At 40.4% G+C, this 72089-nt stretch overlaps 1 protein-coding gene across 1 annotated transcript; it reads right to left on the reverse strand.

Moving 5' to 3' along the window:
- Nucleotides 1-22889: 22889 nt before the first annotated feature.
- Nucleotides 22890-59452, reverse strand: RAD23B (RAD23 homolog B, nucleotide excision repair protein). Its single transcript, XM_005154891.3, has 10 exons — nucleotides 59057-59452; nucleotides 46966-47047; nucleotides 44313-44392; nucleotides 39882-40129; nucleotides 36289-36344; nucleotides 32388-32515; nucleotides 28669-28795; nucleotides 27546-27673; nucleotides 26970-27146; nucleotides 22890-25177 (listed from the first exon to the last, which is right to left on the reverse strand). Exons 1-10 carry the CDS (start codon nucleotides 59120-59122, stop codon nucleotides 25064-25066), a joined length of 1206 nt encoding a protein of 401 aa, XP_005154948.1. The 5' UTR covers nucleotides 59123-59452; the 3' UTR covers nucleotides 22890-25063.
- Nucleotides 59453-72089: the final 12637 nt, after the last annotated feature.

Here is a 72089-nt window from a genome sequence, read left to right on the forward strand (position 1 = left end):
AATATGATGGCCAGTGGTTTTAAGTTTATTCAACTTAAAATATATACTTTAGCCACATATATGCCCAGGGAAGCTTAAAGTATTTGTATTCTCATTTGAGGTAGCAGGACTTTGTAGCAGCATTGACTGATGCCATTTTCCTCATATTTCTCTCACTGTAGATCATGCCTCAGTGTCACAGCATGTGTATCTGCACACACTGTCACACAAGAAGATAAAAGGGTCCTAAAAAATCCCTTTACCACTGTAGGCTACTCTCTCTAGGTTCTCCACACTGCTGAGAGTCTTAAAAGTTCCTACCAGCCATGTTAACTCAGACTGAGGAGATGAAATCATAAATTATTTCAGCTTCCTAAACCACATGGTGGACCAAGCTCACCCCTGTCCCAGCTGGTTAATGAGGACAAGCAAGTCAGAGACCTAAGGACAATCCTCCAGACATCCTCCCCCAGCCCATTTGTGCTAGGGCAGCCATCACCACTGACCTTGCTGCAGTATCCAGTGCTCCACAACCTCCTTGCTCCAGGTGACACCAGAGACGGTGCATCCAGCCAACACCACAGCAGAGGGAGGCAGAACCAGCTTTGTGGTAGCCTTCTGACCGTGGTGACTTGCTCTGCTTGTAGGTATTGTGAGGGTGCCTGTTGAAAAATCTCCACCTATTTTAGCTCATGCTCTTACACCTTTCATTACCTAAATTCCTGCAGGAGTGTGACAGATTACTGCAACATGCGTCTCAGCTACCTGTTTCTGAGGTACATGTTAGCTCAGGCCCATGTTTCATGGAGCCATTCCAGAAGCAAAAAGCCAAATAATGATGCCACTGTGGGAACACTCACACTGAATGGGTTTCCTACAATTTTGTGCCAAATACTCTCATATGTTTTTGTTTTTTGAGCACCCCCCCCAAGCATTGTTGGATCCTTTCCCTGTGTCTAGCTGCCCTTTGCTATGAAGCCATGCCCTCTGACACCCCTCAACCCTTTGGGGTTAAGCAAACAGGAGCTGATTCACAGCAGGCATGTTGATTCGCTCACCAGTGGGATAAGAAGCTGTTTCACCAGCCTTCCACCTCCTTGTGTGAAAAATCAATTGTGATACAGAGTTCACATTTTCCGAGGCTCTTTTCTGCTGGGCCCTGTGACTAGCAAATGGGTTCAAAAGTTTTTCAGGGGTGAGCCCTAGAAGACAGACAATGGTCAGAGAGAGACAGGAAGGGGGAATTTATAAGCCCTGATTTCCTTAAAAAACCAGTTTAAAAATAACTTTGCATCTAAATAAGTACTTTGGTTTTCCAAAGAGCTAAGCTTCCTGGAGAATTTGGCCCAAGGTGCTGCAAAATGCTGGTCTCTGCAATCAGACAGAAAGAAGATACTAGAAGACCTGAGATACACCACCTGCCTTAACCCTTAATTATGTATTTTTACATAACTTATTCCTTGATACAGGGTCATCATGAGTAAAGGAAGTCTGCAGAAAGTGCTAATTCACGTTATGCAGACTTCCTTTGTAGTTTAGCTGATTGATGTTTATGTTTAGCTATCTCACAGGACTATACAAGAGGTTCAGTAAGCATTAGCTATGAATTGCACTTCAACTTTTTCCCCCCACACTGGAGCTGGCAAGACAAAATTACAGTTGGAGGAAACTGGAAAACAAAGCAGCACAAAAGCAATCCAACACATGCAGCAGAGGAGCCCAAAGTCTCTTTGCTCTCTAAATTTTAAACGTGGCAACAGTGACAGCATTAAGCAGGGTTTAACACCTCTTGTGACCCTGCATTCACATGTGCAAATAGAGCCTACCGTGAGAGCCTGCAGACTGCAGTTACTGGTCTTCCCTTTTGAACCACCCTCGGGCACACACGGGAGAGCTTCACAACCACAAAAGCCCTCACAGATAATCTTACACATTCTGTACGTGCAACACACACACAAAGGCGAGCTCCCTTCTCACTGAAGCAATGGCACTTGAGCTGTAAGACCCGTGAGTAAGGCGGTACAGTGCTGGCATGAGTGACCTCCAGCTGAGCAGACTGCTGGGTCAGGATTAACAACGGGATGCCATTCTGCCTCACTTAATGGCAGTTGATCTGCAGCAGAAAGGAGTGCCTGGTGTAGGAATGCTTGTGCCTGCAAGGAATTACAAACATTTTCTAATTCTGGAAGAATTTGCCAACAGCCGGAGTACAAAGCACCACCTCATTCCTGGTACTCTAGCTTCATACTAACTCCTCCTTCATGGAGCAAAATGACAATTACTTCTGGGACATACTGACAGAGCCTAACTGATGTAATTAAAACCAGACAGCACCCCTGATGGAATAAACATTTTATTTCAATAAGATTGCTATGTTGGCTTGATATGCTTGAATTTTCCAAGGTGTTTTACCTTGCAGTCTAAGATCTTGCATTGTGGAAGTTTAAGAGGATAGACATGATATGAATAAACACTCTCTCCAGTGACAGGTCTTCCAAGTCTCATGGTTGCTAATGAGATCATGAGAAATGTGTGGGTCTGTTTTACCAACACCCCCAGATGGAATCCTTGCTGCAATATTGTTTTGTTTGACTACCCACTATCTAGACAATGATGACAAATCTTTGCAGGCAAATTCAGTGGATGACTCAGAGGCTATAGGATAGTAAAACATAAGGAGGATGGGTCATCCTTACAGAGTGACCTGAAATGACTGGCTAATGATCATAAGATGCATTTTTGTAGAGCTAAAAACTAGTACCATCTCTGGGCACAGAACACAGGTCATACCAACAGGGTGGGATGTTGTCCTATGCCTCTTTTAGCTAATCCATGCCCATTCCCACCACAAAGAGATCAGATAACAAAGATAAGCAAAGAGGGCTAGTGAGTAATAGGCAAGCTCCAGAAAAAAAGGTGCAGAGGGAGGATGGGAGGCACTGAGACTGACACACAGCTCAGCCCAGATAATGGAACATGGAAAAGGCATCAGATGCTGGACAATATCTCAAGTTTGCCAACAAAGATAACTGCTGAAAAAGCTAGCAGTTGAAACTAGACAACACTGGCATAGTTGAAGCTATCAATACTGTTTTGTTTTACACTGGAATTCAAAAAACACCACAAATTTCCTTTTTTCCCCACATGTTTCCCCTATTTTCAAATAGTTTTAGTGCTTGAGTTCAGGTAGGGGAAGCACAGATGATATTAACATTGGTCAGGACTTGCTGCTGGGAGCAGATATGTCCTCATTACACTTTGAGAAGTAAAAAGAAAAACCACCCACCCCAGACTGTTGATAGATATGAAGAAGAAATTGCTTTCCTACAGCAGGTCAGGTTGGCATGGACACAGCAAATGGGTGATTTGACCTCAGCATTAAATTACATAGATTGCCAGCAAGGATCATGGGGCTAAGTCTCAGAAATGAAGTCCTTAGGACTTTGTCTTCTGTACTTGTCATAATGTAATCTCCCAAAAGTGTAATACCTTTGTTCGGCAGAAAACAGTTGGCAGAAGAGCAGAGGGTATTTTATTGCAACGCTGATTAGCTTCCCTGGCTTCCAACTCTGCAGATCTTTGTGACAGGACAGCTGGGTGGACCTGGGGATTCAGAGCCACTCAGAAGCCCAAAGCACCGCTGTTCTCAAAAGCAATGCTTGATTTCCAGGAAGTTAAAACCACAAAGCCTCAGATTTCCCAGAACTGTGTTTGGTACCTCCTGGTAGAAAACATCCAAATAATATTCTAAATTACTGCTACTTCCTGGAAATGTGGCATATTACTTTCTTAGTTACAGACTTCACAATATGTCCCCTTTCCCTTCGTATGCTTTAAACTGTAATCCCTGTCTATGGATTGCAAACTAATCTAACTAAGATGTCTCTTTTCTGGAAAAAAGCTTTCAGACTTTCATAGGAAGTGCAGCCTCCCAAAAGCCTCGATCCAGAAAACAGGTCTCAGATACTTAAATTTCTGTGCTCAGAGTAATCCATTACACCATTCAGTCCAACCACTTAATTGCACAGGATATTGGAAAGAAATCTCAAGCCTCCTGGAAGAATTTCATTGGCTGAGCTCTGGAACAAAAACAGCTCACAGATTTCATCTTCTACTCATCGTTAATGCATATAAACATCTCAAAGATGGGTACCAGGAGGATGGTGCCAGACTTTGCAGTGGTGCCCAGCGACAGGACGAAGAACAATGGCCATAAACAACAAAACCAGAAGTTCGCCTCAACATGAAGAAGAACTTCTTTACGCTGAGGATGTCAGAGCACAGGAGCAGGCTCCTCAGGGGGTAATGGAGTTTCCATCTCTGGAGACACTCAAAACCTGCCTGGACACGCTCCTGTGTAACCTGCTCTTGGTAGCCCTGCCTTGGCAGGGGGTTGAACTTGATGTCCAGAGGACCCTTCCAACCCTAATGATTCTATGGCTCTGTTTCATTCTAATTTTGAGACCTTAATGACCATGAGGCAATAAACATAGGACTGTTCATTCTTTTGAGGATTATACTTCATCCACACAATAAAGTTAAAATAACACAGCTTTCCACTTACAAAGCATTCACCCCAGGCTCGCAAACACAATAGTATCAGTCTGTGTGCTAAAAAGGCAAAGCACTTACCCCCAGAATGCACAGAAAATCAGTGGTGAAGGTAAGTATTGATATATCGCCAGTACTGAACCAATATCCTACCTTCTAAACTCAACAGCTCCTTGAATGCTGTGTGCTCACTAGCACACTCATACTAACTTCAAATTCAAGTGCTGCTGTACAGAAGTGTTGCTCATTACCTGTCACAGGCTACAGACAAGCGCTGAGTCCTTGAGAGCAGTGCATAGAGATGTTTCATTTCACATACAGCAACAGGTCTGAGAAGGCAAGGACAGACAGACCTGACTTCCTAAGGAGGTTCATGCAAGGGGTAATATAAACTCCCAGCTCCATGGAGCAGGCTGGAGCTCTGCTCCTGCACTAAGCACCCAGCTTCAGCAGCTGAAGTATTCTTGAATCCTGCCCTTCTCCTTACAGAAGCCACAGGAGAGAACAATGAAGACTGTATTCACATGCATGCTTTGTTCCCTCAGCTTGTGAGCTCACCTAGAGTTTTGATTTTTTTGGACCAAAACTTCTTTCTGATCTGACTTAATTTTGAAAAGGTTATCTAGCATTAAGACCCTGTTCTCCCTTCCCTCCCCTCTACCCCACCACCCACCAAAACCAACAAACAAGAAGCATGAGGAAAGGAAATCACAACAAAGGTTGTTAATGTCATTTTGGTCTGAGGTCTGTATAACAACAATATTGTCTCCATTTGGGGGGGCTATTAAAATAATTAATTGGCCAGCTAGCAGCCCTTGTGAATGAATGATTCGTGGCTTCAAGGGTTTCTCTTGTAAAAGCTCAAAATTTCATTTTTCTCTTTCTGTACAGGGCCACATCCATATCATTTGACAAAAGGTGCAAAACCTTTTGCGGATGGCTTTATTAAGGTTCAGGAAGAATTATTCATCTATTGTCAACTGCAAAAGGTCTTTTGAGCAGCAGGGTTCCCACCATTTATGCCGTTGGCTCAAAATATTCTTGAGTTTATGGACCATGAACTTTCCTTAAGCAACAATGTCAGTTTGTTTTGTAAACCTTCAATATCTTCCCTGACATAGCAGTTTCTGGAGCAAAGTTTGACCATTGCTGTATTCTAGAGGTTATTTTAATGACCTTCTCCTACCTGTTAGCCAAGGTTGCAAGGGTATACTTCCATGAACCTTTCAAGCAGTCACTCAGCAGCACTTTCACATGATGGCTATCATTAGCTGACCAGTCTTACTAACTTCAGAAGACACCAGTCCTTCTCTCTGTAATGTTAGTGACTCAGTTATGCTGTCAAATGCCCTGGACATGTACCAGTGTAACTGGGAAGAATATTTGGTCAAAGGGACACATTTGCTATTAAAACAATGATGTTTATTATGAAGGCATGCAGTTAGTGTCTTCAAACTTCTGTTCTGCTTCTCGCATTCTTACCAATGTGCTTTAGTCTGTCCTTCATGTGGCTGTGACACATCCAGGAAATGATTATGAGTTTATATGTAATTACTATTATTACTATTATTATTACTGTTAGACTTTCAACATTCAGAGACTTCAAAGATTCCAGGTGAAATGCAAGGTCTTGACATCTTGAGCCAGGCTCTAATGGAGGAACTCCAGGTTTGGAGTTACAACTAATTGCTAGCATAACTAATCGCTGTAGCCTGCAAATCTGAACACTGAAGAGCAGTCATAAACCAGGCAAAACCTTCTAGGTGAGCTGAGAGCTGGAGGCTTCAGCTGGTTTATGTCAACAAGCAGCAAGACTTAAGAGTGTTTTGTAGATCTCTCATCTCTCACACCCCTGTATCTCCTGTATCATTCATGTATGAAAGCAGCAAGTCACTATGTCACCAAAAGTTGTGAGAATAAAACTCCTATTATCAATGTAGCATTAAGAAGTAGGCATTATTTATTTTGGTTCCAGATTCACAGGGGATAGCTTCACCTAACATGCATGTAAATTCTTACAAGTTTCTTGCTTATAAACATTTATCTCATATATACATTATAATTCCCAGAAATCTTATGCATAATTCCTATTAATATAATTTTAATAATATATTTATATTAACATAATCCATAATTAATTATAATTATAATGCACAGTTTATTTTAGGTGAGGGTCCCAAGGGTCTTTGGGACCTCTGTGGTTGTACTTTTGTTGACCTTTGGCTGAACTTTTTTCTTTGTTCTCCTGTTATGGTCTTAGGTTGGCTTCTTGTCTGAATTTGTGAGGAATGGTTCCCAGTTCAATGAGCTGGATAGGCAAAGAATGTTCTTTACCCTTGGTCTTATTTCTTCTTGACATATATAAGATTTTGTCTAGTTAAAGTTCAACTTGGTGGTTTGCTTCAGCTAACAATCAGTAAAATGAATCCTCTCCTAGGCTGCTCTTTTCCTCCGAAGGCTTACTCTTACTCACTTAATGGTCCTTGTGAGGTTTGAGCCTCACAGATATTAGCCTTATTAAGATTTCTCTTAAATTATACAACCAGATCCTTGAAATGAAAACTGCCAACTAAGAAATGGGATAGAAGCCTTCTAATGCTTAAACATGGCCACATCCACCATCACATACTGCCCAAGAGTGGCTTTTCTGTACAGGGCTCCTCTCAGGTGTGCTGCTGATATTTTGCTTGTAAAGCTAGTGGCTGGTTTGGCGCAAGGCTGAGAGATGTCCACATTTTAGAAGAGGGAGCATTCAAAAGCAGATATGGAACTGGTGCCTCTTCAGTTCCTCTGCAATAGACTTTCCCCATGACCTTTCTCAAGCTATTTAATGCTGGGTCTTTTCAGGATAGTTATGGGCTTAAAGAAACAAGAACGAAGTGGTGGTTTCTGAAGCTTCTAAATACCACTGAAAAATCACACCAGACTGTCAGTCAGATGTTGAAAATCTGGCCTTTCATCTTTGCCACTTACCTTTGGTTAAAGATGGGTAATGTAGATTAATGGAGACACTATTATGCCCCAGCCTCATCATGCAACAGAGAACAAGAGTACCAGAACGAGACAGAATAATCTACTCTTGACTGAAGTGCTTAGACATGATGGAGACAAAGGCCAGAACAAGAAGAACAAAAAAGGACCCGGACCAACCAGTTTCTAGGAATGCAAGATGAAAGACTCGTTCTGACTGCCATTGAAATGAGTGGAAAGAATCCCATCAAATTTAATGGAAGTTACATGAAGGACTTGTTTGTGTTTACATTTGTGAAGCAAGAGACATGGCTGCAAACCTGCAGATAAGCCTGGGAAGTGTCAGAATCAGACATAAAGAAGGGTTCACTACAGATGGAGGGGGCAAGAACAGGATTTCTAATATGGTTAAAAAGCAGAATGCTACACCACAGGAGAGCATACTAATTTACATATAAAACTTCAATGGGAAGTAATGTAACTGATAGCAGATTCTGATGACAGAATCAGTATCCATCTCACAACTTTGGTGGAATCTAGTGCATCTGGCATTCAGGATTAATTAGGCTGAATTAGCCAAGGTATAATGCCCCTTGTCTGGGACATATGTACCTACTCTTGGAGACATATCTGTAAGCCAAATCACTTTAGTCTTCTGAATACAGAATGCATCAGTAAATATGCTGTACAAACAACCCTGAGTATTAAACAGGTTTGGTTAGCTGTTGGTCCATGTGATAATTTTACTGACCTCTCCTCCTTCCATTCCCCAGCCCCAGCCCCATGCAACTGATCTGGAGTATCACTGTGAGAAAAACAGCAGGGAGAAGGCAGATCCCTATCAAATTCAGCAGCAGACATGCACTGCCCCTTGCACACTTGGCTGGGTTCACTCAGCCTTCTTCAGACACCTGCCCAGGACCAGGAATGTCCCCTACAAATGCAGAAGTTGGCTATCCCAGAGTGATGAGTTATACGTCTGTCATGTCTTTGATGACTGACCAGGCTTCATGTTCTGGCTGGAGCGTCACCAGCCAGAAGTTAAATTCAGCCTTTCATTAATACCCAGGAAGCAATGCACAGCAAACTAATCTACTGTTTGGAGGGGTTGGGAGTGGGGAGAGGGAGAAAGAAGAAAAAAGTAAAAAGAAAAATAAAAGAAAAAAGAGCTGTTTATAGCAGGTAATGAAATTAGACTAGGAATTTCCAGAGGACATTAGTCTCATTTTCAGAATGAAGGATCAGAAGTTACATTAGGAAACACTAACCTAGAAGGAAGAGAATGAAAACAGAACAGTTCTGCATTTCATTTTGTTCAAGTGAGTAAATACTTTGAAGTCTGAGGACTTACTCATACCAATACATGCAAAACTGGGGCACTAACTTGCACTTTTCTTAACATTATTTCATTTGTAAAGTCAGTTATTACAAAAAAAAAAATCCTCATATTTAACAAAGCCACCTGCCCATACAATCACACTACCTGTATCAACAGTCACAGGAACCCCATTTCCAAATTAACTACGAAGTGTAGGCTTCTTCTGTTTTCCTTTAAAGTAGGGCTTTAATGTCCCACATATCATACAATCACAGAATCACAGAACAGTTTGTGTTGGAAGAAACATTAAAGCTCACCCAGTTCCATCCCCCCCTGTCACAGGCAGGGACATCTCCCAGTGGACCAGATTGCTCAAAGCCCTGTCTAACCTGGCCTTGAGCACTGCCAGGGATGGGGCAGCCACAGCTTCTCTGGGCAACCTGTGCCAGTGCCTCAGCACCCTCACAGTAAAGAACTTCTTCCTAATGCCTGATCTAAATCCACCCTCTTTCAGTTTAAAGCCATGACTCCTTGTTCCATCACTACTTACTCCTATAAAAAGTCTCTCCTCCGCTTCTTTGTAGGCCCCCTTTAGGTTCTTGAAGGTCTCCACAGAGCCATCTCTTTTTTTAATGTTGCTTTTTTGTCTCCTGTGTTGATGGTTGAAATCACTAAACTACATCCCAGTGACACACGCCCCTCTGGGATGAAAGGATATGAATCTGCTGATCAGTAAAACTATGATAGTCTACATCAGTGGATGCTCTAGCCTTTGCAATACCCTTTGTTGCTCTATTGCAAAAAGAAAATTGATGTTTCTGTTTGCCGGCCTTGCACACTGAACAGTGTCTGATTCCTATTAATGCCTAGCCTCCCTTACAGTGGTCTTTGGAGAGAAAAGTAGAATTTCCTAGATGGAACCTCACAGTCTTTGCTTCAGTTCCTTCTGTCCTGCAAAAGGTCTGGAAAAAAATCAAGTGTCATCTGAAACTCACACAGCAGCCGGCATGCCATAGTGAAGAGAACTGGAACATTTGTAGCACACTGCTTTTATGGGGTGCTGACAAAGCCTGCTGAGGGGTTAACGGGAAACCTGGAAGAGTTTAAAAAAGTAGCTGAAACGCAACACAGATCATTGCATGCTTTAGCTCAAAGGTAACAGCATCTTTATCAGACACTCTGAAAATAATGAAGGCCTCTTAAAAAAGCCCTACTCAGAAGGGCAGTTGGGAAAACTGAAATATCCATCAGCAAATGAAAGAGTGGCTCAATAGTGGCTTTTCATCAAGAAATTCTGGACAGCCTCAGGCCTTCTGTGTGGAGGAAAGTGTCCAAAACAGCACACAGGGAACTGATGGTGACAAGTTTATATGCCACTGAGGATTTAGGGTTCAGTTCCAGGGTTCGGGGGTTTTGCTAAGTTTCTGAAGAGAACTTTGTTTCCTAAGAAGCTCTATCAGCAAGACTGATATATTCAGATATGTTGTCATCATTTAGCCCTCTCCAATCCTCCCCCAAACCTAATCCAACAATTTGACTGGGGGAGAGGTTTGCAACCCTAGGAGGTTAAGCAGCCAAAGAGAAATGTGTCACACTGCAGAAAAGCAAAGTGCAATAGGAACCCACCCATATGCAGATAGAAACCAAAGAATTCAAAACAGAAAGAAAAAGCTTATAAACATACCAGCATAGGGAAAGTTCTACGAGAGCTCAGTGTATGTAAAGAGCCACAAACCCACATGTAACCAGACTATATTATTTCTACCACTCAAACGACTACTTGGAGGGGTTTTTTTGGCTTTTGTTATTTGGACAAGTAAAACCTACTTCCCCAGTTCAATATTTTATTGCAGTGTGAGCACTCAAATGACTAGGTCATCATAGACAACTTGACTTTTAAAACATTCATGTTCACACAATAAGTAGATTCTTAAAACAAGCTGCAGCATCTTCTGAGAAGGACCATTATCAGCCTACACCAGACCTAAAGCAGCCTAGTACCTGACTTCAGCACTGCCAAGTGCTTCACGTGAAAGCAGAGATGATGCAGGCTAACCTAGCATATAACCCAGACTGGGCTATATGTCAGTTGACCAGTTCTTTGCAAGTGATCTTGCCCTTTGCTTTAGTTACTAAAACTCCCATAAGGCTAATTTCTAATTAAACTTTTTCTAAGTTGTTTCTTGCCATGAGTGATGAAAGTACCAGTGCTGAGGTGATGACAAATGACACAGATGACAGAAATTTAGTATTAGGGGTCCACTTTAAAAACACGAAAACATTTTCCAGATAGCTAATGTTTTTCCTGAAGAAACCAAGTACTCACCAAAACTCCCACAGAGGCTGAGCTATCATTTGGGCACTGAAACCCTTTCACTTTGAACCACAAAACTCAAACTTACATTCAGGCTGAGGTGTAATTCAAGTGTTTTACACAGAGCCCCACCTACCTTGGTATCACACATGTAATCCCCTCTCTGGTTCACAGCTGCCGTAAGCAGGAACACCTACAGATCAGCTTGTTCCTCATGTGACGGAGATTTCCATGATGATAACAAGAGACTTGCAGGGGCAAGAGGAGAGCTAACGTAACAGGGTCATTTACTATACACTGTAGTGCAATATGGCTTGGGACCAACTGATACAAGTGATATGTCCATTTTTATTCAGGCACCAGCATCTTCTTCGTAAGGCAAGACCAAGATGCAACAGAGAGGAGGTCTGGAGGGTGCCAGGGTTATTTTGGACAGGGAAGTTGAGAAAAACTTCTTTTTCCCTTCTTCCCTGTAACTTTCATCAATTACACCTTCAAGTTACCACAGAGTCCCCATTGTTGTCAGATTGTTTCAAAGGTGATTACAAGTTCTTTAAGTTGTTAATATAATCAAAGATACAGAGAAAAAGGGCACCTTTCAAACAAGCTGCTGCTTCAAGGTGTATGAAAGTCTAAAAAGGAGACAAGACTATTTTCAGGCTTTCAGACTAGGTAACCTAACACTGTGAGACTTGTTCCTAATCTGTTGAAGCACATCTGGGGTCCTTCACAGCACCAAGTGCACTGTTCTCACACTTACTACTGCAGTATCAGTAATTTGCTTTCTTGGTGAGAAACCCCCTGTGCGATGTGATAGTGCCTGGACAGCATGCAGCTCTTCTGTTTGCTCTGAATACCCACCCACTGCAGGGCTTGTTTGTTGACATCACCTCTTGGTCTGCTGGAGCTCAAATCTGAACAGAGATGGTCAGTGAGGCACTCAAATTCAGACCTTCATTCAGGAGCACAGTAGAGCTCTGTCTTAGCCCGAATATTTATTTCCACTGGAAGAAGTTCTGTTTATTGGCTTTCAACACACTTGGGCACTCAGGAATGAGGTTAAGAATGTATAGGTTTGAGATAGCTCCGACTGTGTGTATTAGCAAGAGGGACAGGCTAGAGGAGCAAAGGCTCTCCTCTATCCCTCATTTTCTCACAGCTAGAAAGGTGGATGCAACTTCAGGACTGATAATGAGGGGTTTCTTTGAAGTGAAATAGCACAGACAGTTACAGCACCTCATTTGACTGCCTCCTGCCCTGTCATTCCAGAAAAGGAATTTCTCCTCCCACTTCCAATCTGCTCTTAATTGTTTACAGATTATCAGGTGACATATCCTCCGAGAAGTTTCCACATGGACATTTCTCTTCAGATTGTTATTTTTCATTGAATAAAGTGCTTTGTGGGCACGGAGACCAAAGCAGTTGACCCTTAAAGGATGAGGAGACATTTTAGCAAACATCTCCCAAGAAGCAAATGCATTACTTTTGTGGATGAAAAGGACCTTTGACCTTCTGGCTCCCAAAAGTTGTGCTAAACACTATGCTGTTTTACACCTTCTGGACTGGCAGACTGGGTCAGCCTCGTTTTTCATTGCAGACAGCTGGAATATGGAAGTTCCAAAGCACAAAAACCTGAGGTAAAGACATGACAGGAGTCACTTGCACAATGGTAAGGGGCAAAAGACTTTAATTTTCACTGCCAGCTGGTAGATAGGTAGGTAGGTAGGTAGCTATTAGGTACACTGTAGTTGTTAGGTACACTGCCAGCTGTAGGACAGATATTCACCTCTTCGCAACTTCCATCCAAAGAAATAGCCTGCTGACAAAATTAATTCTGGTTAGAAATGCCACTGTGCTCCTTCCCCCTTAATCACCAGTGTTACAAGCTGAAATTACAGATATCCCTACAAAGTAAATGAACCCACCTTGGCAATCCATCACGGCATTGTCAAGTATCAAAGGAAGCAACACGTAGCTAGACGTGAACCCTGAGCAGAAAACATTGGCTTGTGCAGCTGCATTGCTCTGCAGTCACCAGAAAGGTATGAAAACCCAAACTTTGAAACTAAATTAAAAGTTTCACACTTCAAATTAAAAGTTCCACACTTCCACACTGTGCACACATGTGGTGCAGTTGACTACCCTGTTTCTCATGCCAGAGGAGCGCTGGCATGTAATTCTTAAACAATACAGGGACTCTGCTATGCAATTTCTCTCACCTTTTGAGAACTCACCCAAGGGACTCAACAGGCTTTCTCCAGGGCAAGCCTTGGAGTCTAGATCACTGAAATCTGTATGATACTTCTGATTTACTTCATTCATTTCTTCCTAGCACAGAGTGAACAAAGTCATTAAGCTGTGCATTTGCTGATCTGCAAATAGTAAGGGCTTTTTCTAGTATCATTTTCTAAAATTACTTCAATCTGCACTTTTAGAAAATTAAAGCTTCTCAACTAGATGCTCTGTGTAAAAAAATTAAATCTGTGCAATCCAGTTTTTTTGAGAGGGCTTTTGCTTTTCATAAAGAAGATTTTCCACAAACATTAACGGATGCTTTTAGCTGGAGGAGGAGAGACGGGAATATAAGCCCACTGCAGAAGCAATGTTTCTGAAAATAAACAAATGGGAAGTTGCTTCTGTACCAGGTAAAGACCAACATAGAATTTTACAGCAATTACAGAGGTACATAGGGTATTTCTATGCCATTCAAAAATCCTTTTCTTCAACGTATGGTAATATTTCACATCATGAGATGAGAGCCAGCAGATAACTCTACTGGATTCTGCAACTTGTTTTCCTCACACATCAAAACCTAATAAATAAACTTAAGGCTAATTTAACTTCTGTTGACATCTCTGATGAATTTTTTAAAAACTGAAAGTGCCAGCCAAGCTTGCTTTCCTCATTGTCTGCCTAAAATACAGAGACACCGGGTGAAGGTGGCAGAACCGAATACTCAAATGCTCTTTAGTCAGCCTCTGCACCTGAAATAAAAAACAAAAACCCAACCCAAAAAACTCCCCCAAAACCCACAGAAATCCCCAACCAAAAACTCTAAAAACGAAAGCCAACAACAACATTGAGGATAAGCCTCCACAGAAGTTCTGTCCACACCAGAATGGTGAGGTTATATGATGGAAGCTCTTACACTTGAGACACCAGATCAGCCAGGGACCTTGAGAGATCCTCAGCCCACCCTTTTCACTTCGTCTAAAGTAGCAGCTTACAACTATTTTATTATCCTTCAAGCTGAATAGCAATGAGAACAAGATCACATAAACTTTGTTAGCAGCCTTCACAGGTATTTGCTGACAGCAGAGGGCAGGCAATAGTCCAGATTCTCAGGCCTCATTTCCAGAGTTGAATGTGCCATAGCTTGATGATTCATCCCCTGCAATCTGCACAGTATCTGCAAGCTGCCCACAAAACTGCTCCCAAATAGCAAAGGAACATCTCAAAATAATACATAAGCAAGGAGGCAAAAAAAAAAAAGTGAGGAAACCAGGAAACTAATAAAAATGCTATAAATGGAGACCTCAACTGACCACCAGAAGAACCATGAACATGCATAAGTGTATGGGACATGACAAGATGGATCCCAGAGTCCTGAGGGAATTGGCTGATGTACTTGCTAACACGCTCTCCATGATGAGAAGTCATGGAAGTCAGGCAAGGTCCCTGGTGACTGGAAGAACAGAAATATTGCACCCACTCTTCAAAAGGGTAGAATTGAAGACCCTGTGAACTGCTGGCCTGTCAGCCTCACCCTTGTGCGTGGGAAGATCATGGAACAGATCCTTCTAGGAGCCACAGGATGGCATATAGAGAAGGGGAAGTGATTTGAGACAGCCAGCATGGCTTCACTGTGGTCAAGTCCTGCCTGGCCAACCTACTGGCCTCCCATGGTGCAATGGCTGTGTCAGTGGACAAGGGAAGCTACAGGTGTCATCTGTCTGGACTTGCGTAAGGCCTCTGACCCAGTCCCCCACAACATCCTTCTCTCTAAAGTGGAGAAATATGAATTTGATGGGTAGACTGTTTCAGTGGATAAGGAATTGGCTTGATGGTCAGTTACATCTTGAGGGTAGTGGTCAGTGGCTCAGTGTCTGGAAGGAATACCAGTGATAAGTGGTGTGCTCCTCAGGGGTCTGTACTGAGATCAGTACTCTTTCATACCTTCATCAATGACATGGACAGTGGGATTGAGTGGACCACCAGCAAGTTTGCAGATGGCATCAAGCTGTGTGGTGCAGTTGACACACCAGAGTGACAGGATGCCATCTAGAGGCACCTTGACAGGCTTGAGAGTTGAGACCATGAGAACCTCATGTTCACCTCAGGTTCAACAGAGCCAACTGCAGGGTCCTGCACCTGGGTGAGGGAAACCCCCAGTATCAGTACATGCTGGGGATGATGGGATGGAGAACATCACAGAGGAGAAGGATCCAGAGGTACTGGTGGTTGAAAAGGTGGACATGAGCCAGCAATGTGTGCTTGCAGCCCAGAAACCAACTGTATTTTGTGCTGCATCAAAAGGAGCCTGACCAGCAGGTCGAGGAGGTGATCCTGCCCCTCTACTCTGCTCTCGTGAGACCCCACCTGCAGTACTGTGTCCAGCTCTGGAGTCCTCACACAGCAAAGACATGGACCTGTTGGAGTGGGTCAAGAGGATGCTGCAAAAAGTGCTCAGGGAGCTGGAGCACCTGTGTTGTGGAGACCAGCTGAGAGAGCTGGGGTTGTTCAGCCTGGAGAAGAAGAGGCTCCAGGAGGACCTTATTGCAGCCTTTCAGTTCTTAAAAGAGGCCTATAAGGAAGATGGTGAGAGACTTTTTAGCAGACCTGCTGTGACAGGACAAGGGGTAATGGTTTTAAACTGAAAAAGTGGAAATTCACACTGCGAGTAAGAAATTTTTCTACAGTGAGGGTCATAAAATACTGGCACAGGTTGCCCAGAGAGGTGATGGATGCGCCATCCCTGTGGATGCCAGGCTGGATGTGGTTCTGGGCAACCTGGTGTAGTTGATGATGTCCTTGCTCATTGCAGGTTGATGACCTTTGAAGATCTAACCCAAACTATTCTATCTATACTTGTAAATTAAAGTTATTGTAACAGCACAGTATTAGTCTCATTTGCTTTTGTTTGGTTTTAGTCCAAGTAACTAAAAAAATCTGCTTCTTTTAAGTAAATTCTGATTTCCTGTGCTCTCTTCCATTCCACTGGTCCTGGCCAAACTTCAAGCTTACAGATTTAAGTCAAAGTCAATGACTTTAAGTCAAAGAACAAAACCTCAACTCTCCTAATTTTATCTCTTCTTGGCCCCAAGCCTTTCCAAAGAAAAATAACAGAGACCAAATCAAAGAATATTTGGATATATTGTACCTCTGCTCACTCAATCAAATTTTAAATTTGAAAAAATAATGGATTCCTCTTACCCCAATATTGCTTTTTAACTGAAACGTATTCAAAAAAACAGCCCCCAAAGACCCCCGAACAAACAAATAAAACAACAAACAGCCCCCCAAACAAAAAAACCCGAAATCAACAAAAAGCCAGTCACAGGCAGACACCAAGCATTGAAAGTTCCTTTCCAGACTGGTTAAAGTTTGTAAATTTGGAAAAAAAAATAAATCAGAGTATCAAAAAGTTAGGAAAAGAAGTTTGCATGCTCTTAGAACACATAAATCAGTTTCAGTTAGTGAGGTTAGCTTCCCAAAAAGTCCCATAATGACAGTATTTCCAAAAACCTCATCCCATGTCCTTCATAATCACTACTTTTTCTGAGTACAATTGTTTGCCATTTACACTGTGTAAGCTGCTCAGATCTACCAAATAGCCTGTGTTCTGATCAAGCACAGTGCCAGACTCTAGCCTGTTCTCTCAGACAAACTCAAATGACTGTGTTTGCTACCTCTACACTCAAGCTCTCTGAAGTTTTATGTGCTCTCAGATTTACTTACTTAGATTTGGGATAAGGAGTACCATATTCTGGCATCATAAGATTACACTCAGTTTGCATGGCAAAAGTGAAGCAATTTTGATGGGGCCAAAGTCCAATCTTGATACTGCAAGCTGCACACACTTTCTGTCTATAAAAACCCTCACATAGACAGCAGAAAGGTTTCTTCGGGTACCTACCCTCTCTAGCCACCCCATCTGCATGTTAAAACTCCCTAACCTGGGACTTAAACTCTTCAGTCCCAGCAGAGCTTCACAGACTGCTATAGTAACCTGGCAAACATTTTACCTTCTCTTGCCCCAAATGCACAATGAATCACTTTGTCCCTTTCTCCCCTTTCCTCACAGTTACCTTGTAAAGCAGCCCTGGTCAGCTTTCTGTGACCTCGACCTACACTCTGTAGCTGCTAATTTGACAGCTGAACTGATCTTTCTTCATTTTCATCTCTGAAGCGTAGATCAATTTACAGTTACACAATCTAAGTGTTAACATGAAGACAAGCAACACTGTGGCTCAGGTCAGAAGTGAAGGGGGAGGAGTATTAAAATTAAGCAACCTATACCTCCATCTGATTAAGGCTATTGCATAAGAATGACCCTGCTACTGTTTCCATTAAAGAAAAATAACTCCATCCCTTCTCAGGGCACTGGAGTGCCTACAGACACACAAGAGTGGGGATCAGCAGAATCTAGTAAAAGGTAAGTATACAAAACCCTTAATTTAATTTGTCTCAGCTTTCCAAATTGCTCATTTTCTTCTCGCCATACAGCAAAACTCCCAAGAAGTTCCATAAGAAGAGGGACAAAACCCCCAATCTTCCAACACTTGTAAAACGTACTAATAGTTCCATGCAGGGTGATGAAGATGGTGTGACAGCCAGTTCAGATGGCATTTCTAATACGATAACAAGTTTCTTTACCTACAAAACAGAATCATGTAAATAACATCTTACCACTAAGATACCTATTTATGTAAGCACATACTTAATCACTCAGACATAAGGCATTTAAAGGTATTATTTGGGCACATTAAGGCTTATTAAGGCCTTGTTAATACAACATTCTAATGACAGTAGGAACTCGAGCAGTGCAGCAAGAAGGTGCAGCATCAGTGTTTTCAATTTCAAAATCTAAACACACAGAAGACAGCAGAATTCTGCCTATGAGCTAGAAGCAGCCCCATTACTCAAACCTATTTTTCATGCCACACTAGCTTCCAACACAGTACTTCTCTCTCATTAAAAACAGCACTTTGTGCCACTGACAGCATGAACACCAGATACAGTGCACCAAATGCATGACTTAAACACACTGATACAAAGTGAGGCTGGAGTAATGTGACTTTCCCCCGGAAGTCTACAGCCTTATCACTTCATGGGTGATGATCGTGGTTTTTCTCACTTGCATTCTTAGCTTTCAACTAGCCTCCCTGTTAAGCAGTGGCAGGATATACAATTCACAAGTGACAAAGCTCTTTAATAAGTTTGCAAAGCAACAGATCCTTTCTAACAACTCTGAAGTGAGCAAATTCTGAACTGAATTCAGAACACAAGGCTACCCATAACACAAAGCCAGCATTAAATGCTGTTTACAAGCCTCTCCCACAGTCATGGCAAACATTTGTATTCAGTAGTAACAGCTCTCCATTCTGCTATCCTGCATGTGAGCAAAATGACTATTGTTCCTGGCAGAGGTTGTGTTTTAGAAATATCAGTTTACCACCAATTTAAAACTGTGACCTAGGCACTGTGTGAGCACTTTAACCAGGTGTACAAAATAGCCTTCTGTGTATCTTACCTCAACATCTGTGTTCCAGTGAGCCAGCTACATCAAATTGTGAGAACTGTGAAAAACAATTTAGCTATGCACTCATTTAGCAACTATTTCTAACTGCACCTGAAAAAGTCCACGTCTGTGTTGATTTATAGTTATTTTTCACATATTCTGATAGCTTCTCATCTTAACCCTGCTGCTCTTCTAAGATTGAGTATTCCCAGTTTTTGAAGCAGCTTTCCATAGGTCAGAGTTTACAATTTAAGACACGTACTAATGGGTCACAAATTACATTCACACTCAAGAGACATAATCCCACCGGAAATAGCTGTCTAAATGAACCTCACAGCATAGCTCCATTAATATGCTGCATAATCCTGCCCTTTGCCAAAGTGAAATGTGCTGTTTTACACAGTGATACAAGCAGTATCACTATTAAATGCACACTTTAGGGGGATCACTCATTTCTGTCACTTCAAAGAATGCCCGAAGAGACTCAAAGAACAGATCAGGTCTCAACAACGTAATGTGTAGCCAGAGATAAAAATAGCTTTTTTTTTCTCCGCCTTTAAGCAGGCACACTTGCAGTTTGACTACTGAAAACTACATGTTGTTTATGAGATCTCTGCCAAGGTACAAACTGGTTTGTTTCTTTTTATTGTCTTTTTTGTTTTGTAAACTCTTTTATCGCCTCCGTTACACTGGTTTTAGAAGCCAAGTGCTAGCGCTACACAAAGAGCTACTGTCTGAAAAGGAACCCACCGTTTGTCTTTGAAGTCTCCCTGTGCATGAAGGCAAGCGCAGGGTCCTGCACCTGAGGATGGACAGCCTCCACCATGCACCAGTACAGGTTAGGGGCTGATCTGCTGGAAGGTAGCTCTATGGAGGAGGACCCAAAGACTCCTAGTCAACAGCAAGCTATGTCCATGAGCCAGCAGCTATGTGCCCTCATTGCCAAGGCAGCTAGTGGTATCCTGGGCTGCGTTAGGAAGAGCATTGCCAGCAGGTTGAGGAAGGTGATCCTTCCTCTGCTCTGTCCCAGTGAGGCCTCACCTTCAGTACTGTGTCCTGTTCTGGGCTCCCAGTATAAGACAGATACTGAGCTCCTGGAGCAAGCCCAGTGAAGAGCTACCAGAATCATTAAAGGTCTCTCATATGAGGAAAGGCTGAGGGAGCTGTGCTTGCTCAGCCTAGAAAAGGGTTGTGGGGATCTGATCAATGTGTGTAAGTAACTGTGGGGAAGGTGTCACGAGGATAGGGCCAGACTCTTCCCGGTGGTGCCAGGTGATAGGACAAAAGGCAATGCATGTAAAATAAAACACAGTAAGTTCCACCTGAACATCAGGAGCAACTTCTCTACTGTGAGGGTGACTGAGCACTGGAATAGGTTGCCCAGAGAGGTTATGGAGGGAGACTCCTTCTCTTGAAACAGTCTACAGTTGTCTGGACACAATCCTGAGTAATATGCTCTGGGTGATCCTACCTGACCAGGGAGGTTGGACTAGGTGACCTCCAGTGGTCCCTTCCAACCTCAAGCATTCCGATTCTGTGAATATAAATGTTTATCTGCTCCTAACATCTCTATCAAGATAACTCAATTGTTTGTACATAGAGTCCCACCATTAGCTGACTCTCCATTTAATCCTGCTACGCCATTTCATTCCTCTCTCCTGCACCATACTGTGTAATCCTTTCAGGCATGCCCTTTCACAAATACTGCTACCTCTTCCAGCCATAGACTGCTTCAGCTTCACCTCCCTGTAAAGGAGATCTCTGTCCCAAGTACTCAGCACTCACTGTTTTGTTTCATATCTCACCCAGAAGACTAACCATTCCATTATAAATAATTAAAAGTATGTACCTGAATTATCAATTCTACAGATACAGCCACACAGGCACTTAGGAGACACTGGCCCATTTTCTCATCCTTAGTTGCTGCACATTTAGAGTCAAATACTTCCTATTACAAGGACAGCAATGAATCCTTCCCCTGTGATGGCACACAGAGCTGCTTTTTGGAATATCTGAGTATCTGGTTACTCCAAGCCTATTACATCTTAAAATCTGTATCTCAGGCAACAAGAATTTCAAGGATGCTGCTCCTTGCCTGCTGCAGCACGCAGTACTCACATTAATGTGTTGAGCTGTATCAAAATAGATGTGTACCTATTTTGAAAGCAAAAAACTTTGTATTCTGGGTCTCTAGGCACAGCTGCATTGGTACATGCAACACAAATCCTTTACTTTAGTATTATTTTTACCACTAGTCTCTCAGAAAGCAAGCATATACCAGATACTCTCTGTAAAACTTCCCTGGGGAAAATGCCAAAGCAAAGAGATAAGTGGCAATAAGTATCTTCAGAATCTACTACTATTTTTCCACACTGCTACTATTATTGATGAATATGCATTTGTCTTTATTAATTTCATTGAAGTCTGGACAGGAAGCATTACAGATGTTTGTTTCTCCATAAAATGTGCTTTGGTTAACTAAAGTGAAATTACATAATTAATATTTTTTTCTTGCCTAGCCAGTAAGTACTTCTCTCTATCAGGAGACAGGAAAGCCACTGAGTGCTAATAAGAACCCAAGAAGGTCAATGTCCTTTTTTAACTCACAGGTCATATGTCATAGTATAAATACGGCACTGGCACCTGACAATTAGAAGTCAGCAGTATCAGCTATAGCCTGCTGCAAACTCCATGGCCGTAAACTCCAACCCATCAGCAACACTGATCAATCATATATTTTGTGGTAATTTACTAATTATATTATTCCTATACATTACTTCATCACAGGTGGAATAAATCTACTTTTCTGGATGGTTTAGTGAAATAAAAAAATTCTACACTTTGTGGCTTCATAACCATGTAGCTGTAGTTTCAAAATTACATATTTCAAAAAATATTATGTTGAATACTTTGTTCACATGCCAAACCACAAAAAAAGAACTGAAAATACTACTGACAAAATTGTTCTCTCTTCAATTCCACCTTATTGTTTCCATAGAATAATATAGTATTTTGAAGTGCAGAAACTCTAGGTCAGTTTTGAGCACAAACAAAGCTGGATTTGAAAGAAAACAGTAAGAAAATGTAAACATTAACATGCCTGCCTCTAAACATCTGTAAAACAAACTGAAAGACAAAGTGTAAACACAGGTGACAGATCTGCTTGCTTTTGAGGACTTGGCTTTGTGTCTCCCAGTTTCACTCATTCGCGTGTGTTCTTGAAGGAAAGCTCAATGAGACACTCTAAAATCAGAGCCATAGTTTGATTTTTTGATTATCCCACCTTCCTAAAAAGTTTTCTTACTGTGCTAAGAATAAAGCATATCATCAATCCCATTGCTTGGGTTTTAGCTAGATTCTTAAAATGATTCTCGAAAAGGAGTAAGGAACCATACCATTAAAATTCAGCTGTGTAGAGGATATAATAGGCAGCTATAGAATTAATATGACTTCAAAGTAGCTTTTTTAAATTAATGTGGCAACTAAAAGTGCATCATGAATAGCTTTTCAAGGAAGGAGATATTTATAAGTTTTACAAGAAAGTAAGGCCTCCAGTACCAAAACACAGGAAGAAATACTTTATTTTTGTAGCTACTGTTCCCAAAGCCCTGAGGAAACTGCTCCCCAAATCGTTAAGAGATCTGCAGCAAACAAGCTAAAAACACTCTGTGCTCACAATTCCTAGTAATACTTGGTAGAAAACAAGGCACAGCATATCTAGGCAACTTGTTCAGATCGCACCTTCTCAACACTATACAAGTGCCATGTATTTTTTCCCTTTTGGCAGCAACTACAAAGAGAGAAATCATTCTCCCTGGCAAGTATCCCACTATTGAACAGATTGAACTGTTTTTGCTAGCATGTAAGTTTAGGCACCTGATGCTCATCAGAAGTTGCATAAACTTCATCTCACTGGTGAAAAATGGGAACAGAATTACTAGTGAGGCTTCAACCACAGCAGCTATAAACCTTTGTCATTCAGCACATGAACTTACAAATCACCAAAGCTACCAGCATTTTACAAAGATCAAGCTCAACAGTCTTTAATTCAAATATATTTCAGAATCAAAATTGGAGGGAGCCCACTGAAACACCCACAGACATTCGTGCTTTACTCTCCATACTTCTAGAGAAGGAATGGTTATTTCTGATAACAATTTGATCAGCACAGAAGAGTCCCACAAACAAAAAAACTTTTGCTTAGCTATTAGCTATGTAGCAAAGTACATTCAAGAAGTTCTTGTATCAATTTGGCATTTTTCAAGTACCTGGCAGTTGGTCCTTTTACTTATAACACCTTTTTGCCTGCCCAGCATTAAAACAAAATTAATCTCTTCCAGTCCATAAATATACTGAGAATCCTAATTAGCAGAAATCTACTGGTTGATTCAGGTATTAATGTTAACTTCTCTAAAATCAAAGCATTATGAAAGACTTAATTTTCTATTTAGTGATATGATACCTTCTACTGATAGATTTGGGTTGTACTACTGACTACTTAGACATTACATACCTATGAAATTTTAAAAGAATAAAATCTGAATTACTGAAACACTATCTAGAAAAAACATCACAAATGTCTAAGGATAGAAAGAAAAAGTAAAAGGCTTTAATACATTTCACTATTTTGTGCAGATAATTATTTAACAGACTACAGACAACAATGAAGAAACAAATACAGACATTTCAGCATTTTTCATCTTCTTTTCTCAAGACACTTGGACTTGTACTTTGAGCATAAGTAGCAGTTAAGTAGTTAATCCACTGATACATAACCTAAGCAGAAAATAATTATTTAGTTATACCACTAAATGGTTAATATCATTAGTGGTACAACATCTCTGTGCTGTACCACTAATACTTTCGTGGTTACTGTAGAGATAAATCTGTAATCCAGGTAACTGGAGTACAACAGTAAAACCACAAAATATCCCCAAGCTGTGTTTAAGAAATATTGCAGATAATAGCTTTAGATTAAACTAGAATTTGTTTTCATTGTTAGCATTGCAATGACGGGCAAAATTGTCTCCAAAATTCAATGTATTAGAAGGAAGATTCTTACATTTTATGATGACTGAACAAAATATATGACAAGTAGGTACCAAGAGGTAAGATTCAAAACTCTGTAACTAGAGCTTATTTTCAATTAAAGGTATTAATGAGTGCAGATTTTTTTGGGCTGGAATAGATTGACTGTTCGCTTGATACCTCCAGTAATGAAGCTATCTTCCTCATAAAGTGACTAAATCCAAGAAAGTCTTTACTGAACAGAAATAGCTTGAGCATTACAACCTACTCAAGAGCAACAGAATGCAAATATCTTCCTATGCTTACAACTGTATTGTAAAAGCTGGTTGAACAAAAATGAAGCTTGCATTTTGTTTGCTGGCAGAAAAAAAGAATATTCAATTCACAAGAGTGCATATAACAAAACCAAACATGCAATTACTTGTTTTGAAAACTTTTACTGCAACATAACATTGAGGTGAATAGTAGTTCTGCAAAACAAAAGATGTAAACAGGATAGTAATTTTACCTGTATGCATATAGCTTCTCAGATCATTTGAGAGGGGCAAAGAAGGGTGTGGTGTTTCTCAATGATCAAGACACTTTTAATTGAAATGGGTTTTCATTTGGAAAAAAAGCCAACATTACTTTAATCCAGCATTAAGCGAATACTGTGTTTCTTGCACTGCCTTAAAAGACCTTAAAAGCAAAATAACTACCTATTATTTTGGCATTCATGTTTACATTTGCTCAATCTTTTAGATTTCACACAGCTGCTATCCAGTGTTGCCACAAAATACAGATTGTAGAACCTAGTAGCACAGGCTACTTCCCATACCAATACTAAGTAGAAAGGAACATGAAGCAGGGCATTACACTACATTGCTGGAACTAGTACACGGTAAGAATGAACACCTAGAAAAAGTCAACCTACAGTTTAGAGAGGAAAATAATTGTCTGCAGGAGCTGATTTTTGGTTGTATATTATTTTTAATTTTGCATCTGCTAATTTAAAGCAGACACATTTGCTGCTTTCTTTGTTCTGCTGCCTATATTATCTTCTTTGCCCCTCCCCACATACCATACACCAAGCATTATGAATGTAAGCCCAAAATCCCAGACAATCGAGTGAGCAAATTTAGTGTAATGCACTGGTGTGAGATGTGAAACAAGAAAGTGTCTCTCAATCTTCATCAAAGTTCTGTTGTAGAAGAAAGTTGGCAGCCAAGTTTTCATTCTTCTCGCAAGCAAAATACGCCTGTATCACAAGTCCTTCAGGAAATCCTAATGCCTTTAACTGAAGAAAAGAAACACACTTAGAAAATACATTTTGTATATTAAGCTTTTTTATATGTCTAGTATCTTGATATGCAGCTTCAGCAATTACTACCTTCTTGAAACAAAAATTGCTGCCTAGCTCAATACATACAGGCTTTTGTGAGTAAAGAATAAGAAAGTGTTGCCTCTGCGAACAGAATTCTCACTTGAAAAAGTGATTTGAATTGAGTCGAGTGAAGCAACATAAAATGTACCACTTACTTCACTGACACAGTAAGTTACTAGAACAGACTTGGGTGACAGTAATGTTAGTAAGTAACAATACACTGCATTGCTGCAGAATAGAAACTTCAAATACTGCCCATTTAAAACTTTTAATTATATGACACTCAAGATTTTTGATATGAACAGCCTGAAACAAAAGTTCCCATCCTGTGGTTACCAGTATGTAGCCCAACACATTACATTAAGCCATACTTTCAATTGTTCCAAATGAACTTTCACTTTCTATAAAACTGACTACACACTGAAGCCGTAAGAAGTAAGGTAAGAGCAATCTGTTTTGTATAAATCAAAGAACTTGATGTCTGGGACACGATGACAATTTAGAATAGGAATACTAGAGAAGAGCTTATTACTGTGCCAAGGGAAATGGGTTTAGTCTGCACTTAGAGGCATTCAGCAAACCAATTGCCAGTCTTTAACCTAAATGCAACCATTTGGAGATTTTCTTAAAATCATCACAGCACCTGCAAGGCATTTTAGATACATGGCAGATCAAATTTCTCTAAGAAATAATGTCCTATTACCCATTATTAACCTTTCTTAGATTTAACTTCATACTTACAAACAGCACGAACATATCAGCTGTAATATTAGGACACCTAAACTTTGAGGTGTGTCTTTCATGGAAAGCTGAAGTAGCATACAACCTCTGAAGAGGCTGTAGAAGTGATATGCTACTGCATAAAATAGTTCTAACAAAAATGCAGCAGACTTCAGAAGATTATCTGTGAAGAAATACATGGACAGTTTTACTAGACTAGTTTTATTATTTGTCAGTTTCCCAGAGATCTAGAGAATTGACACCTATACTAAAATAGTTCCTTTCCTCACATAACCTTTTGCTTTGGCACGTGAAAAAAACACTGTCTTTAATATACAAAAACAGTACCAAAGCATGACACTGCAATTTGTCCTAAGAAAAATCTCAGAGGCATTACTATCTATTCAAATATGTATTTAGTCAGTGTTACACACAGTATTTATGCACATAATATACCACCCCCAAATGTTTTTTTAGACATGTTTACCTGCATTTGTAGAAACCTATAGTTAACTTATTCTCATGGATAGACAAATAACTGGGTTAAGTAGTGATTTCAACTAAACTACTTAACTACAAGAGCTCTTACTATCCAAGTACTTTGCAAACAGTGCTCATGCAGACACACCTTTGTACCTGGAAACCTTTCACAGCACATTCTACAATAGTACTAGCTAAAGCTTTTCGAAGCGAAATTACTGCCTGAGTTCCCATTCCAGAGGGAAACAGATTCAACCACCACTTATTACAGGCTGTTATCACTTAAAGGTTCTACAACTTCTCAGTAACAGAGATTCAAGAGATTTCAGACTCAACTCCTATAAAGCAAGAAGAAATGTGATTTGAAACAAGACTACAGCAGCTATGAAATATCAAATATAAAAAATTATGCAGATCTACTGAGTATAAGCAAAGTTAAGTTAAGGCATGTCTTAAGCACATACCCTACAGCAACAGCCAAGCATTTCAAATAAAAAAGGCTCACCCTTTCTATAGCTTCTTTTTCCTGAGGTGTTACTTGAATGTAGTTCATGTGACCATTTCCAGCTTCTGCTAGTCCTCCAGTGCTGGCACCATCATCACTGCCAGCTAAACCTTGGCGAGACTCCAACACTGGCTCATTCAACATATGAATAAAGTGTTCCTGGTGTTGGCTTATTTGCTGCAATGCATGGGAGAAGAAATAAATATATTGAAATAAGATATGCTTAAGATTGCCAACAGGCAAGTAAGAATATTTATTTTCAGTGGATTAAGTAGTCAAAAGAATAAGGAAAAAGTTCACTCAATTCAAAAGTGATTAAATATAAGAAATGCAACTTTATGCTTCAGTTCAGTTGCAGTGACCTTTCCCTCTGCCTGATGCCCTCTGCATCTCTTCTAAAGAGACTGAGACCCATTTCTGATGTCATAGAAAACACATTTGATACAGCAACAACTGCTGAAAAGCCAACAGTAGAACCTTATAGCTGTTATTAACACACTATTACTAACAAGCATAACCTTTTCTTGTAAAGCTAAATCAAAATTAGCAGGATTATTTTGTTGTTTCAAGATTCACCTGCAGTAATTGAGGGTTCTCCCTTCCAATCTGCTGTAGCAATGCTGGTAACAGAGAAGGATTTTGCTGAATAATTTGTCTCATCTGCTGGAACTGAGGCTGATTTCGTAAAAACTCAAGTGGATGTCCTGAAAAATGAATGAAACAGCTCATGGTTTAAAGTTACAGATTTTTAACAAAATACATACCTAAACCATAATTGTTGATAGAATCAAGACATGAAAATGGGTAATACACCGCTCACTAAACAATAAAAGCTTACCTCCTCACACTACCTTACTTGAGCTTTAAGCAAGAATTCTTTATACTATGGTTAAAAAATGCATTTTTTTCACCCATCCTTATGCCCTTTATCTCCAGCACTTCTTATGTCTCATCTCTGAGTAACCTCATTCAGAGGCACCTACCCAGCTTACTGTTTTGTCTCTATGCCTACAAGAGCTCTCTTCCTCCTCCAATAGATCAGTTCTATCCTTCACAAGTGAGTCTGCCTTCCCATACATCCTATACGTAGGTACTGCCTTGAACACAGAAGTGTCTAAAGTAGTCCAAAATACTCCATTTCCCCCATTCTCTCCTTATGGATGATATCATGTATACTTCTATCTGCATGTTTAAAACAGCCCTGTATCTTGAACAACGTATCTCTGCCACACCCTACAGATCTTTCCTAGTTCTTAGTTATGCTCCTTTTTCATATGTATCTCCTTAAGACAATTCTCTTCAGGCACCAACCACTCTGCCCATGTGCTGAACTGCTGAGTGAAGAGTTCCAGGTCCTGGATAGGTCTCTTGGGTGCTACACCTCAGAGAGTTACTTCAGGTTTATTCCTTGATATTCCAATTTCAAAGCAGTAAATGCATTAGTATAAGTCAGTTGACAATGCAATTAGCCATAGAAGTAGGAAGCCAGAATTTAAAGTGAGAGAAAACACCATCCCCACATTTATGATCTTACATTTAAATCCAGAATATTGAATAAAAGGAATTGTGCAAGTTCAGAGCATTTTTAGAAGCTTCATGTTTTATTTCAAATATATCCACATACAACAAGCCATTAATTCCAAGCAAGTACCAGAATTGGAATTTCCATGTTACAGCTCTTACTCAATTCACTTCTTACCTCCCAATGAACTGGTAGTTGTAGGTATAGTTGCTACAGCTGCTGCCACTGCTGAAGACTGAGAGGCACCACTGCTTGCTGCTGGAGGAGGGGGTTCAGCCGCAGCCTGATTATCTCTGGGTATGCCCTAAAGCCACAGTACACAAAATTAATCTACAAAATGCTGAAAGATACTTGTTTTACTGCATGACTTTTTTTAATTTAAGAATGAAGAAAAACACATTAATGCTTTCACTGAAAAGAAAAAGCAAGATGCTGTGATAGGGATGCATTTACCACTGAAAGAATACTGTGAAAAGAGTAACTTATTTTTTGAAAAGAAAAATGTAGTTTGTGTAGTGAGATAGTAAAGTATGCACTGCATGAGTTAAAAACGCATTTTACTCTATGAACAAATATGTGCTTTACATCCTGTTAAGATATTTGATATGAGTGAAAAAGTTAAACTAAATATACTGTTACTAGGTTATAGGGTTATGCAAATAAAGCTACATTACAACAACAGAATTGTACACAATGCTAACACTGAGGTTACAAATGCCACACAATCTGGCAAGTAATTGAAAAGGGACGTGAGAATGTGGCTATTTGGACTTCTTTCCTCAACACAACAGTGTGACAAATGTCATTTACTGTATCTTAAGTGTGTAAAGCCCCGTATGTTATCAAATAGTCGCAGTTTAAGAAAGCTGACTTGCATTTTGTTTATCTTCCATTTGCAAACAAACTTTATACAGGAACCAATTGCTCAAGAGAATGAAATTGACTAAGCTGAAAAAGAACAATTATAATAAACTAGAATGTGGGTTATACAACAGAGACAGACCTTACCCTGTTGCCTTTCTCCTGCATGGGAATCCTTCAAATTTCATACCCTAACCATGCTTGCCCCTCTGTCAGTGAAGTCCTGCACCAAAATTTGTCCTTTCCATCCTCCTCCCTGAAGCCTAGAAATCTGGGCAGTCTGGCATGGAACAGAACACCAAGAAAGACTGACGACAAATCCTGCTGATACAGGCAAAGGAAGTTGCCTGACAGGAACGAAAAAGGCAGATTACAGGGCAGTAAACCTCCTGACACACACAGAATCATAGTGGCAGGAGCTATGTTAAACCCAGCCCCACAAGGGCAAGACAATACAAGATCCTCTACCTCACAATACTCAGTTTCTATGGCATCAAAAAAATCGGTTTTTCTACAGTCTTCCAGCATGTTAAATCCAGCTAAGTCTGAGAAGGCAGCAGAATTGGTATAACTATATATTTCACCTATCTTGAAGGCAGTATCCTTCAGTTTGGGAATCATAAAACATAAGGAACAGGGTGGGTGGAAATTTATCATAGAACTTCAGTGTAACCAGAAAATGAAGAGGTTTGGCAAGCCTACCATAGAAATCACTCGTACATAACGCAGATTAAAAATCCTGCTACAACATATTCTTCACATGCTACATTCATCACCATAGCTGAACAAAAAAGACAAATACACAGCTAATATAAAGGCTGCATCTAGAAAGGGAGAAACTTTGCCTTACCTGTGAGATAAGAAGGACATCAAAGTTTAAAATCAGCTAATCATCAAGTCTACATTTAAGCCTCTCAGAGCGATAAACGCAAGTGTTCCCTGTCAGACACTTCACTACCATTATATGGCTTGGTCAGCTTACTACATATCCTTTCCTCTGCAGAACAGGAAGAAAATTCCATTCATAACATAACTGAGGTAACTCACTCTTACCAGTACCTTAGAGAGCACTGCTTAAACACATTTTCTCATAAAATCAGTAATTTCAGGGAATCTAAGTATAACACAGGAATGTGGATTAATCTTAGGAAATTGCTGGTTGATTTCCCCTACTCACAGGCATGTGTTGAGACTGTGATCTTGCCCAGATCAAACAACATATGGTTGTTTAAACCTTAAGCTTGCTCTTGAATGAAAGCACTATGGAAACTAGTCCAACAAAATTTACTTTGAAACAATTTGTCATCTTGAACAGCACTTAACTCTTGAATAAAAGCTTGCAGTTTCACTCTCCAAATAAGCAACACTACATGCAACTGTAATCTTAAAAGACCAGTGAAGTGTATGCATCTTGTTCATATAACTATCCAACAGAATAAAGAATTATAACAATTCACATACAGTTATTTTTGAATGTAAATATCCCTCAGACAGCAAAAGGGCCACTTTTTGACCTTACAGTGGATTAAACAATTGTTTACTGTTTAATTGAGCACCAGAGCAGTTTTTAGCTGACAGTGCTCTCCGCAGACGAATAATCACATCAGGCCCAGCACAAAGAATGTAGCAGAATTAAAACTGAACATTTACAGTTGGAAGGGACCTACAGTGATCAGCTTGTCCAACTGCTTGACTACTTCAGGCCTGACCAAAAGTTAAAGCATGTTATTAAGGGCACTGTCCAAATGCCTCAAAGATTGACAGGCATGTGGTATCAATCACCTCTCCAGGAAGGCTGTTCAGTGTTTGACCACCCTCACAGTAAAAGAAATGTTTCCCAAAAATTTCCAGACTAAGAGGATACAACCAACAGCCTGGTTGTTGGAGGAAAGATGGGATTCCTTCTTAATTAACAGTTAGGAAATCCTTGGGTCAAAAGGAAATCTGAATTCAAATGACTCCAAAGATCAATCTGGGGCAGAGAAAAAGCAATGATGCCGTTTGAAATTGAGACCTCCTTCCATGACCACAGCTCAAGGACATAGGATTATACCTAGATCATCAGCCATGAAGCCAAGAAAACTGAAGAGCTTTTAATGTGAATCACGGACAAGTGGAATCTTTCAGGTCTCATTTAAGCAACAGCTACATGTTAAGTAAAGATACTCTACTGACACTTTCTTTCCAGCATTTTATAGGTACCTCTGGTGTACTGATTCTTTAAACCACGACAGTGGTATACACTTAGAGCTCTCAACACCCTAATCCTACTCTGCATATTTCATAAAAGATAACACTGATGATAGTTTGAAGGTAGGCAGAGGGTCAAAGAACAGTGTCATCAATGGATTAGTATTAACTGAAGAAAAGCTTCTCTGATGCAGCAGGATGGTAAGGAACATGTTTAGACCTCAGCAGATCAAGAGCAGTTTGAAAGACTTTGCAACAACAGGATTTTTCTAGAAGGACAATATAAGTCTGCCAGCTTATGGGGTCTCTTCTCCAAAACACTGCTAAAATTAAAACACCAGTTAAATTAAAAACGCTTCAAAAAAAACTTTCAAACCTTTGTTTGGAAAGTCTATGATCAAGAACACTGTGCATTACTAGTAAAAACAATGAACTGGAACTTCAAAAAAAAGGCCTTTGTGACATTACACATACTAATATAAAATTTGTGGTGACAGCTAATGCTTGTCACCAAGGTGTGATGAAATCATTCCTTGGGCAGGCCACTGGCAGTTCAAACTATCCCTGTTAACTGGACACACTTCACATACACTTCCATACAGATCAGCAAAGAATAAAAGCAAAGTAGTGGTAGAAGCAATTAGAGATGACTTCACTATTTCCTGTAACCCTTCAAAATCCAAATCTCAGACTCCCCGATGCTCTGTTGTTATTCCTCTATGAACATGTATTACTCTCACTGCTTGGCTAATAGCCAAACCAACCAAGTAAATCATAGTTAAAATTATTCTCTAGTGAGGACAAAATGAAGTGAAAGAACAAGGTGCAGATAAAAAAATGCTCACCATTAAAAGATATTCCACTGCTCTGTCAGGATTGTTGAAGCTAGCCCGCAGCGCTGTAATTACTTGCTCTCGTTCATAGCCCATTGACATGATCTCAGTCACCATATTCTCATAGGACTGACCTGTCACTAGAAGTAACATGACCACCATATTAAGGCAAAAAAGGCACAGAAAAGTTTCAATGGATAAATTTCATTTCTACCCGAATCCAAGTCACTCATTGAAGAGCGAAGAATAGCTTGTATTAAACTTGCCATGGTTCTGTTGCTTTAATCCCAAATATATTCTGTCTTTTTTTTCCATTATGCATTTGATTAAAATCATAGAAGGTAACAAACACAATGCAAACTTCTATTGAGAAAAGCAGCACTTGTGATACTTCTGTACTTATAATTGAAATAATATTCCCTACAATTTTATCTAAGGTCAAGGGCATCCTCAATACAGAATTCTTGATGTAATCAAGAAAAGTCTCCTGCAGTGTAAATTTGAAATTAAACTTTCTAGGCAGAAATCTGCCTCTGAAACTGTTAGCTATTGAGGTTTTTCTAAATGCAGACTTTACCCTATGCTATGGTTAGATAGATGACAAATAGTGACAACCAAGGTACAACTGTGTATTGCTCCCTGCTGCTTGCTGTTGATGACCAAAGTAATTAAATCAATTTAATATGGACCACTTAAGTCAGGCAGAACACTTAAAGTTAGGGTTGATGAGAACAAGTTATCTCATTTAATTCATGTATATTTGACTAGGCATCCATCACATCAAATCCCCTACCTCTTACAGTATAAATGGACTAAAATTGGCCCATATCAGCAACTAGCAAGAGAAAAGCGTACACACACTATGTATGATGCAACTGAAGGACAACTGATCCCTACAATAATGGTACTGTAGGGAAAATTACTATCTCTTTTCACAACCCATTTTTCCCCTTTCTTAAAAGCAAGTCCAGCAAATTCAACAAAATTGAAAAAAATAACTACCCTATTATAAATTTTAATTAAGTAATATCTTAAAGGTTATTTTCCCATGCAAAACCAGAGTGTGTGTGTACAGAAGCAATAAACCAAGCCAAAATACCATGTCCTCCCTTGGATAAAGGTATTCCTCATTTCAGTGAAACCCTAATACTGACTTTAACACTAGCAAGTTAGTGGCAGGAGAGTTAAATAATTACCAGTCACCATCAGCCCAACAAATTAAAAAAGTAGAGTAAACAAATGCTGTTAGAGCTACTCCATTAAGACAAGTAAGTCACAATTAGCAGAACCAAGTAAAACCTCAAGTTTTATTCCCCTTGGGAGAAGGTGCTGAACTCAAGCCAACATTAACATAATCACATTGCTTGATTTTTAAAGGATGCTTCTAAGTAGTCAGTGGATTTATGACTGAAGGCAAAATACTCAATAAAAAATAATAAAACAGCCATAGCCCAAGTATACTTGTGCATTATCTATAAACAATGGATCTATAACCCTTGACTAATTTGAGTATTACTGTTCAGTTCTCAAAATGATAGTGCTGACCTGAGTTTAACAAACTGTAAGTTCATGTCTGCATACAAAACTGTCATTTTACATCTACCTTCATTTTTTCAAAGACATAAAAAAAATCTCCTAAACTTCAATATAGATACATATTTCTGTATGTATTTTCAGAGAAGCAAAAAAGCCAAGTCAATAACTGCCCCAACACAATGATTTTGCTAAACTTACTACTCATGTCCTTTCCTAGACAGCTCTAGTTCAGCTTGTTTAGTTTGTTTTAGCTAACAAACTTATCAACCAAACAGCAGACAGAACACCTTTTGATCTAATTACTTAGCACTTAAACCTTTCTGTAGCACTCTTTCAGTATAAGCTAGGTAGAGACTAAAACAGTATGAAGTATTTGGTAGAAAAAAAAAACCCTGCAAAAAGGTCAACTTCCTGTGGACAGACCGCTACATAAGCCATAATTAAAAGCCAAAGAAGAAAAAGGAATTATTGTGAATTTAGGCACATGTACTTCATATACAGTCTACTTACACAAGTTATGCAAAATAAGATGAATAATAATTTAGGAATTGAACACCATCAGTGTCATGATCTAGAGTCACGCCTATCTCTACATTGTGCTACTGGGAATATGAGGACAATGCTGAAGTGATTCTGCTTTTTGCTTTTGTCTTTTGAAAGAACATTTTGGAGCTGGATTAGCTTTCAAATTCCAGTTCGTCACACTCCCCACAGCAATTCCTGTCCCATGCCCTAAATAAAGCTTAGGCTGCTCCCGTGAAAGATACAGTTGCACAGAAACTGCAAGATATGCAGATCCTTGTGCAGCACACAAAGCCACATGAGTTTTCAATCAGCATACCTAACTGAAAACAAAAGCAAATTCGTAGAAATCAATCCCTGCTTTTAAAGTGAAGTCAATTATCTTCAGACAATGTAATTGAAAAGCCATAGTAAGAGCATGCCTAGGATCCTACTTAGGACAATGCTAAATAAATTTGCGCAAGCAAATTCCTTTTAGGACAGAGTTTAAAGAAAAAGAACCATAGGGTTCATGCCTATTGTCTTTGAATTTTGGCATCTAACCCTTGCAGTATGCTTACCCAGGAAATTACACTTAATGCCTGGGTATTTTCAAATTGTTAGGGACACGTGGGTTTACTGCATCAGATACCAATCAGAGAACTTTCATATAAAATGAACAGTGAGGTGATACTCACACTGAAAGATTTTATTTGGTTTTTTTCTTTTTTTATTCCAAAGGTAACTGAATGAGGACCATCACCTTAAACAAACTTCTTAGCCATTATTGTTAACATATGTATTTGTGATGACCAGATCTTGACCACCAAGGTAGAATAAATGTCTAATGAGGCCTGCAGCTTCTCTGATAGGAGCACTTTAAAAATGTAATGGAACTTGACTGGTTGTCTCCTACAGTATCTATAAGCTATTTCAGCTCATCTATTTCTTCAGCCTAAAACAGTATGTCGTAACGTAAGACCTAAGCTGCAAACAGACAGACTAAACCTTGTGGCTACCACCAACGTGCATAAAACATACTGCTGCTCCTAAATCACTCTGGGCTACTTAATCACAACACCTACCTCCAATATATCAACACACCCCTACACAAAAATGTAAGTGAAACTCTTTGATCAGTGTGTAACTCTTTGTACCAAGTGGCAGCTTAATATTTACAGAAGTAGGACAAAGTAAAAAAAAACCTCCCTCTTATTTCTGTCTTAAAATCCTACACAAAAAAAAGTCCTCTCTGAAAAATTTAAGTAGGAGTTGTGGATTTCACTAGTAATTTCCTACCTACCAGAATGAGCATAAATGTGGGGCAGAACTTCCTATCTATTGTTTTTACCCTGTTTATTCCAGTGATAAACAAAACCACTTAAACTGTCAAAAGAAAAATGAACTGACTGTAAGTACACAAAAGCATTAATTCCTCAATCCAGATAGCACTTAATTAATCTAATCTAAATGTGTCAAAAGACAGTATTGTCAAAGGTGGAACATGAATAATAAAGGCATCCATTTTATCAAACCTGCACACTGAGAAGCAAAGGTGAAAAGTATATACATATTTACATCCAGTCTTCTATTCAAGCCACTTCAAACTGAAATTACGGCAAATTGGGGAAAAAAAGAAGACAGGAATTATAAGGATCTTCCCCTTTTACACAATAAAACTATATGAAGTGCAACATTGTTCAGTAAAGAAGTTCTTGATGTTGATTTTAAGGTATCAACTTCAGGTCTTAAAGAAGAGTACTTTGATTATAACTTAACAATGACAGATACAGAGGACAATGTCAGTAGCTGCTAATCTGTCATTTGTTTCTGCTGCACCAAAATAATGTCTACATTAAAAAAACACTCCACTTACCAAGTGCACTTATAGCATCCTCAAAAAGATTTGATCGAGATGTATCACCTGTTGTACTGTAAGATGAAGACAAGTGCAATGGTAATTACAAAACTTTGGAAAACTTCCTGTTTTTCAAAAAAGCAGCAGCAGCTGTAACTCTAATAGCCCCTTTTGTTTCTAAAAAACAACAAAGCTTTCCAAAGAGCTCTCTCTTAGACTTACAGTGAGATCAGACTTTTACAAACTTACAAACTTTCCCACTACCCCCCAGTAGTTTGGCTCTTGCCCATCTGCTCAAGGATTGGCCATTTGCTTGAATCATTTAAAGGATGGAAGAACAAGGCAGATTTTCAAAGCACACAGCAGTCTCACTAACTGCTTCCCCATAGTTGCCAGTTTGACCTCAATGAGGAATATAAACTGCTAACATTTGCAATTACTCCATCTCAAGTTATCAAAACTGTTAAATTAAAGGATTAAAGGCTCACCTCCACAAACACCAAGGAACACAAAGGCACAACCCCAGGCAGAGGAACCTCAGTTAACACAGAGCAAAGGGTGCCCCATTCCTGGCTCTTCCCAGCACTGCCACTGAAAGCACCAGCCCCTTGGTCTCCCCGTGACACCCCGATGAGTCAACAGGAGAGGCTCTCCAGGTCTCCACACAGACCAAAGAGCATTACTGCCTACAGGGTATTGCAACACCATGGGGTGCCAGAAAAAAACATTTGGCAATTGTGCAAGACTTATCACGGGATATCATGGGGAAGAACCAAAGGGAGGTAAACAGAAGCATCAAGGCACCCTACAGATGAAAAGCATGACTAAAGAGGAAAAAAAAAAAAACAAACCCAAAAAACAGGGCATGAGAAGGAAATGGGCCACAGTCACATGTAAACAGCACCTCCTGGCCATACCCTGCACCTGACTACCAGTCCATCCTGCATTCTAATTAAATTCCATTTCCAACTACCATAACTATTTTTCATGCTGGAGATGTCTGTATTCTACATGCATGTGTGTGTATAGAAGTTTTAACTGCCCACAGCTGGACACTGAACAATGAGCCACAGGGATCCACATGCCTGTGAAGCCAGCAACTGCAGAGACCAGACACTGTGGAAGTCTCAGTGCCAGCAACTGGGAAAGCAATCAAGGGCTCTGTATGTGTCTGAGGTGTTGGTAACTGAAGGGACAAAACATGAGCATTCTGTGTGGAGGCATACACTGGAATGTGTGTAATCACCCGCAAGCACCAAGCTTGACTACAGTAAGTAGGATTGATGCTTGAGAGCTGGTTATTGACTGGCTGTAAATTAAGAGCCAGCTGCCGCAGCGACTGGAGTGTCTGAGAGAGGAGCTGCTGGAAAGACTGTCATGTCAGAGGGTCAGCTACTGGTAAAGTTATAGGCCTCAACCAGCTAGTGAAGAGATCTGTTCATATGGCAATGAATGAGGCAACTGGGAGACCAGAGGGGACTAGCTACCAGGTTCAGTGAATATCTACAGTCAGTTCCTAGATTAATCCTCTGTGTGTGTGTGCATGCATGCATATGCATACAAAGAGAATCTGAGTATCAGCAACTGGAGCAGGGTTGCAGGGCTCAGGCTGTCACACGGCCAGGTATCAAAAACCTAAGAGACTGGGAGATCTAGGGATCAGGTATTGAAACAGACTAAGGCCAGCTGCTGGACAAATTTGTACGGTTCATTTGTATGCCTGTACATATGTATTCTGCACTAATAGGCTTTGCCTTGAGTAGCCTGAGGGGAACAAAACGCAACTGCTGTGCTGTATGGTTAAGTGCCCTTTGTTTCACGCCTGTGTTGACCTATATAGCCAGCCATATATTTAAATATATACATACTGTGTGTATGTACTGGGAATAAGCATTCAGTCTTGATACCTGACAGGCCTGGGATCATGGAGCTACACCAGCCCCGCATCTATCAGCTACCAGAGCTGACAACTCCTATCAGCAAATGAAAGATAATCAGATTAATCTGAATGAGTTTTCTGAAGACGCCACTAAAAAATCTAACAAGATGTTTACAGAGATGCATTTTATTAATTCAAAAAATAATACTAATTCCAACAAGAATGCTTCACTAATATGAATTATAAGTAAAAAAGATCAAAGTGAAACAAGGCACCAGCTTGCTTGGCCATGGTTCAATATGCCTTCATCAGCCTCAGTACCCTAATTGCTAAAGCAAATCAGAAACAAGCAGCACTCACTGAAATTAAGGCAGGTGGCAACTACAATGTATTTAGTTAAATTACCTCTTGCCTCCTGTTACGTATGTAAGGCTTCCTTACTGCAGTTTTACATACTGTAATCTGTACATGGAAAACCTGGAAAGCACTTGTTTTAGTATTAAATATCAGACTGATCTTTGAACCTACTGGAGAAGCTGAGCAGCAAAAAAAAAATAAACAAACTACAGCCATTAACATTAAAAAATAATAATTTAAATTTATTCCACTGGTAAATAAAGCTTCATCTGTATTCCATTTTTAAAATACATCTATTTCTTAGAATTCCAAAATTAAATCATTGATTAGGCTTCCAAGCGCAAGAAATTTGTGACATTTTCAAGATATTAGGCAATTGCAAGTTTTGTTTCCTTATCATCAGTATCTGATAGTGTTTAAATACAACCACTTCAAAGATTAATGTCTTGTGCACCACATAAATAACATACAGATCAAAAACCAGCTTATGAAAATGTATAACGCTATGTAGCACTGCAAGTGCCATTACAGTTAATAGCATTTTTATCCTGTGCAAACTAAGCAACTTAAAGTGAGCAAAATAAGCCACAGTATCCAACAGGGATGAAACTTCTAATTTCCATTTGATTTTCTTAAATGTAGAGAATTTAGGTTAAAAACTACCCCAGCTCCCACAGCTATCTGCAGATGGGTCAAAGAGCATTCAGAACAAATAAGCTTGTAGTTTTAAGTCATTACATTATTAAGAGCAATACTGCATTTTGGGAAAACAACAACAAAAAAAAACAAACCAAACAAAACAAAAAAAAACACCCCAACAATAAAACAAAAAACCAACAACAAAAAAAACCACCAACCAAACAAACAAAAACACCCACCAAAAAAACTATTTCCAGAAACTAAGAGATTCTTGCAACAATAAAGAACTTATTGTTTAAGTCTAACCAGCAAGACTTAAAACACAATCAGAGGTCTGTGAACAGGATAGGACACACCCCTCTAAGGCTTTTTAAGAGCTTTATGAGTAGATCTCCATGCAGGTGAATATCCTCAGTCTGAAAAGAAACTTGTGCCACAGTAACTTTGAAATGCCTAACAGGAGTACAACCCTGTGTCATGCAAGTCTCCACTTCATAGGTTTAGTCCCAAGATCACACTTTCCACCAGAGAAGGTGTAAGCAGTGATGGACACTTCTTACCAGCATATTACAATGTTATACTTGAGCCAAAGTCTGAAGTTACAGCTAAGAAAAAGGAAAAATTATGTAGAACTGAGAAAATGACTGAACTAATACTGTAATGGAAAACTCAACAAAATCAAAACTTGAAGCAATAGAAATGGACAACTAAAGCATTTTTGGAGTCTCATCTGTACCTGTCAGTTGACGATGGACTGACAGCAGCTGGTGCCTCAGGTAGTTCTTCTGCTAGCTTCTCTTCTTTAGGATCATTCACAGGTTCTGATTCACAGGCAACTACATCTGGTGCTGGTGGTAGAGGAGCAGGAGCTGGTACAGGGGCAGCATCAGGGACTGGTGCAGTGACTGGTGTGGGAGCTACAGTCGTTGAGCTAGTGGCAGCAGTAGCATTTGACTGCTGCATTGCTCCAGTTGCTGCTTTGGCCTACAGGAGGACAACAGAATTCAGAGCACAAAGCTCTAAGCTCCTAAACTCATGCTTTCTATAGTCAGTGTACCAATTAAGTTCTGTTAAGACCATTTGTATTTAACACTGCTGCCTCAACATCCAGCATGACATTAAAGCACTGAACACATTAGATTTATAATGTATCACTGCATTTAAACAGGCAATTGACAGGGTCAGTAAAGTACTTAATTATACACCTAAGCAGCCACACTATTTTAGCATGAAGTAAAATGCAAAGACTACATATTTATAGACCGCAACATTTTAAATACGAAAACAATCTTCTGCTTTACAAAAGCACATTTTTCAGAAGATGACAAGTATAACAAGCATAAGGTTTTTTCACCACTCAAATGTGGAAAAAAGTGCTAAAGTCAGAAATCACATTTCACCATTAATTCTATTCGGATTGGTTTTGGGACCAAACTTGTTCATCTTTGTCAGTGACATGGACAGTGGGATTGAGTGCGCCCTCAGCAAGTTTGCTGATAACACCAAGCTGTGTGGTTCCGTTGATACACTGGAAGGAAGGAATGCCATCCAGAGGAACCTTGACACGCTTGTGAGGTGGGCTGATGCCAACCTCATGAAGTTTAACCATGACAAGTGCAAGGTCCAACACCTGTGTCAGGGCAATCCCAGGCACAGCTACAGGTTGGGCAGAGAGGAAATTCAGAGCAGCCCTGCGGAGAAGGACATGGGGGTGTTGGTCGATGAGAAAATGAACATGAGCCGGCTTCAGTGTGCACTTACAGCCCAGAAAGCCAACTGTATCCTGGGCTGCATCAGAAGGAGCGGGACGAGCAGGTTGAAGGAGGTGATCCTGCCCCTCTACCCTGCTATCCTGAGAACTCACTTAGGAGTACTGTGTGCAGTTCTGGTGTCCTCAACATAAAAAGGACATGGGACTGTTGGAACAAGTCCAAAGGAGAGTCATGAGGATGATCAGGGGACTGGAGCACCTCCCGTATGAAAACAGGATGAGAAAGTTGGGGCTGTTCAGCCTGGAGAAGAGAAGGCTGCGTGGAGACCTCATAGCAGCCTTCTAATATCTGAAGGGGGCCTACAGGGATGCTGGTGAGGGACTATTCATTAGGGAGTGTAGTGATAGGACAAGGGGTAACAGATTCAAACTTAAACAGGGGAAGTTTAGACTGGATATAAGGACAAAGTTCTTTACTGTTAGGGTGGTAAGGCACTGGAATGGGTTGCCCAGGGAAGTTGTAAATGCTCCATCCGTGGCAGTGTTCAAGGTCAGGCTGGATGAAGCCTTGGGTGACATGGTTTAGTGTGAGGTGTCCCTGCCCATGGCAGAGGGTTGGAACTAGATGATCTTAAGGTCTGTTCCAACCCCCACTATTCTATGATTCTAGATCCTATGACCCTATTTGCTAGAAAATGAGATGCTAAACAATTTAAACTTAACCTGCAGTAAGTTTTATTTATGCACTCCTTATATTCAAAGCACTACATAAATGGTTCCACAGCAATCAATATTGGGCCCAGTGCTGTTTAGTATCTCATAAATCATCTGGAAGATAGGATCAGGTGTACCCTGACCATGTTTACTGACAAGACCAAACTGAGTGGGGAAGTGAGTACTTAGGGAGGGAAAGCCACCCTGTAGAATGACCCGGACAGGCTGGAAGAGTTGGGCAGAAAGAACCCTATGAAGTCCGTCAAGGACAAGTGTAAAGTCTTGCATCTAGGACAACATAATCCATGAGTGCAGCACAGGCTTGGATCTATCCAGCTGGGGAACAGGCCTCCAGAGAAGGATTTGAGGGTTGGTCCTGATGGATAAGTTCAATGTGAGTTAACAGTGTGCAGCTGTGGCAAAGAAAGCCAACAGGGATTAAAGACATCATTACCCCACTCCACTCAGTGCTTTTCAGACCACAACTGCAATACTATTTTCTTCTGGTCCCTGCTATACAAAAAGATGTGGATGGGCTGAACAGGGTCCAGAGAAATGCTTCAAACATGATCGAAGGACTGGGCAGAATCCTATGTGAGGAAAGGCTGAGAGAAATGTGTTTGTTCAGCACAGGGAAAATAAGCCTCAGGGGAAACCTCATCATCATGTTCCAGTACTTAAAGGGTGGCTACAAATAAGATGGAGATTCCCTTTTTACAAGGAGTCACATGGGAAAAAATGAGAGGTAATGGGCACAAGTTACTCCCAGGAGATTCTGACAGGACATGTTCATAATGAAAAAAATCAGCCATTGGAATCAACTCCCCAGTGAAGTGGTGGATTCCCCAATATTGGATGCTTTTCAGATTTGGCTGGACAGGGTGCAGATGCCTAGTCTAGATCATGCTTTTCCAAGAAAGGCTGCACCAGTTAATCCTTGAGGTCCCTTCCAAGCTGGTGTTATATGAGCTGTAGATGGGGGGTTGGGGAGGAGAGTCCCAACATTACTGTAAGGGTGGTGAGGCACTGGAATGGGTTGCCTAGGGAAGCTGTGAATGCTCCATCCTTGGTGGTGTTCAAGGCCAGGTTGGACAGAGCCTTGGGTGGCATGGTTTACTGTAAGGTGTCCCTGCCCACAGCAGGGGGGTTGGAACTAGATGATCTTGAGGTCCTTTCCAACCTTAACTATTCTATGATTCTATGATAAATAACATTACACATACTTAAGTTCTGTAGTGACCACCAAAAATCCAGCAGAATCAAGGACTACCAAATCTATAGCAATAAATTTAGAGTGGTTAATACTGGCATATAATTGTGACTTAATCTTCACATCTCTATTGGAAACATGAATTTTTCTTGGGTGCAATATTAATCCTATCATATAGAGATTACACTTTTAAGAATGCATGTAGCTTTCAGCTAAAGGATTATGTTCTTGAAAGCTGTGTCCTATGACTATCCTTGAGTGACAAGCCTGACCCCATCTCTGCCTTACTGAGAGAAACAGCTGAACTTTAACAAAACACGACTACTTATTCAAGGTGAATCACTCTCAGACAACGTTTGCTTAAACTAAGAAAGATGTATTTCCTCCTTTTGTCTAAAGGAAAGGTGAGGCTGAGAGCAAATGGCTTCCAATATGACTCACAAAGCACATTTTAAGAAGCATTTAAAGAAAAACATTGAAACATGTCTGAGCATCAAAGTTAGGGGTTGTGCTTATGTGACAAGGCATGCCTTATCTAGAAAAGAATCAAACAAAGCAAAACTGAGGTCAACAGACTTAGCAAAAAGACTTTAATACTGAAGAAATGCCCAACTCCAAAACACAGGTACTTTTTAATATAAGGTACTGCATTTAACAGGTCTTCATGAAGATCTGTTTTTTCTTCTGCTATAAACCAAAATGCAAGCTGTACTCTGAAATACCATCTGCACCTGTTTTCTTATACTGATAAATGCCTCTTCTCCACACAACCCACAGACTAAAACATTGTTTCTTCAGGAAGACTGCAATAACAGTTAAATTCAAACAGAGAATCTAAAGAGCCAAACCAAACAGAAATGAAGGGCAAATTGAATATGTGTTTTCTTTAACAGGGAGGACTTCTAACTCCAAAATTAACTTATTTCATGACAGAAATTAAGTCAGTTTTATGCAGATCCCAAAGGTCTGAAGTGGCTAGAAAATCAGTGGCTTGATTCCCAGAAGCAATCTTGCAACTGGTTAAGAGGAGACACTTCAAATACACGCCACATGCCTCTGTTTGCCACTGCAGTAATTCAAAACTCAAAGGTTTGTTGATTGGCATAGGTATCCTTTCTTTACTGGTTTAAGCTGTTGAGTTTGACAAAAGAAACAGCTAGGAATTTTGAAAAGCAACATGGCAAGACTGGAAGAGTTCTGTACAGATTTAGTAACAAATGTTCCCTTTTTCCTTTTAATATTATCACAGGAAAGATAACAGAAAGACAATAAAAAAAAAACAATAAAATCAGGCACTGACAAGTTTAGTCTTCAATGTAAGCATTCAGCACAGAACAAAAATAACAATCAGCATAGGCCAGCTAGAACTCTGAAGTAATATTTCATACCTATTCACACAAGCATTTATTTTTACTGTTGACAAAAACTTTCACATAATCAAACTTGACTTGTTTTAAGGATAGGCACATACAATCAGTCATCACAATTAAAAGAAAAATAATGCAACTGCTTTTTTGAAGATAATTACTCACTTTTGTCACCATAACAACCACAAAGTTCTTCTCATCTATTTTGTATTCCTTAAGAGCAGTATCGTCATTAAGGATTTTACCTGGCAAATTAAACAAATATAAATTAAGAAGTTATTAAACAGATCATTAGATGATTTCGAGATTCTTTCATAAAGTTCAAACAAAAGCACGTAAAAAACACATTTTATGCAGATTAATAACCTTACAAAAAATGGTTTAAGTATTAAGCTTTGGCAGTAGAGCTGCCATAATTTTCTTCCTATGCTGTCCACAGGACTCGTTAGCTTGAAACCTGTTGCTCCAAGTGATGAAGATGCTTCAAATAATTCAAAACAGAAGCATTAAATATCTAGCAAAAGATTTATTGGACCTTTAACACAGATACAAGTAATGTACACAAAAAGCTTCAGCATAAAATAATCTTAACTAAGTAACTTATGACTGCTTACACACTCAGACACAGGAAGAAAATTCCTTTCTGCTTTTGTTTGCTGTTCAGATGCAGTAAACTATTTACAGTTCCCAAAGTCTGCCACAGACTAAGTTCATCTGCATGTATTTGTGACTTTTCAACTTTAACAACTTAAAAGAAGGCTAAAGCTTTAGAAAAAGTGAGAACCATTCAATATCCTCCCACCTTGACAGATGAAAAAAAAAAAATATCAGAAAAAAACTTTTGAAGCTTCATACTCAGAGATAGTCCTGTGGGGAAGTAGATTTGTCTCACGCTTAAAAGAACTGAGAAACACATTAAATCACAGACTTTCCTTTTTTTAAAACATCAGCTGATTTAGAGGCAGTACCACAAATCAGAACACTACATGTATTTCGCACCACTTTCCCATTTCAAAAGGATAATTTTCACAACCACTCTCAGTGCTAGTGGAATACACCACCTAACTGTGTTTAGCAGGATACAAGCTTATCCTGATGACTGCAAAGTAATCAGGCAACATAAGCACATTATGACACTTTGAAAACAGATGAGGTGCCACTGTCTTACTTTACTGGTTCTACCAGTCTTGCAGGTCAAACACTGAATATATCATATATACTGTAGCAGTAGTAATACCTGCAGCAGATGGTGCAGTATCTGACTCAGAACCTGCACAGGTTTCCTTACAATTTTCAGGTTTATAGGCACTTTGGAGGAGGAGCCTGTACAATGTATACATGCAGAAATCCTACACTTTCAGGACACACCACTCAGGGTTTCTAAACTTTACCCTAGTAAAGACAACACAACAGATCTATCGCACCTCTCATTAACATAAGTTTATAAAAAAAAAGCAAGCATTTTTTAATAATAAATGGTATACTTTTATACTGTTATGTTCAGCTGGGATGCTACTCTCCTTTACAAAACTATAAAAATTTTACAGCTCATTTTAATCAAAGTAAAAATGTCATCAATGCACATTTGTCATATCTCCTATCCAAGAAAAAAACATAAAAAACCAAAACACATACTAATTTTTTGTATAGTCTTCGATTCTAAATCTTATTTCCTAATGTTTGTGAGGATTATGTAATGCTGAAGATAAATTCAAGCTTCTAAAAATATTTACCACATCGTATGATCATATGCAACCTTGTTTTTGTTAATCATAGAAATGTAGTATTAAGAGCATCATGCAATTATACATATTGCACAAGGCCTTCTGCCTTATTCATATTTGTTTTTATATATGACTTTTACTTTCCTGTTCTTGATGCACATTCCCTTCACTGAAGTACATGGAACATAAAGTTTTCTAGAGTCCTAAAGAGTCCATACAAACACAGAGAGACTCCAACGTCTCTTCCATTAGCATCTTTCTATTGCGATTAGCGGTTTTAGCATCATAAAAAGTGGAAAAGTAACACTGTTTACAAAGCAGCACACTGAAGAAATAAAAAAAACACTAAAACTTCTTTCAAGCTTGATGTGAGAGGAAAAAGCACTAGAGCAGGTATTGGAATAGAACTTTTAAGTTCTGACATGAAGCAAGAACAAAAAACTCTGGGACTATGTATGAGTGCCAGAATGGATCAGCCAGGGCGAAAACAGTAAAAAAAAAAAAAAAAAAAAAAACTGCCTAAAAATTTTAGAACTATGTTAGCTCAAATAAAGTAACTTTGTGTCTTTTAACATTAACCTGTTTTTTAGTGACACAGCTTACACATATTGAGAGTACCTTGGTATACCAAAGGTTTGGTGGTGGGTTTCTTTTCTTAACATGAAAGAAAAAAGATTAATTCTGAAGTATAGCACGAATGCTTCAGCTATACATAGCAGAAACTGTACAAAAAACATTTAACCCAGAACATCAGATGTGATCTGCTTAAATAGCAATTTCTTGTATTAAAAGCTATTTCCACTTCACCAAGCACACCTCCTCCAGCATTAAAGCTCCTAGCATATCATGCTGCAAGAGCAAAGATAAAAACAGACAACATGTATTAAAACCTGAACAATTCTGATTCAAAATTAAGAGTTCCTTTTGACAACAGAGTTGTTGGTTTGTTTTTGTGGGGCTTTTTTGTTTGTTTTTTAGCCTGTTTGCATTTCAGTACTTACAATCTTTAGGAGACTTAATGTTCACACCAAATTCAAACAATAAGATAAAAAACAACATTGATTCATATACAGTATCTTCAGAATATTCATTACCTGCATAAATCAGTTTTTGGCCAGCTACTGGAAAAGCATCTTTCCCCCTTTCTGACTCAATCTTCTCTTTCAGTTCCTTCACCTAAATAACAGAAACATTCTTAATGAGGGGAAATAAAAAAATTTCTTAATACAAACCTGTTTATGTGCATTTTGTTCCAAATTTTAAATCCTGAAAGGTTGTTTTTAGTCATATCTCATGTCAAGTACATCAGTCTTCAAATATACCACTTTAATCTCTTGAACAGCAATGTGTTCCCTTCCCAAATAGTGCCTAGTGCTTAATCGAATTGTAAGTAATTTCTCCATAAGAGGTCTATATACTAGCTTAAAATGCAGTGAAAAAATGAGAAATTGGGCAAAAATGCTTTTGACCCATTTCCCCTCCCTGTTATTTCTCTGAACGCATGGTGGTACAGATGCTATATACAGCTCACTGCTTTCTTCATCAAATGACTCTTCAGAGAATGTGTTTTCACATTAAGGTCACCATGACATTCAATTTCATTCACTGCAATGACTTGAAGCCTTGATATGCAGAGACTTGTGCAAACTGTCAAGTTGTTAATATTCTATAAGTTATTTTCAACTCTTTCCCCTCTGGAGCTCTGCATAGCAATTTTAATGAATTTAATTCAATTTCACATGAAAGTGTTTTGCTTATACAGATCTCTGCCATAGTCAACACATTAGAACACCACATACAATAGCTCAAATGACACTGCGTATCAGAATGCCCATATTCTATAAAAAGGCTGCATAATGCTATCCTGAGAAGATAAAGGATGTTCCTTTAGAAGCATTTCTGTATCAATAAATTTGAAATCATAGTTTAAGACAAGCTGCCTGTATACAAACATTAAATACTCCTAACACACACTCCAAGTATATGTAGAACAAACAAAAGCAATCTGTTATAAACTTATTACTTCAAAATAACTCCATTTTCTAAAGTTTTTTCACCTGAATATTCATAAGCTTTTTTCATGAAACACTACAACTGAGATGCATATACCTACCTATAATCGGACTGACAACTACTTGTGACACCGGCAACCTTAGTATTACCACTTTTTGATCATTTTTAACGCTGTAGCTCACTATTAGGGTTGCTTGAGTAGTAAATACACTGCAACAGTAGTATCTTGAGGTGCAAAGTGCAAATATTTACTGAGAAGTGGAGCTTTGTGATTCTCAGCATAATTAAACCTGTTATCCGCATTTAAGTCATGCTTCCTGTCTTCACTTTATTCTTCTGTTCATGATATGTTAAGCCATTGTGTTACCTTTTCCTTTATTGGTCCTGTCACTTCTCCCTCGCAGGTATTTTCCCATGTTTCTTTATCAGTCTCTTCATCAGGCTAATGCTTTCAGTTTGGATGTTTGGTACAAAAAGATTAAACCAAACTTTTCATACTCACAACGGAGCTTCATCTTTTCAGCAGTACACACAAAAAAGTATGTTTTACCAGGCTTTATGACCCAGCAAAGGAGGCTGGCAGAATCAACCTCTTCCGTAAACTTACACCTAATGTAGGTGATTAAATCACTAGCCACATAAGGATACAGAACACAACACAATTTGTCTCTATGGAACTTCACCAATAGGAAGCCAATTCTTTTGCCCCAGCAGATGAGGAAGGATGCTCTTACACATACCATCCCAGCACCTGCTAAAAGCTTTAGAAATGGTCTCCACCAAGCCAGTTGCTTTTCCACAGCAAAACTAATAGCAGCTTACTGCAATCCCTAAGCCATCAGGCAGTCAAACCACTGTTCACTTTAATAATAATCTGCTGATCACCACTCTCATGTGCTTACTTTATGCAAGCCTGTTCTACCCCTGGATTTATGTTTATTTTTAAAGAGTGTTCCCATGCAAGCTAGAAATCCAATTTGTGAATTCCTCTTCAATTAATCATTCAAGGTCAGAAGTCACTCAAAACTGAACTGTCTCCTTAGGTCACAGAGAAACCATCAAGCAGTGTTTCATCCCTCTGATGATTTTTGTGGCCCTCATCTGGACCATCTCCAACACGTCCATGTCTCTCCTGCACTACTGCAGATAGGGTCTCACCGGAGCAGAGGGGCAGAACCACCTCCCTTGACCAACTGGCTATGCTCCTTTGGATGCAGCCCAGGATACAGTTGGTTTTCCGGGCTGCAAACTCACACTGGTGTCTCATGTCCAGCTTTTGATCCACCAGCACCCCTAAGTCCTTTTCCATAGGGCAGCTCTCAATCCCTTCCTCCCCAGCCCATGTTGGTAGCAGGGACTGCCCTGACCCAGGAGAGGACCTTGTATTTGTTGAACCTTACAAGGTTTGCATGGGTCCACTTCTCTGACTTGTCCAGGTCCCCTCTGGTTGGCATCTAGTCTCCTCAGGTGTGTAAACCAAAACCCTTAGCTTGGTGCCATCTGCAAACTCATGGAGGGTACACTTGATCCCACTCTGTGTCACTGATGAAGGTATTAAACATAATGGGTCTCACAGACCCCTGAGGGATGCATTTGTCACTTGTCCATCTGGACACTGAGCCATTGATCACTACCTTCAGGATGCAACTAATTATCCAGTCAATTCCTTATCCACTGCAACAGTCTACCCATCAAATCTATCATCTCTCCACTTTAGAGAGAAGGATGTTGTGGGGGACTGTGTTAGAGGCTTTATGCAAGTCCAGACAGATGACACCTGTAGCTCACTTGCCCACTAGGTTGGTCAGGGAGGACTTGACCACAGTGAAGCCATGCTGGCTGTCTCAAATCACTTCCCCTTCTCTATATGCCATCCTGTGGCTCCTAGAAGGATCTGTTCCATGATCTTCCCACGCACAAGGGTGAGGCTGACAGGCCAGCAGTTCACAGGGTCTTCAATTCTACCCTTTTGAAGAGTGGGTGCAATATTTCTGTTCTTCCAGTCACCAGGGACCTTGCCTGACTTCCATGACTTCTCATCATGGAGAGCGTGTTAGCAAGTACATCAGCCAATTCCCTCAGGACTCTGGGATCCATCCTGTCACATCCAATAGATTTACCTATGTTCCTGTTCCTCCGGTGGTCATAAGCCTGATTTTACAGTGTGATCGACTTTGTTCCCCCATTCCCTGTCTTGCTGTTTACCCACTTGAAAGGTGTGGTAAGATAAATTGCTAGTGAAAACAGACAAAGTTGCAGAGTACCTCAACCTTCTCATCTGTTGTTACCAGTTTGCCAATCGTGTTTATCCAGGGGGGTACACTTTCTTTACCCCTCATTTTCTGACTGGTATAACTATAAAAAAGCCCTTATTATTGTGTCCCATGCAAAGTTCTGTTCCGGTCAGTCATTGGCCTTCCTGGCCACTTTCCTGCACAACCAGGCAGCATCCTTACACTCTTCCCAGAATACACACCCTTGCTTTCACTCCCTGTGCATTTCCTTCTCACCCTTTTAGTTTGACCAGCAGATCTCCACTCATCCATGCCAGTCTCTTGCCTTCCCCTTCCTTTCTTGATTTCTTAAAACTGGGGATTGGGAGCTCTGGTGCTCTATAGAAAGTGTCCTTAAAGATCTGACAGCTCTGTTCTGCTACTTCGTTCCTGTGGGCAGTTTCCCAAGGGTTCTACTGACTAACTCCATGAACAGCTTAATATCTCCTCCCACCACCCTTGAAAGCATATTTACTACACATTATACTGCCATATAGACATTGTTCAGTCAGGTGAGGATGATGCAGCTGTAGCAGACAATAAATCAGCTAATGAAGCAACAAACTGACCAGTGCAACACCATTTACTACCCTTATTCAGACACCATGATCAACAATAGATTAATGGCATATACTGTGTCTGCTAGTGAAATGTCCAGAGGATAAGAAACTACTTAGCTTGTAACTAAATGCTTTGTAGTAGCTTTAATTACAAGAACACATTTGATTCTAGCTACTTTTACAAATAATAAAAAGCAGATTTTGCTGGCACAAACCTATACTTACAGTAATCTCTTATACTGTCTTCCTAAACAGGACACTCATACTCAGCCAGGAGACCACCTGGATGGTTGCATGAACAGACTGTTGCCCTACTTCAAACTCCAAAGGCATAAGAGATACAGTAAGAGAGCATGACCATAGGAGAGGAAGCCATTTTTGAATCAAGTCAGGTTTACAACGTTAGTGAATGACTGGGGAAAAAAAATAATTACTCAACTAAACAATGCATTAAAAACTACTCCAGTATTTTAAAACAGCCTCACAGACCATATAAAGCATTCATAAACTTCTGTATTTGCTACTTGCATTTACTGTGCTGAAGTTTGTATATAAAGAAAGCAGCTGCATTGTCTGGAAGATAAATAGTCTGGAATTGGCAAGGTACAAATCCAAATTTAGCCCTGACATTTACTTCCTGAGCAATTACCTCTGCCTTTCTAATTTACTCTCCAAAATTGAGCTCACCTACACCTAGCTGAAGCTCATCAGTCTAGTATTTGCTGTTATTCATTGCCTAGAGATCAACAAAATTAATTTCTCATCTCAAAGTCAGCCTCCACACAGTTCTACCCTGCATTTCAAAACTAATCTAAGTCCTGTTTAAAAGAGGAGACACTAGGTCAGTTCTCTGATGCTAAATAGTGACCGAAAGATAGTCTATAAGCTCCATCATTTAGATAGACTTTAGTTATCTTTAGTTTAGTTACATTTAGCTGCATATATGCTGCTCTGTACTAACACATGAACACACAGATTAAAGAAAACCTTTTAGCAACAAAGTAAATAAAGCTCAGCTACCTTCCAAAAACACAGGAAGACACAGAATCATACAATGAACTAGGTTGGAAAAGACCTTTAAGATAATCAAGTCCAACACCAACACTGCTAAGGCCACTACTAAACCATATTTTCCGAACATTTCCAGAGACGGTGGTTCCACCACTTCCCTGGGAAGCCTGTTCCAAAGCCTGAGCACCCTCTCAGAGAAGAAATTTTTGGCTGATATCCAACCTAAACCTTCCCTGGTGCAGCTTGAGGCTGCTGTCTCTTGTCCTGTGTCTTGTTATGGGGAGAAGAGACTGACCCTCACCTCACTACAACCTCCTTTCAGGTAGTTGTACATGGCTACTGACAGCTCTTGAGTGCTCCCTCTGAACCCACCAGTGCTTGTTTTAAGGAGCAAGCTCACTTTCTCTGCCATGCACAGTCATGCTAAATAGCATAAACAACCATCCAGTACCTTTAAGCAAACAATTACTAGAACAAAGATAATTCTCTACAAACTGATTTTTAAGTGTAAAAGCAATACAGTGGTTTGAGTACAAACAAAACTGATAAGACATTTTAAGTAATTATAAAAAAAGACACTTAAAAAAACCCCTTCCCAATGCTGCATTCTGACAAACCAGTTGGAGGGGAAAAAGAAGTTTTATTTAGATATGTCTTAACGGCTTTCGCTTAGAAATAGAAGGTGCAAAGCTCAGACACTGAGGTATGGGGGGGGTACAGCGATAAGGACTTCAGCCCCAGTTTTGATCCTTTCCCTGAACTTAAAATGCCTCTGATGCAAACTCACAAGGCATGAGAGAAACAGAGAGAACTAGGGCCAGACAGCCTTGCAACCACGCTCTGACTCAGGATGCTTACAGCAGCCCCAAGCCCTCTCCTTTCCACATTCATTTGGTGCTCCCAGTAGGGCAGCATGCAGAGAAAAGCAGCAGAGGCTTCCTGTCTGTCCCTTATAGGGCCTAGGTAAGACATGCTGCACTTCATCATATCCTGTAAAATTAAGAAGCAGTTTGTTTCAGTGTTTCAGTCCATCCAAGCATCCTGTCTGGAACAGTGACCAAAGATACAAACTTTGGCAGAAGCAAAAGAAGATATTTGAGCCGTAACTTTCAGCCCTGTAACTTTACCTAGCCCTATAAATTTGCTTGCAGGAAAGTATTTTCCTGTATTTCTGAAAGACAGTGAAAACCTTCAAAAGCGACAGAGCCTTGGGTGACATGGTTTAGTGTTAGGTGAACCTGCCCATGGCAGGGGGGTTGGAACTAGATGATCTTAAGGTCCTTTCCAACCCTAACTATTCTACGATTCTATGCCCCTGTATGGGCAAAGGCAGCAATGGTACTTGTTGAAATAGGAAGCTTATCTGCTCATGCTATTCTTTGATTAACATGTACTCTCTGCTCCCTCTAAGTTCCAAAAGGAAAACCTTCCAACCCGTTGTTATCCACATGAAGGATGGGCATGTTTGCTCACCTATCGTTCCTGCAAAACAGATGAACTGTAAGGCACAATTAAGCAGAGTTATCTGTGTATCCATTTTAACTTCTCAGTTTACTGGCCACCTTGGTAATGGTGGTCTATGAAAGACTGGATTGTTCAGAAATACAACACAATAATATTGACAAATTATTAAAAGTATGAAGGTTACTTTTTCTTGCTGGCAGCTAAACTGGATGAGAACATTCCAGAGAAAAGAGCTGTAAAATGACAGTCACAGCCAATGCATTTGAAAAAAATGGATAACAAGTAAAAACCTATTTTAATATGAATAAAATAAGTTCTATCTCTAATTTACACTACTTTAACCTTTCCTCTATTAAATTTTTAATAATATGTGTCAGTCTCCCCAAAGTTCTTTGGAAATTACATTAGAACACACTAAAATTTCAGGGAAATATTCCTAAATATGTGAAAACCTACCCTTCTTCAGCCAAAAAACAGAACAACTGAACAATTTCCCTTGCTTGAAAATCCTAACTCTAGCCAGGAAGCAGGAAAAAAGACTAGCTATTGAAGAAAAGCACTAGGGAAAAAAATAAAAAGACAAAAACCAGCAACCCAACAGTTAATAAAATAAACATGGATTATAGAGAACGTAACTTGAAAATGCTATGGTCTGCAAAGAATGCATAAAAATAATGGGGATAAGAAAAAAAGAAGTGCCCCAAAACTCATTCAGCTAATCTCCAAAGCTACAGTTTTTGCAAAGTCATCTATGAAACCTCAAACAGAAACTACATGCCCTTTAAATTCACACCTCCTCTGACTATGCAAGTACATACACTCAATAATAAAATCCTAAGAAATGCAAGAGCATTGCCTCTAGAAGATGAGAAAGATATCTGCTGTAAAATCAAAGGAGAATTGAAGAAAAATATCAGGACTTGAGAAGAACACCTTTAACCTAGACGAGTATCTCTGGATTCTTGAACAGGATCATAAGAGCACTTTGCCTCTAACCATTAAGGTTATAAACTCTGAATTACAAAAACAATCCTCTAATTAGCAACTGCTGCAGGATTAACCTACACTGAAACACATGTAGAAAGGAGATCAGAAGCATAAATTCACACTTTCTCAGACGTCACAAGCCTCCAAGTCAGATTTTACCAATTCACTCAACAATATTCTCTGGCTCTTGCAGAGCTGTTTCAGAAGTTAATTCTTCTGAAATATACAATATACTATATATATACTATATACTCTATATTATATATACTATATATACTACATACACTATACTGTATATACTATATACTGAATATAATAAAATCAGCAGAACTAAAATGACCAAAACTAAATCTACTGCTTTTATATCTTCTTATCTTCTATATCACAAGGAAAAAACACAAATCAATTTCTTATGAGATAAATGTACTATTACTTACTTAAAATTCTTTCTATTTTATATTGAGTTGTTAACTTACTCTTTACTAATGCTACTATACCAGGAGATGGTTTTCCAACAGAAGCCCACAGTTTACTAGGAGAGCTCTAAGTATGATAAATATCTTTCAAAACACCCCATTACTTGTTTCCATGCATCCTTCCTAGCCCCAAATAGAACAAGCATTGGCGCAAAGTATGCTTTAAGATTACACAGGCTTTCAATATGCATTTCCTTGTTTTTATTAGATGCTTTAGTATAGCACTCAATATACTGAGGAGACAGATGTAACTACCACGATTTTGTGGGTTCACATATAGCAGTAGCTTTCATATGGACTCTCAAATCATGTCTGTGCATTCAGACAATAGTCTGAAGTAATTCAGAAATTTTGAACTCCACTGTCTGAAAAGAATTGAAGCAGCTTGTCATTTTATCAGACACCCCCCATGGACATATCAAAAAGTATTTCCACTGTGCTCACCACTTCATTCTCGTTAAAAAGCCAAAATGCTTTTATACCCCCTACAAATCAGAAAATACAAATTATTTGCTATGACATTGTCTTTTAAAAATTAAAGTAGTATCTCCTTTTCCCCTGAAGTATACCTGTTTTACCTTGAAAAGTTAAATATATGCCAAACCTCACTTTTCTCCTTATGGCATGCCCTTTGGCTCCTGCTTCATTTTTGCTGGATCACACTTCTCACACATTTAATACAGCTTTGGTTAGTATCTAGCCTAAATTTCTAAACCAAAATCCAACAAAGGGCCATAATATTAACATCCAAAAATCCCCAGACAGGTTTAGCAATAAAGCATAAGGCAGCAGAACATACAGAAGTTCTGTGGAAGAACAAACTTCCACAACTAATTGTCCTGTTGACCTGGTGTTAAACAAGCCAGAACTTCCTGGGTGTTGAAACATTATGGCAGACCAGTGAAACATGAAAGCGGGTATTATGCACCACAGAGACTGTGGCCAAAATCATCCTAAATATTCCTTACAATGCTCTGCATTTTCACATCAGGGTTTTAGGTTAACAGCACAGGGAACTGAAAATGAAATAGAATAGGCATTCAATTGGCATTTAATTTTTAAAGAAAGTTAAGAAGGCTTGTTAAGATTTTTTAAAAGTCTATTTCATGTCTACACAGTGATAACTGCAATGGCAGCACTAGATTTTGAAGCCTACAATGTCATCACTGTCATCTCAGACAACAGATGTGCCTACACAGGCCTGAATCAGTTTCAGACCAAGCTTATTTCCTGCTCCTAACACAACACTTAATGTATTTACTCTCTCACAGTCAAATCCACATAAAAAGTAGCTTGTGTGGATAAACACATGGTTTAATTTACCCTGGTTAAATCTGAATTTTCAAGTACTGAACTGCCCCGCTCAGAACATGAGAATGATTCCAGTGGGTAAATCCACCTCTCTGCGGAGCACAATCAGTACATTAATTCCAATGCACTTCACAAATTTCCCCCAAAAGTTAAAAAAGCAGAAAACCAAACACCTCCACCCCTCACAAAAAAAAAAACCCAACAAAACTACATCACAGCCATGCCTGCAAAAACTCCTGCATTTAATAAGTCTTCCTAAATAATAGGGTCTGAGGCTAAATCTTTTCAACTTTTTTAGGCAGTCAAAGTATTTGAGTCTTTACCTAGCACTTTCATAAACAAGAATACTCCATGCTTCAAGTCTAATTTTTATTCAATTAAAATAGTTGGCCAATACTTTAAAACACAACTAAACTAAAACTACAGTCACATTACAAAAAGCTATTTTGAACTTAAAAATTCAACTGTCCGATTAAGAAGGAAAAATAAAAAAAATAAAAATCAGCTAACTGCACAAAAGCTGTAATAAGCCTAGTTACTATGAAGTGTGTTGCTTCAAATTCTCACTGGAAGGTTTTTTAAATAACCCTTACTATTAATGACAGCCTTCAGTTACAAGCATGAACACTTGCCAGAATACTACCTTGCACTGTAATATCAAGTCTCTTTGGATTTTTTTTTTTAATTGAGGCTGCAGGGAGAAATTGCTAGAACCAGAAATCAATTTTAGAGAACAAGAATCCAGTTTCTGAGCAACAAGCTTCCTGGGCCTATCACAACTAGATGATTTTTGGCCTTGTCACAGTATAGGGCACAACTCCAAGTAAACAAGCCTACCTCTAGCAGAGAAACACACAAACTTCAAAGAGCAGAGGTAATTCTCCTTACCTGCGCAGCATTCACACATTCGTTTCAAGGTGTTGGAAAATTAATCTAAGAAAACAGTGCACTTAGTACAATTAGTATTTTTCAAAATCAGATTTGAGAACTTTCAAACACACACTCGCAAAACACTTGATTAACCAATTACATTGTAAAGCGTTTTCCCATTTTAACGGATTTGGTTTCTAACTGAAGGCTCAAAACTGTTATAAGTTCCAGGATTTTCAACTCTTTCAATCAGAACTCCTTTGTGATTCTCTAAAAAGTAGGTAATGTTGAATACCTTTCTCACCTCCACACTTCTACAGCTACCAAGATGAAGGATTCACCCATCTCCCTTTAGAACAAAGATCTCCTCAAATCCTACCCCTTCTCCTTTGTTTCACCACCCATGCCTAGCCAAAACATGAAGTCTTATGCTCATGAAAATAATTCATTTCAGTTAGTGAGCTACTGTAGAAACTACACTTACAGAGTGCAGTCTAATTTCCCACAATCCAACTCCTAGCTAGTGCATTTTGCTGTCTCATAAGCTGGTGGGGGTTTTGACTGGCAACACACCTTAAGTCCTCTCTTCGACTTTATTTCACAGGACCTTACTGAATACAGAGAATAGGAAAAAAGATGGAAAGAGAACTAACTCTCATGAACAAGTAGGCTAATACCTTAAATCCTTGAAAGTTTCCAACATCTGCTTAAAGCAAACATATACCACCTCTCTCCTCCACGCCAGTAAACCAAGCCAACTCTCAGTCCAAGTTTAACTGCCACGCTTTATTTTTCTTAAAATGAAAGAGGGTAAACCAACAGACTTCATAAAAGCAGATGCAATATTCCACGATTTCCAGAGCTTCACTGCCCAGATGTCCTGTGAAGGGCTGCTGCAGACTCACCTTCAGATGCCAAAGTCCCCAAATCTTCCGGAAGGCAGCCACAAGGATGCCTGGGCTTCATATCAGAGGCAACCATCTGTGCTCAGGCAAGTGACAAGGCAACTTCCAGTCCTGCAAACTCACTTAAAGCCATTCTTGTCTCAGAACCCTGTACTTCCCCCTCAGAATTTTTCAGCACACTCCTACGGGCTGACAGAAAACATTCACCTGCAATCAAAACCTGCCCTTTCCCCGCTCCCAGTCTTGTAAGAACAGAGATACACAGTTAGTGCAACCTGTCAGAAAGGGAGAGTAAGACTATTACAAATCTCACCACTCACCCAAATGCCTGCTCTGCAGGAGACACCTGCGTTCATACTAAGCAGTTCGTGGAATCTCATATGCACTCCCTCACTTCGGAGGTGCAGATTAATCACCGTGGCTCACACTGTAGGCAAAGCAAAAAAGCCTCCCTGCAATCAACCACCTTCATCAAACACAGTGTACGCTTATCTAAGCACACAGGGATGTATGCTGGATGCTCAGGATCTTCTCTCCGGTACACACTCCCATGGGGAAGCACCCTACAACTCTCCCCACGTTTCCTGCCCAGGCGGGAGAGCTACCACCAAGTTTCCCTTCTGCTGCATTACTCCCCTCTTCACCTAAGAGATCATGACCTACTCCCAATACAAACTAGCACAGATTATTACTCTCCCCCCATTGCCCACCAACCCATGGGTGTTGCCATGTATATTCCCAAAACGAAAAACTTCAGCTTCCTATAGCCCTCTCGCTCCGTTCCTCCGCAGCACAGCGTCAGCTGCTCTCTTTTCCACCTAGCCGTTCTTTTCGAAACCAGCGAGGACAGTCAGTCCATCCGCAGTGGGTACGGCTACAACAGCCCCTTTCCTCCAGCCAGGAGGAGCCGCCCTCCCCCAGCAGGACCCCCCTCTGCACCCCAGGGAAAACAGGATCTCAAGACGGGCTGCGATCCGCGGAAACGGGCCAGCTCCACATCCCTCCGGTGAGGCGCCCCGCTTCCGGCCCCCACGGAGCAGCTCACAACCCGCACCCCCAAATTCCTCCCGGGCACCCACCACAACCCCAAACACTCATCCCAGGCCCCAGACCCCCACCGAGGCTCCGGCCACCCTTCCCCCCCCCACTCGCTGCCCGCCCCTCCCCCAGAGAAGGGCCCGTCCTCCCCGGCCCAGGGCCAGAGCTCCTTCAGCCGCGGCGCTCTCCCGTAGGAACAGGCAGCGAGGCCGGAAAGGGACGGAGCACGGAACACATATACCCCACTCCCGCTTCCCCCTCCTGCGCGGGCCCGCACCGTCTGCTCAGGGTCGATGTCGATGCGGAAGGTCTGCTGCTGCAGCGTTTTCAGTGTGATCTGCATGGCGGCGGCAGGCCACGCTCCTGCCCCCGTGTCCCCCACAGCGCAGCGAGACCAAGCACGCAAGAGTAAGCGGGAGGAGAGGAGCGAAGAGGGAGAGGAGATGAGAAGCTAATATAGGAAGCGAAGAGAAAGAGGGAGGAAGACGAGGAGGAGGAGGAAGAGGAGGAGAAAGTGGAGGAGGAGGCGGAGCAACGGCTCGCCGTGTGCCGCGCGGCCCCAGGTGCCAGTCACGCTCCCGCGCAGTGGCGGGCGGGATTGAGGGGACGCTCGGCTCCGCTACCCCGGCTCGGAGCGGCGGGTGCCCGCTCTCACTCGACGAGCCAACGGCGTGCGCCTGCGCGGAGCCACCGCTCCTTCGCCAGCGGCCCCCAGGAGGCTGGGCTGACCGCAGCCTCCCCGCCTGCGCGAAGCCCGCTCTGCCCGACATCCGGCGCACTCGTTATGCGCAGGCGCGGGAAGCAGCGCGGCCGGGACGGCCTATTGCGCAGGCGTAGATGGTGCTAGCTCAGAGGTGTGAGGAAAGGGTGTTTGCGGGGAGGTTGGGTAGGAGTGTGTGCAGCTCGTGTGGGTTATCGTCGTGAATGTGTTGGTACATACACACGCTTAGGAGTTCATATGAGCCCGGTCAGCCCGTGGATGTGCAGTGGGCAGGACATTTCCTTCTCAGCCACTCTCTGCAGTGAGGCTGCATGACAGTGTGCCAGTGCAGCATGGGTACCCTTTGTGGGAAGCATTGACTGATGCGCAGAGACCTCAACTGCCTCATCAGAAGGAAGACTACCTGTCACCAAAGCAACTCTCCAGGTTGCATTCCTCCAAGGTGGTGATAATGGCATGCTGTTACACATAAACATGTTGAAGGCAAAATGTATTTTCAAAGTCATGACAAGCAGCATTGTGCATGTACTGCAACAGTTGAGACTATTCTCTGCCATAGTAACCCCAAGCTTTCTAACTAGCATTTATAAGCTGTTTGTCTGCTTTTCCTAAAGTCTGTAATCTTTTCTCCATTATCAATTCTACGTTGATCCCGTGGATACAAACAGCCCAGGATGTCATTTGCTTATCACAGAAATTGGTGCAGGGGATGGAGTAATGTAGCACTTCAGTTTTGCCAGTGCTGGTTTCAATAGTTAGTCCTTACCTTTAATGAGTTACTAACCTCTGCTTCCCTCAGTACTCCTTAGGCAGTGAAGAGAGCCCTACTGCAAATAACCCTTATAGCTGAGCTGGCTATAATGATCCCTGCTCAGCTCTTCACAACCTCATATCAGTAGGTGTGGAATCTCCCAGTGCATTTTCTTTGTAACCAAGGCTAGCTTTTTGCAAAAGAGGACAGTAATCTTAGGCTAACTCAATACTTAAACCTCAGGTTTCTTCGTATTTTGCAATGGCTTGACAAGTTCTCCTCTGCCACTTTGTCAATGTAATAAAACCCATATTTTAATTTATTATTAGAATAAGATTGGGTTCATAACAGTTCTTGCCACCAGCATAGTGGGGAAGGGGCCAGAAGGCTGCATTGTAATACAAAAGGAAAGTGGGAGACACTTCTCCCTGTGGGAGTGTATGAACCTATGTGTATATTGCACACACAGCTGGTGTTTGAACCTGTGCATGTATTCCACACACAGCTGGTGTTGCTTCTGTCATCATCCACCTCAAGGTCTGATACACAGCTGCTGGACAGCCACAGCCTCTTAGGGCTTTTGCGACCTAAAACAAACTGCTGACTATTACTAGTAGAAAGCCAGACTCTTGGGAGCAGAGAATAACTTGTGTGCATTGCATGAAGAGATATTTTAAAAAGAAAAAAGAGATAAAATACTGCTTGCTATTTTTTTGCATGGGTGGCTGCAAGCTACAGTATGCTTCTTGTTCACTTTCACTATTGCCTGATATTGGATCTAATTCTGTACTTTGCATATAAGATAAAAGGGATTTTTTTAAAAACCTTTTCATTCAGAAGTTGAGCATGTGTAAATTCTGAGCTTCACATGCAAATGAAAGTACCTTGTACTGAGGGGTTGTGTGAGTTTCACTACTCATTTCTGCTCTGAAGTTGTTAAATGTAAACTACTCATTCTGATTTTTGTGGTTACTGTGAATTAGTTCTACCCAGTTTGTGGTGAGGTGAGGGTTCATTTACATGGTAGCTCTTCAGCTCTGGTATGAGGGCATGTGGAAGCCTCAGCATGACTGAGAATCAACCCCAAAGGCTGTGAACTGAGAAGGCTGAAGTTTTTCCTGACCATTTATTTGAAAATATATGAATAGAATAAATAGGATAATAGAATGAGGATAAAAAAAGGTAGGATTTTTTTTTTCCTGCTGAGTGGTATGGGGAACCTTTGTGCAAATCACTGTATAGGGCCTTGTCCTACTAAATTAAATAAACAAGTTCTTGGTGTTTCCTCTAGCTCAGCCCTTTCAGCTTCATAAAATGGGTTACAGCAGAGCTTGACTCTCCAGGTTTTCTTCAGGCTGCTTCCCATCTGTTTCAGAACTGGGGATTGTTTTTCTCTCTTTTTCACAGACTACTCTTGTCTTGTAGTTTCATAGTGGTTCTCCTTGACAGCCAGTGCTTGGGATCTTTTACATTTTGTATCTGAAGTATTTTGGATAGTTGCCCTGTGCTTAGACTGGAGTATCACACTTACTGGCTTCATTTCCAACAGTTCGTATGCTGACTCAGTAAGTGCACAAACCCACAGCCTCTCTGGCTCTTGCTACAGAGTTGAATTATTCTGATTTTTTTTCCTCTACTAACCTGATGCTGAACCTCTCTTGTTTCAGGTGATGTCACTGTCACTTACCCTCTTGCCAGGCACCACTGGGAAAAGACTATCATGATCCTCTCAATTGCATCCCCATAGGCACCAGGGTGTACTGTGAAGTGCCCAGAGCCCCTCTCTGCTGCATGCTGAACCAGTTCCAGCCCCCAGACCATCCTCTCAGGTCAGGTACTTCAGCCTCAAGGTCCCAGCGACCTGCCCTGAGGCCCTCTGGTTTGCCAGTGTACTTCCTGTTCATGAACCCAAAGAGGACATAGTACCTGGATGAAGGCTGATGGGCCCTAAGCAGAGAGGATCACACTTGTTTGCTTCTACCCTCCCTGGGTAGGGGTGAAAATCCCTCAGAGTGAGACAAGTGCTGTCTAAGATGCAGCACTTGGGAGGAACTCCTATGGAAGGAAGCAGGGGAGCCCAGAGAGATGATGAGCAGTGCTGGGGTGTCGGAAAAGCCTGGGGGGGGTGGGTTGTCCTGCAGCCACCCAGGGAAGCAGGAGGTGTTATTGAATGAACCCTCTTGCCAAATGTGCCTGGGGATGTCTGCCATGGCCAGAGTAACCTGGCTGGGCCCTGGGAAGATGGAGCTGAGGCCTCGGTGGCTGGCAAAAAACAATGACACAGAGCACAAGAAAAGAGAAGGAGGGATGGAGTGGGCAATGGCACTGCTTCAGAAGAGCTTATTTGGAGATGTGCAGATCTTTTTAGCTGTGAAAAGTTTCATTATTTAATAGCTGGTTTCTTTGGAGCATTAGACAATAACAGTGGCGCTGTGGTAAACCCAGATGCATATGCGTGAGTATGGCCCATGGTGATGTCCCTGAACAGTGGTCTGGGACCATGTATCCCTTGCTGCTTATACCCAGGTACTGTGTCTCACCCAGGCAGCACTTGGGCCAGCAGCTGGGTTTCCTCCAGCCCTCAGGAGCACCGGGATGCTGTCACTATTACTCTATCCGTAAGGATCAAATGATATGACAAATGTATGAAAACTACAGAAACCATCTTGGTATTTCTGACAATCTAGTTCATGTAGTGGCATGTAGTTCATAGACAAATGTACTGACAAAGTAGTGACAATGTTACTCTCCTTCCCCCCCCCACCCAGGATTTGAATTCCTCTGTGTCAGGATTGTTACAGTCATGGCTCCTATTCACTGTCGCAGCCTTGGACAGTTCTTCCCTGTTGTTAAGTAGCACATCCAGGACAGCATTGTGCCCTGTTGGTTCATCCAGCATCTGTGTTATCCCTGACAACCTTCAGAAATCTCATGATGGCCTTTTCCTTGCAGCAAGTGCCAGGGAGTTTAAAAGTCCCAAGGATAACCATGGCTAGTGACCAGAAACTCAGCCATACCAGGAGCACTATAGTTCTGTGCACACACAGGGTGCTCTGGCTCAAATATAGACAATAGGAATGTGAGAGAGGGCCAGAAGATCCAATAGGGTTCCTTATTTCCTAGAAACATCTCAAAACAAATTTACATTGTAGGTCTTTTTTCTTTGTTGTTGTTGTTTGTGTTTGGTTCAGAGCTTTTTGGTCCTTCTGACTCTAGCAATAAGGTATGATGAGTCAGACACCCTGTCTTCTGAAACTGAAGGTCTTTCTCATGCATAAATGTATTTGTGATAAGTTTAAATCTAATTGGTCTTGGGCCAGCATGGCCATTCAGGATTCCTACAGTATTTGTGTACAGTAATTGTACTCTCCTTGTCTTTCATTTTGTGAGGCTAAACGTGCCAGTCTTCTGTAGCTTTGTGTTAGCCTTATTTCCTGTGGGTGTTTTAGTTGTCTTTCTCTGCTTCTGTCTCAGACTTATTTAATCTTGCCTGGACTTGAACTGGACCCTACACAACATCTCTCTAGTACAGTTTATGTTTCTGGATGTTGCTTTACACCTGCTCTGTAAAAGCACTCGCCCTTCTCACAGCGCTGTCTTAGTGATTTGTATCTATGTTAGGACCAGTTGCACCCAGTTACATACACTTGCTTTGCTGTCTCAGCGGTTTTCAACCACTGATCACCAACTGAGAGCAGAAATTCCTGCTGTTGTCCAAAGAGATGACTTTGCAGTCTGTACTGCTTAATTTATATACTTTCTTCCACTTCACAGAGTCATATCTTTTCCCCTGTGGACTGAGCCTGTAACCTTTGAACTAATCATGATGTTTCTTCTTGTTTTGCAACACAGTCATTAAGGAAAATTTCCAGTAAGATGGGTCCAAACAGCAATCCCTGAATAATTTCTCAAATAACTTACAAGCTAATGACCCTTGCTGTCATTACAGATTCCTCAGCACTTCTTCTTCCTATATCAGCTTTTTGCCTAGCATATCAAGATGGTACTAATCCCTATAAACTCATGAGCATAAGCTCCTTCAAGTTGAGCTTAAAAGACCAAACATCAAATCAGGTAAAGCAAGCAGGTTTTAACTGAGCTTCAGTGAGATGCAATGGAGATTTCATGCTGTCCAGATTAATCTGCACTGAGGGGAGAAAATAAAGGAATTATCAGGAGTTACAGATTATTCTTTCTTTGCTTGCTGCTGTTTAATGGCTTCTGTAAGAGGAGAAACTGAGAGGATTCTTTTTCCATAGTTGTGCACACTTATGATAAAGAAGTAGTGGAGATGTGATTGGATAAACAGAGTAAAACTGATAGTGGAGCAATACTAGTTAATACATGATCAATAGCACTTCACATTGAGAGACAGAAGAGTAAAATTTGCCATAACCTTAGCAGTGTGCTACTTATTAAATGAGACAGGGCATTAATGTTTCCAGCTGAGGCACCAGAGACAAACATATAAATTACACACTTTTACGTGTATACATGCCTTCCAGTGCACTCAATATGCAGCAAATCACTTACACCTGCTGAGAAGACAGGACACAGTATGTGCCACCTGCATGGAAGTGCAGCAGTTTTTAGCCACAGATACTCAGCCAGGCAGCCACACACAGTACTTGCAGCTGGTTGCCATGGCTCAAGCAATGCTGTGGTCTCAGCAGAGATTTCTAGCAGTGCAGAAAACACTCTTAATTTCCAGCTGGTGAAAAACAAGAAAGTAAAAGACTCTTCAAAAGAGTCAGAAAGTTCCACAGCCAAGGCTGCAATGGAGATGGATTGGCTTAGCTAGAAGGTTCATGTCTGCATTTACAGCAAAAAACAATTATTAAGATCGATTTACTACAGTAAAAGTGTAATTTTAATATGATAAATGATGGTTTTGTCAATCTTAATATGCAAATACTGACTGTATTGGGTTTGGAAAAATAGTTAGGTTATGCCTCAGCATATATTCCTCAAGTATCCAATTGCTGCTTCAGGGAGAAGATTCCCAGTCTTGGTGCTCACTTATTGCACTGTCTCATTGTTCTCTCCCAAGAGACATTGCCATTTGCTCTCTGAAATGTGAGTATTGTAGAAGACTTACTGGTTTGCATATATTACAGTATTTGAAGCTTATCAGCATGAAAGTCCAAACTTGCAGAACAGAAATCTGGAGTGCAGCTAAATAAACTAAAAATATCACCCTTGTGGGCCTTCAAAGGACATAAAATCCTTCAGAAAACTTTTATCCCTGGAGTTTGATTTGTCATTCTTCTGTAGTTTACAACTAAGATGTAAATCTTAAACAATCTGTCCTTGTAGTTTTGTTGCAGTTTCTTTTTATATCTTTCATCTTTGAAGAATAAGTCTTCTTGCATAAAGCTAGACTTAAGTGCTAAGTTTAGGGCCCAAACTGAGAGATCACTGCCCAAAAAGTAGTCTTGATGGAGGAACTTTAAGTTGGGGTCCCTTTTCCTGTTTTCTGAAATGGTTTTTCTCCCTTTGCATGGAACCAAGATACCAGTTCACCGTTTTGCTTCTTTTATTCACCATTCTTCCATTCCCTTGAGAGCTGCTCAGTCCCATGAAGGATTTGTTTCCTAATTCTGAAGTTATCTTTTTATGTATCAGCATTCCGGGGACAGCCCATCCTCGGATTTCCATGTGGCAGATCCACGTTCAGGCTCACTGCATTCTTTTTACCCGTCCAGCAGATGGCATTGGAGCTCTAGAAAAGCTACATGCTTCTTTGTATTATCGGGTCCTGCACAGATCCTTCTTTCTTTGTCATTTTCGATGTGGAAGATAATCATGCCAACAGGATTATTTTGGAAGACTTAAATTTAGTTTTTCGTTGACTTAGAAAACTTTTATATGCATGCATTTTTAAAAGTTGATGATCTTTTCCTGAAGCCTAACAATCTGGTAATTTTAGTTTTCTTCTTCAGTGTATTTACAGTAAATGCAAGAAGAATTTCTCTTTTACTGCTTTCAGGTGAAGTTATATTTTATTTCTCAGTTTGAGGCTGATTTCTCAAGTTCTTTATTAAACTGATGTCTGTACTCGAAATATATGCAGTATTCTGACTATGGTGAACACAAAGGCAACATAGCAAATGTTAATCAAATTGTTGAAATAATACTATTTTTAAATCATATTTCTTCCTGATAGACTTCACAGTGGTGGCCGATGTTTATGTCTAGCATCTAATAACTTATGAATATTCAGTTCAAAACTACTGCTTATATGCATTAAAAAAAAAGCAGCTAATGCAAAAGCCTATTATGACTATAGAAGGTCTAATAAATACATTTGCAGTGTCATACTTTATTTAATTTACTCTAATTTCTATACTTTATTAGGAGAAAGGAATTTTCAATTAACACTTCAGTTCTTACAAGAAGTATGATATAATCCATTTGCTCTTCCATTTCCAGGATGGCAAAAGACAGCTGCTTATCTGTGTCTAATACCCCCTACACTACTCTTCATAAAAAGTCTCTTACGCCAATTTCTTTCCTAGCAAAAACTTCTAAAGGCTGCCAAGGCAAGAAAGAGTAATAAATTAAGAAAATCATTGTAACACTACCAATTATGTAATTATATAATACCATATTATGTATGAAGGATATCAAAACAATTATTTCAGTTCAATGGGAGTAATGTTTGGTAGAAGATTTTGGAAGGCAGATGCAAGGACTGTGAAAATGAAGACCCTAGGCCCACAGTAGGAAAGGATCTGATTTGAGACCATCTTAAGAACCTGAACGTACACAAGTCCATGGGACCTGATGAAATCCATCCAAGGGTCCTGAAGGAGCTGGCGAATGAAGTTGCTAAGCCAATGGCCATCATATTTGAAAAATCATGGCAGTCAGGTGAAGTTCCTGATGACTGGAAAAAGGGAAATATAACCCCCATTTTCAAGAAGAGAAAAATGTATGACCTGGGGAATTACAGACCAGTCAGTCTCACCTCTGTGCCTGGCAAAATCTTGGAGCAGATTCTCCTGGAAGGCATGCTAGGGCACATGAAAAACAACAAGGTGCTTGGTGACAGCCAGCATGGCTTCACTAAGGGGAAATCCTGCCTGACCAATTTGGTGGCCTTCTACAATGGGGCTACAGAACTGATGGACAGGGGTGGAGCAGTTGATGTCATCTACCTGGACCTGAGCACACAACATCCTTAGAGAGACATCAATTTGATAGATAGACCATTCAGTGGACAAAGAACTGGCTGGATGGCTGCACACAATGAGTTGTGGTCAATGGCTCAATGTTCAGCTGGAGACCAGTAACGAGTGGTGTCCCTCTTGTTCAACATCTTTGTCGGTGATATGGACAGTCGGATTGGATTGGATTTTTTTCTGAACCCTGGAATATGCAATTCAAAGTTCTTTAGCAAAAAGAAAAAATTGAAGTTTTTATCCCCATGCACTGATGAAATAATTAATAGGCAATTATAGTTCATCCCTCAGTTTCAAATCTGAAGACTCCAAGGTAAAATATCTTCAGCTGTGATTGGAGTCAATCTTAACATTCAGTCATCCATGCTATTGAAGCAAGCCTGTCTGTAATACTCAAGTATCTTTTTTGTGTCTTCTTGGTAGTAACAATGAATAATTAAGTAGAAAACAGAAGTTTAAGAAATTATGTCCATTTCCCCATAAATAAGATAGCAAGCTACTTTTTCTGGCAATAGGATTTACCTGACTTTCTCAATCATAGATTGCTCAAGATGTACCTAGTTTTTTGATAAGTAATTTTTGTCTGGTTTCTGTTTGTCCATTATAAATTTGTTTACTGATGTTGATAGAACATTAACATCTGGATCAACAACTTTTTATGTGCCTCAGTGGCATGCATTCTGATTAGCATATCTCATTAAGCATGTCTTGAACTATTGCTTAGGTTTTGGGCAACATTATATAACACATCCTTGAATTCAGCTTTTCCTTTGTGATTGTTTTTCATATTGTTAGGAATTACATATAATATTAATTCTAATTTTATTTATTCTTAACTCTTTTCTTCATACTTATTCTAATTTTCTGTGCTTAATTCTGTTTCATTGAGGTTATCTATGCTTGTTAACAACAGGTTTTTTTTCAGGTTTGTAGTAGGACAGAATTTATCATTTTCTTAGTAAATAATATGTCAGGCATTAATAATATTCCTTTTATTATGTCTACATGGTTGCATACTTTCATAACTTTCCATTAAGACAATTAATACTCAAAAGATGCTTCTAGAATACTCTAAATTTTGTAACTACTCATTTAACAGATGTGGTAATTTCATTTATACTCTACCATTGACATAAATAAAACTAACTGTAGAAAACATAATGCAGAATGCTGCTTGTGAAACATTTAATAAGTACTGAAAATTACCAGTTTATGTGATCATGTGACTGCATCAGTAGTTTGCTACTGGAAGCCAGCATTTATTCCCAGAACAAATTGGAATTCTGAAAAAGAAGGAATGACAGGTCCTTGTCTCCTTCAACAGGGAAAATATTCATCAGAAACAGGTTTTGGTTCAGGTTGCCGGACAAGGTCTCACTGCTTACATTCACTGTGAGGGGCCACTGCTCTGTCCAAAACCTTCTTACAGCTCCAAGTGTTTGAGTGCCTGCAATAGGGCAGCTCCTCCCCAACACCACTCCCACAGTCTGCTTGCTCACCTGGTGGCTGGCATTCTCGGACATGGATTTTTTCGTATAAGAATGGGCAGAGGGCTCCATTTGAGCACTTAGTTGCTGCTGCAATACAAGTAACAATGGGCTTTCTATTGTTCCAGCAGAATTCCGGTTCATAGAAATCTCCTAAAGCTCTCATTTTTTGAAATGGAGGGTGGTAATATCCAGATCGCCAATTCTGCTGCAGGAGATCAAGTGGAGTTTGTGAGCACGTTTTAACTATGGGTTCTTTTTTTTCGCCATCATCAAAGTCAGTGAAATGGTAGGGAGGATCAAACAGAGATAGGGCTTGCTTTCAGCCAAATTGTACTGATGTTAACAGCTTCTCTCTTTGTCATGGAGGCAGTGCAGTTTATGACTAAGCATAGGAGACAAGAATCAGTCAGCTTTTATTGTCTCTTTCAATGTCAGCTGTACAAAGTAAATGACAATTAAAAGGTTTTGTCTGTTCCTTCAGCTGGTAGCTTTAGTTCAGAGTCCTCCTATTCCTACTCATAACTGTTAGTGGAAAAGTTCTTTTTTCCTCTGCATTTTGAAGTGTCAGGTGTTCACCTGTAGCCATAAATTTGGATTAGGTCTATCTTATGTATGAATGATCAGCTCTCAAAGCCACCTGCCTAATTCTTTGTCTCTCTACCTCGGCTTGTTAGAGAAATAGCATACAGACCCACAGCAAGTTCTGCACAGACATCCAGGTCAGGTGCTGTTCCCATGCCTTTTGCAAGAAAACCATCCTTTTGTTGGAAGAGGCTTAATCTGATTATCAGCAATTCACTCAAGTGGCACATGCCAGCAGCTATCTGTTCTTCAGCTATCATGATATTTTCTGGGAAAGCAACACAATGGTGCATAAGCAATCTACATTTCTGTGCTGAAGACATGTCCCATGTGTCCTAAGGCAATTGCTGCATAGACTGACTAGGAGTGGCATGCTTCTGGACCTACTCTCTACCAATAATGAAGACTTTTTGGCAGCTTTGCCTACAGTGACTACAAGATTGTGATGTGTAAGGGTCTTAAGGAAGACAAGTTGCAGAATGAAGACCCTGAATCCAAGAAAGGCAGATGTTAGCTTCTCCTGGATGTGTTAGGAGAAATCCATAGGAGACTGCCTTGGAGGGCACAGGAGTTCAGGAGTACCAGAGATTTTCAGAGATAGTCTTCTCAAAGTGTAAGAGCAGCCTGCACCCTTCATCAGAAAAAGTAAGTTGTAACAAGAAAACAGCCTGGTTAAAAAGTGAGTCACTGAGTGAACTCAAATGCAGAAGATCAGTATGAGATGAAAAAGATGAGAATATCATGAAGAAATATAGAAATACTGCTCCTGCATGCAGAAATGTAGTTAGGAAAGCAAAATCACAGCCAGAGCTCAAACTAGAAGATGTAGCAGAAATGCAAACAAAGCCATTACTGGTGTATGACCAAGTGAAAGTACAAGGAAGCTGTAGGTATGCTGCTGAGTGAGGCTGAAAGGTTAATAAAAAATGCCTACAGAAAAGACAAAAATACTCAGTGTCATCTTTTCCTCAGTCATCATGGGTGAGATCAGCCTCCAAATCTCTACACTGAGAAATAATGACAAACAAATGTGCAACTACTAGTAACTGAATTATGGACCATATCTACAAGTTGGACACATACAGATACCTTCTGTAATTTCAGAGGAAATTCTGTCTGGATATAGGAGAGAAAAAAAATATCATGAGAACAATTAGATATGGGAACCAGGAAAGTGGTGGACCTCCCCTTGAGGAAAGTATTCAAGACTCAGTTGACAGAGCATGGATAAGGCACTGCTTTCCACAGAAAGTTGGAGTCCCCTTCTGTGGAAAGGTCCCTTCGAACCTGGAACATTCTGTCATTTTCATGATTCTCACAGGTTTCTGCAGCAGGATTACAATGAATAAGAAACAAGTGATCTGATTACAAAACTGTCCTCCATCTCTAGTGGCTGCTTTAATAAAAACATGTACATAACTCATCCCTTAGGCTTATGCTCAATTTTTAGTTGCATCCGTTCCAGTCCCATGCCTCTCCACTAAACATAACAGTAGATGCTGTAAAGAGAGAAGTTTGTTCCTCCAAAACCTGAAATTTTTATTCTGAATTATTTGCTTATAATGTACAACCTCTGGCTTCTGGCAATGGCTGTTGCACTCTGAAAACCACCTTTTTTAAAAAATAAAATTTTATTGTAATTACTGATACTTGCAGGTAATCACCAGGTTATGCCTTATAAAACAAGGTGTTCTAACTCCTTCATAGCTCCCGCTTGAGTTGTTTATCTCTCTGTTGTTTTGGTACCTCCAACTCTGCATTTTGGAAAGCTTTTGTGCTCCCACATGGAAAGAGCAATGCAAGCATTTGTACCTCCATTCCAGGAAATTCTGTCCTCAAAACTCTCCTCAAACATTTTGGCATGTCTCCTGACTTTTGAGGTCTTAGTGAGGAACATCTGAATTTCCAGCCTGAAAAAGTACAATATCCATCTAACCTTGATGCTTTTCCAGCAGTGAATAACATTTGCTTCTCTAAGACATGATAGAGCTAATTAGAGTCTCACCTGATGACACTGGTGTGTGTGCTTACCTTCCTTATAGGGAAAGTCTGTGCTGTCATGAACCTGCAAATCCTCACCTAGCTGCTGTGTTTTGAGTCCCAGTGGACTGAGTGTGGTTCCAGCTTCTGCTTGGTCTCTTGGACATGCCATAACTTTTGTGACAAGAGTTTCATAGGTCCTCCTCCAGCTCTGGTGCTGATACCCAGAGTGATCCAGCTAATTCCTTTCTGCACTTGCAAGACCAGGAATTTACGATACAGTTCTCCCAGGGCATACATAAGTTCCAGATAGCCTAATTCATTTTTGGCTGATGCAAGAAATACAGGGAGGAAAAAAAACACAACAAAAAAAGGGCAAACGGCAAACACATTGGCCTGTCTCTATGCCCTTGTTGAAAAGCAACTTTAAAGTTTAGATTAGATGTTTTTGAAGAGTCCACCCTTCTTCCTCTCCCCTTTCCTTCTGAAAGTGCTCTTTTCTTCTCCTTCCAGCAGCTGTTTTTCTGCCCCCAGTCTTTCCTCATAATTTGACACAACTGAAGGGAGAACCCTTCCTGGATTGCCAGTAGTCTGCTTGTCAG

The sequence above is a fragment of the Melopsittacus undulatus genome, chromosome Z (assembly GCF_012275295.1).
Source record: "Melopsittacus undulatus isolate bMelUnd1 chromosome Z, bMelUnd1.mat.Z, whole genome shotgun sequence".
In the NCBI taxonomy this organism is placed as follows: Eukaryota; Metazoa; Chordata; class Aves; order Psittaciformes; family Psittaculidae; genus Melopsittacus; species Melopsittacus undulatus.

Coding starts and splice junctions, on each gene's coding strand:
- RAD23B (XM_005154891.3), bottom strand. CDS start 59,122: ATGCAGATCACACTGAAAACGCTGCAGCAGCAGACCTTCCGCATCGAC. Junction 40,130..44,312: donor TGGTTGTTATGGTGACAAAA/GTGAGTAATTAT, acceptor GTCCTCCTGTAG/GCCAAAGCAGCAACTGGAGC. Junction 36,345..39,881: donor AGTCCATCGTCAACTGACAG/GTACAGATGAGA, acceptor TTCATCTTACAG/TACAACAGGTGATACATCTC.